The sequence below is a fragment of the Pteropus medius genome, unplaced genomic scaffold, assembly GCF_902729225.1.
Source record: "Pteropus medius unplaced genomic scaffold, Ma_sr-lr_union100, whole genome shotgun sequence".
Lineage (NCBI taxonomy): Eukaryota > Metazoa > Chordata > Mammalia > Chiroptera > Pteropodidae > Pteropus > Pteropus medius.
In genome coordinates, this window is record NW_024354550.1 from 562,889 (window position 1) to 634,977 (window position 72,089).

Here is a 72,089-nt window from a genome sequence, read left to right on the forward strand (position 1 = left end):
AAAGTCAACTTGTAACAAAAGAGCCAGAACTCAAACTCCTAGTTCCTCCAGGCTTTTAAATTATATTTCTCTTATAACTTCTTAACTGAATCAGAGTCTTAATTGTTTCCTCCTCTATGAGCATACAAAATTCTGTGTGCACCTTAAAAAAAGAAAAAAAAAAGAGGAAAAGAAAAAAAAGAAAAAATATTTTTTAAGTAATTTCACAAATGCTTTGTCATCTAATGGCCATTCAATGAAGAGAGGCTTCTAAAATTCAAATTGAAGTTTAGTTGTCTCCTCCCTTTCATTAAATAAATTAAAACTCAAATGTGTTGGAGTTACTTAAAATGCAATCAAACCCTGATTAATGGAGTACTTGTATGTATTAAAGAACCCTTCTGTGATGTGAATCATAATAGTAATTAATACTGATACGATCCCTATTTTTTTAAAGTGTTATATTCCAGAAGTTATTTTGTAAGTTGGTTGTTTGGAACTCAGAATGTGTTTTGTTATAGAAAAAATATTACAAATGATGGCTACACAACTCAGCCTAGCAATCCAACTAAGGCCTTCAACACAGCCTCCAAATCTTGGGAGCCCCCAAACCTAAGTCAGTTTGTCCTAATCCTCAGGTTGAGTCTGTCTTGACCCTTAGAGAACTTGGGTGGGGAAGGAGAGTGCAGAAAGCAGGCAGATGTCTTCCACACTATCAGCAAGAGGAAGTTCCTACAGAATCAAGACTACCTGGTTGGACAAATTTATATTTTCTGCATTGTACATTCTCAAGGATGAGAGGAAAAGTAGTTAAGAATCCTGTAAGTAAAAACTTTTGTTTACTTAAGCAAAAAGGGGCAGTTATGAGGACAGTGCCAGGAATCCAAGGAAGTCCACACACATCTCTCTCACTCTCTCTCTCTTCTGCATCTTTCTGCATATTTCTGTTATTCTTCTTTCTGGATCAACCAGCTTTATCTACTCTTCGATTCATGTGGCAAATGGACTTCCACATCTCACAGTTTCATATATTACATGGAGTTCCTCTTAAAAGAGACATGAACTTTTGCTTCAGGTCTAAGTTCCCAGGGAAAGTTCTCTGCTTTAGCATGAGTCAGGTGCCATCTTTGGCCCAATCACCTTTGATGGGCAGGAGGGAGAGCAGGGTCAAAAATAAGTACAATGAACATAACCGCAAAGAGAGAGCAGGAAGCTCCCAGAAAAGAAGGCCCAGGCAGGAAATCCCAGAGATGGAATATCAAGCCCATATTCAAACATTCAGTATTTCTTAGCATGAACACAGGTCTTCAGCTGTTTGTCTTTTAGAAATGACTCATCAACAAAATACTTGGAGGAATTGCATCATGCTCTTGACAGCCAAACAATTTTAGGACTTCATAGGCACTAACCTAGTGGCTGCACATTATAATTCTACTTAACCATTATCTCCCAATTTGGAGGCAAAGATTTCAGGCAAGAGACATTATATATTTCATTCTGTATATTTCCTCCCACCTGCCATCATTTTGCTTTCCATAGAAAAGAACCTGAAGATATTTGGAAAAAGACTTAAAACTCCTTGATAAATGCCAAAGAACAGTGGGAAAAAGTGAAATGAGATTTCCTGAGCTTTACCTACCTCTCTGCTAAAAAATTCTGTAACTACTGTCTGGAAGTGTCAATCAATGGTCTTCCAGGCGTTCCATGTTAGAGATAATAATTCAGTCTGGGTAGTTGGTATTGCAACTATAAAAATAAAACTGGTTAATGGTTTTTGAGGAAAAAAGTCTCCAGATTTTTAGTTGTCCACTTCTCTTGTAATTATTAAAAGACTGCCTTATCCAATTAGGTACGACAACTTTCAATGAGTAAAGACAAAGTTCTTTGTCTGGTGTTGATTTAAATATATCTTGGTGAGAGATCTATTTCTTCTATATACCCTGAGGATAGGTATATTGAGGTGTACCAGTGTTGATGCTTCATTAATTCATATTACAATCCAAGGTTTTAAGTTAGAAGCAATGGATCCCATTCTTAGAACAAAAGTAGTCACCAATAAAGAAGGACCCTTTCGATGAATTCTCTGACAATTCTGAAGCAATAGTTATGTTGATCCCTTCATATAAGTTCCCTCAGACACTCTGCTCACTGAAAAATGTCTCATGTTTCAAAACTTTTGCATTAGTGTTTGAACACCTCACAAAGAGACTGCCAAAAAATAAGTCTCAGTCTGTTTAGCTGAAAAGACAGGCATAATCTGGTGGTAAATTTCATTCTTGCTGATGAATCCTCCTTTTGACTTGTGGACAGCTTTGCCAAATGACTTTGGAGGCCAAACTTTACAGACTCCAAAGCAAGCTGTTTGTAGCCCATTTAACCTAAAATCACCAAAGGCTTTTGTGCAGAGTCTTTATCTTTAGCCAGTCTTTTCTATTTCACCACTGCTGCGGTGTAAGTGTGGACGTGTGTGTTGGGGTGGTGTTTTGGGAGAGGCAATAAGAACCCCACATATAGGTGTTTTTCCACCCAGACTTATTTATTTGTAAGGGAACCTCCTCCATGGCCACAAAATGCCACCAGGGAAAGTCCCAACCAAGTTTATTCTTGTGCCAATCCCATTAATCCACAGTTTGGGGTAGCAGTATATAGCTGGTGTGGGAACAAGAGTGCTCTTTCTTTTGATTATCACAAACTCATCTTAACTCAAAAGGGCCTCACTTAAGTCAGGAATTTCTATTCTCCTGGAAATGTCATTTCATTTAAATTTATAGTTCTATGGCTTAAAGGAGAAAAACGGGGTCCATACTAATGGGAAGGAAAAAGGAAGGAACCATAAAAGTAATCTAGAAAAATTCTGAAGATGAACTTGCCCTTCTGCAAACAGAAGTATGCCTCTGTTTCCTTGTACAAATTTTAACACGTCCTGTAACTCCTCTGGAAAGTTAATCACCATAAATTATCCAGCAAAGATATCTATATTTATAAAGTAGGCATCTATTTAGTATTCAGTGTTCCAACTATCAAGAAAAAGTTTTTTGAGAAAATCAGATGATTACTTGGAAAAGAACTAGCAAACATGGTCAGTTCAGATCCACCAGGAAGCAGATACCAAGATGGAATTAGATGAACAAGAAATTTATTGGAAGAAATAAGAATTTTTTATTCAATAAGAGAAAATGAAGAAGAGTAGTAGGTCAGGAGTCTTGAGATTTCAGTGCACGTATGACACCTGTGAAAAGAGGAAACACGGAAGGACTGAGGAGGAAGCGCCTCAGACTGCAATGCGGTTCTGAGAAAGTTCTGGCCAGGCTAATGGGGAGCTCCAAGGCAATATTTGACTAATAGGGGTGTCGTAGGTGAGCAGGAATGGCTCAGCTTTAGCACCCTGCTGTCACATTCCTCCCTGCCATCTACCCTTGTGCAGCCTTAGCTCCTCAACCATTGCCAAACTGAGGAGAGCATGGTCTTCAGTACGAACAGCGCAGCAAATTTCACTAGTGCAGCAATATCTCTTACCTCCTCACAGTAGATTTTCTATTGAAGGGAGCCACAAGCAGTGAGCCAACAAGGCGTTTATCATAGTCTACACAGACTGAATCACATAAACTGACTTCTCTATCCATTTTCAGGGTGCTGTTATTCCGGGGTTCTCATGGACCTCTCCTCCTGAAGGGAAACTTAGAAGAGAGAGGTTAATGAGGCAAACCATAGCCCTGTTGCTGTAGTTAGTCTTCAGACCATAGCTGATAGTTATCTTCTCTCTCTTCTGCTATCCAGTCTAGTCTCCACATCCTATGCTATCACCTCTGCAAGTGTTAATGGCTTGCCTACCTGGTGGTACAATTTAAACCTTCATTTCTAAAGGGCCCAAGCCCTTGGAATCATACCCTTCTCAGATTGGGGCTGCTGTGCACATCCATCCATAGTATAACTGGGAAGGAGAATCCCTAGAGGCACCGAGTGGATCACCTGCTTCTGCACATTCCTCCCTGCCATCTACCCTTGTGCAGCCTTAGCTCCTCCCACTACTTAAGGTCATTGATCCTAGCTAGAATGATGATGGCACTTCTCATCTGCTGGTCCCTGGACACAGGAGCCTAGGTGGCATTCGCAAACTATAGTTAAATACAGTACCCTTGCTCTGTTCCCTGGCAAGAGTATGATCCCTTTGGGGAACTGGACCTCTAATCCTACATGGCCCAAAGTAGTGAGGATGGAAAGTACAGAGTTCCCCAATGGGTCACTGGGAGTGATGTTAAATGAGCCTGCTCTTGCTTCTACCCCTTTGTTCCTGGGCCCATGCACTCTTCCTATGATGTGACATGACATCACATAAAGATCTCTGATTTGGTATATACACTGTACCCTAAGGTATGGCACCTTATCCTTGCAACGTATGGCCTATTATAACTTCAGGGACACCTTCTCTTCACGCTAATTCTAGATACTGTACTATCTAATACAATCAGTGGATCCTAATATCCTATGGTCTTTTCTGCATCTCTTTACTACAGAGTGGATCCCCTAATTGGATGCTGTATTGTGTGGGATTTTATGCTTATGGATCAGATATTCTAAAATTGTACAGATAGTGGTCCTGACTGAGGCTCTGTGGGCAAGAAAGGCCATACCCACAATAGATATCTATTGCTGTGCAGACAAACTGGACAGATGGGGCCCACTATAGTCAACTTACCAAGTGGCTGGTTGGACTCTTCTAGGAATAGTGACATATTGGAGGCTCAGTATCTGTTGTTGATGCACTAAACATTTAGCAGTAGTGGAAACTGAACCAACTTTGGTAAGTGGGATTCCATGCTGTTGAACCCATGAGTTGCCTCTGTCTCCATCACCTTTCATTTGCCCATCATGTCAGTTCTCAGGTGGTTGATGGCATAGACTAGCTAACATCAACTGGCCAAGTACATTTTGTCCACTTGATTATTTAGTATCTCTTCAATGGTAAATACTTTGAGGTAGGCATTAATATGTAAAACAACATCTTCAATTCTTCATGCCCACTACATGCCTCTGCTTCTGACCTCTTTGTCTCCAATCTTCCAGTCCTCTCCCTTTCAGGGTCACTGGACATATTAAACAGTTACTTCCCCTTCCACACAAAGGGAATGACCTTACAATGCTTGAAGCTCTGCCCACTGAGAAGTTTCTGAGCCACCGTCCATTTCTGTCTTGCATACACATACTGAGCCAACTGACCCATAAACCAAGCTTGAGTTTTTTCCTCTCCCTTCAGCTACTTGAGACCCTACAGAAAATGAAGGCAGCTAGTGCATCCATGGCGCATGACATGGAGATCTGGCATACCTGCTCATGAAGTTTACTCATGCTTTCTGGTCCTGTTCAGGCTCAATCCTAAACGTATCATGTCTATTTTATGAAGGACTGCTCTTGCGCCTGTCCAACTTTATGACTTGGTGGATCCAATAAAACCAGCTCATAATAAACAATTCTAAATGTATGCTCACTTGGTGCCCCATGGCCAAATGCTCCATCTCTACCCAGTCCTAGAAACATACCAGGACCTGTTTCTCAAAAGATGTATAACTCTCTGCAGCAGATAGCATGGCCTTACTCTAGAAGTTCTCATAATTCTCTCACTGAGTCTTGCTATGAATCCCATACTGTATCTTTTCCCAACTCCAATACGATAAGCTCTGCCATGTTGTACGGTCAAATAACAGGGCTATTTGAACCATAACATGTGCTTGCTGTAGATTACTATTTTGCTCTAGGCCTCACTGAAAGATAGCAGCCTTCCATGTCACTTGGTATTTGGGCTACATAACACTCCTAGGTATAAAATATACTGCCTTCAATACACAAAGAGGCCCACCAGGTATCGTGGTTCCCTCTTCGCAGTAGGAGATGTAAGATACAACACTTCATATTTTACTTTGGAGAGCTTGTCCCAGAATAACCCTGAGTACTGGACCCTTATAAACTTCACTGGAGTCACAGATTCTTGAATCTTCATAGGGTTTTTCTTTCATCCTCAGGTGTGAATGTCTCCTATCAAGCCTTCCAGTATACTAGCCACATCTTGCTCATTCTGTCTGGCCATCATAGTGTTGTTGGTATAATGGATCAGGGCAATGTTCCCTGTGACGTCGAGATAGCCCATATCTGAACTATATATAGCAGCGGATAGGAGAGTTAACATATCCTTGGGGCAAAGCTACAAATAAACGTTGTACCTTTCACATGAACGCAGATCGTTTCTGATCCTCTTTTCTAATTGCCATGGAAAACAACTCGTTTGCTAAATCAATCACCTCATACCACGTGCCTGAGGGCTTATTATTTTGCTTTAACAAGGCTAACATGGCTGGCACAGCAGCAGAAATCATGGCTACTACTTGGTTGAGTTCACAGTATTCTATAGTCATTTTCTGTGATTCTGATTGATGAGTTAAAGAGAGATATGATAGAGACCACCCACTCTCCTCCACCCTTTAAATATTTAATGGTGGTACTAATCTGTACCACCCCTACTCCCATGTCCACCACCAGAATACAATACTGACTTTGATTTACTGTCTTGCTGGGGGCAGGTGGTTTGGCAGAGTGCCATTACAGAGGCTTCTACTTTGCCTTCCCCAGTGTGATAGCTCTTACCCTGCATGCTAGTCACCCAGTGTGGAGATTAATCCAACTGCCAGGTGTGTCAATCCCAATAATATACTTAGAGACTGAGGAAATGACCTCCAGGTGGATCTGCGGACCCAGGAAATTCACTCTGAGTCAGACTTTAGCCAGAATTCCATTTACTTATCTGGTCTTCACATTCCCACTCTAAGTGTGGGGAAAGAGGCAGGACAATGCTTCAGAGCTCCAAATGTCAATATCAACACAGAACCTGTATCCGATAATCCCTGAAATGTCTAAATATTCTCCTTTCTCCAATATACAGTCACTCAAGAAAATAGCCATAGATGACTTTAGAGACGACTGAGGATCCATACAGCATTATCTACCATGGTGTTCCAGGGGCCCTACTCCTGAGGATCTGCCACCTCTTTGGTCAATGAGTTCCTGACTGACAATGGGCTCAGACCCAGGGACTGAGCAAAAGATCATGGTTTTTCATTAGGGCAACCAGCCTCAGCCTCCTGCTCCTTCATTCTTGCTTTATTCTGATTGCAGATATTAAACAGTACCCTTTAGATTCAGGACAATGCCTACAATGTGATGAAACCTATGGAATAGTTTAAACACTATCATTAAATGTCAAAGGTGACTTATTTAAAAGACAATTTTATTTAATTGTCCAAAATATTTAAAGCCAGGAACTTCCACTCTAGGTACAAACTCAACAGAAAAGTTTTCACATACGTTCACCCAAAGACATGTACTAGATTATTCATAGTTTATAGCAGTAAAAGCTCCAAATGGGAAACACTCGAATACCTGTAGTAGACTAAATAAACGATGGGACACTGTATAGCAATCCAGTATAGACCGAACAAGCTACAACTACAAACATAATAACAGTGTATCTTACATATATCATATTGAGAAGAAAAAAAAAAAAACAGAACATACTGTATAGTTACACATACACAAAAACAAGAAAACCAAACCTGTGCTGTTTGAAGTTCAGATAGTGATAAAAGTGACTAGAAGGGAATATAGGAAGGAGGGTGCTTCTGGGTGCTGGGAATGTTTTGCTTCTTGATCTGGGTACTGGTTCTATGGGTGTATCCAGCCTGTGAAAACTCATCACATTGTACATTCACAATATGTGCATTTTCTTTATGTATATTGTGTTTCAACAAAAAGTTCAAAATATATTTTTAAAGCCACTAAGTACACAAGGAGATTTTCGGAATACAGCTTTTTGGATTTTTTGAAATGTAAATCAGTAGTTCCCAAACTTTGAGAGGCATTACAATCACCCTTTTCCCAACGTACAGAATCTCTAGGAATAGAGAATGGGAATTCAAGCATGTTAGGACAATGGTGAGGGAGATAGGTGGGTTTCCACAATCTATAGCAGAATAAGTAAAAGAAACATTTGTGGGTTTCTTAGCTTCCTACATCCTGAGCACTTTAGAATATGAAAAGTTCCAGTTGACTGCCCAGTATTTACTCCTCAGGATAGCATGGGCTTCTGGCCTCTGACTCTTTCCTATCCTGGCCAAAGTAGTTGGATGGCTCTAGTGGACTTCTGATGTTTTAGTCTATCCCACACATTTTCCCTTATCTTTCTAATAACAGAGCACTTCTGTTCTCATTGGGGATCCATTCCAAGTGGTTTGTGTGAGACTGACCCCCACCTAACCCCCCTAGCCTTAAGAGTAGGGTTCTGATTCAGGTCTATCCAGAGTCCCACCTAGGTCTTTTGACCTGCATTAACTAGCAACTCAGCCTCTATACACTGAAGCTACAAGCAAGGAGGATACAAGTTTGACTATTGTTATGGAAATCATGCTCTCCACCTGCAAGAAGACTGAGTATAGAATAAAGGCAATTAGAGACAATGGACCATGGGAATGGAGCAAGAGATAAATTTCCAAAAATATTATTTGAGTTCCTGGATGTAATCATTTTTGATGTCAACAACTATGCAGTTATAGAATCAATAAATTCCTATTATTATATGAACGGATTTGAGTCTGTTTTTATGACTTGAAACTGAACTGGTGACTAACACCTAGAATTTAAAAACAACAACAACAACCATAAATGTCTCTTATCCCCATTTCTTAAGCCTAGAAAAAGGCCATAAACTTACCTGTTTCCTGTATTTTGAACCCACCAGGGTGTATTAGTTTTTCTGTGGCACAAACTAATTCCAGTGAGGCCTGCATATCTAAGGAAGTACTCTTCAGTATTAAAACAAATAAACAAACAAACAAACAAACAAAAAACCTCAAATAGCCATTTTTCAGCTCCCTGATTTTATCATTCTTTCACTCTTTTCCACTATCTAGAAATCTATGCCTAAATAATATGAAGAGAAGGAACATGGGAGGTGGTTACACTTCAGGTGGTCATTCTACCCTCTGCTCTGTTTTCTTTCGTCTAACAAGTTGGTGTCAGACAGTGACTGGGGCTGGAGTCTTCTCAAAGGTTACCTCACTCACAAGTCTGGTGACTGATTCTTTTCATCATTCGTCCTGTATGATATTTCAGTGGTAGCTCCTTCTCACTTGCTCTAGATCTTCTCTCCAGCACTCATCCTTCATATTTACTAGGCCCTCTACCTGAAGTAAAATGGGTCCTAGGACAGAGTAAAGTCTAATGGGTCAGATCTTGGCCTGTATCTACAGACCAAGTTTGGGAAATAGATAGGAAGCATCGCTACAGTAACCCATCATAAGAGAAGCCAATAAAAATCACCTGAGGGCTCAGCTACCTTTAAAGCTAGAGCAGTTAAGTCCTATCCTCCCAGCCCCATCCTCTTAGGAGTCTCTCTAGATGGAAAGGGACCTAAATACCACTAACCAGGATCCTGTCATCTCAATATCATTTTTAGAGTCTCATGGGAATGTCTGGATGTTCAGAATAATGAAAACTCACTTCTTGGCCTACTCCTCACCCCTCTGAGAGTATTTAAGGTTGGGGAGCAGGGCTAAGCATGGGAACTGTAAAATTTGTGTGGTCCAGGGTTACCATTTTAAAGCATTATTACATTAGAAGTATTTAAGAGACTAATTACATTAAAGTAAATGAGATATCTACTGCTGCAAAACAAGTCACCCCAAGCTTAGTGGTGTAAACTGATAAAAAATCTTTTGTTATTTTTATTTCTCATGGTTCTGGGGGATTGACTGAGCTTAGCCAGGCAGTTGTCTCTCAAGGTATCTCATATAGTTGGTGTCAGACAGTGACTGGGGCTGGAGTCTTCTCAAAGGCTACCTCACTCACAAGTCTGGTGACTGATTCTGGCTGTTGTCTGAGACTGTGTCAACTAGAGCAGTGGTCCCCAATCTTTTTGGCACCAGAGACCAGCACTCCTATGAGAATCTAATGCCTGATGACCTGAGGCATCAGCTAGGCGGTGATGCTAGCGCTGGGGAGCGGCTGCAAATACAGATGAAGCTTCACTCACTTGCCCGCTGCTCACCTCCTGCTGTGAAGCCCAGTTTCTCACAGGTCACAGACCAGTATCAGTCCATGGCCAAGGGGTTGAGGACACCTGGACTAGAACACCTACAAGTGGACTCTCCATGTAGCCTGGATTTCTTCATACTATGGTAGCTGGGTTCCAAGAGAAGTGTTCTGAGAGAGCCAAGCAGAAGTTATATCACTGTTTATGATTTAGCCTCTGGAATCACACAAAATCACTTCCACCACATTCTGTTGGCAGAAAGGTCACAAAAGCTTAGCCAGGTTCAATGGGAGGGATATAGATTCTACCTGTTAATTGCAGAGGAGTAAGGTCATATGGTAAGATAAGCATGTGGTATTACTAATATTGTTATAGTCATCTTTGGAAAATATTATCTGCTATAGCAAGTTTCTCTCAGTAATGTTGAATAGATACTGGTTGAGTGAATACAAGGTATCTTTATTATCTGAATATTAATTTTCAGGAGCTCCACTAAAACATTGTAATATAGGAAAGCAAAAGTCACCACATAATTAAAATATTTTCTAATACGCCCTCAAGTATCTCTTCTCACTTAACACTGAGAGTATCTTAGTTGAAAATTATAACATACACACACACAATAGAAAATGAAAAGATTAATCTTGCAAAAGATAAAGCTTTCATTAAGTCAATTATTTTTAGAGAATATTTGGCATCTTATGTAACTGGTAGGGCAGTTAACAACTAAAGAAGAAAAATTAACAAGAATGATCATGTGTTCATGGAATTATTTGAAAATCCAAAGCTTAAGAAAAGCATTAGGGAAAATCATTGAAACCCTTTGAGTATTTCTGCATGTTAAGTGAAAGATGTTTTGTGTGTCGTTAATTTTTGTTGGAAAAATTATGTGCTCTCCAAAAAAAAAATAAAAGGCAATATTTGATTCAGTCTTTGTACATTTCAAGGACTAGTCCATAGTTTCTACGATAACCTAAATTTTGTTACACCTAAGATAAAATTTTTATATTTACTTTTAATTTTCAGATATAGTCCAAGTCCAACTTCTTCCTATCAAATTTGTAATCCATTTTTGCATGGATTTACTTTTTTCTACTACTTTTGAAAAAATGCTCTCCTATAGTTCACATAAGCTTTCATTATTCCCTAGAGAGTTAAGTATTAACAAATCAATTGAAATGACTTCAGCAACAGTATTTTCAAGCTTTCTTTAAAAGCCTATCATATCAAGTAAAATTAAATCCGAGATCTTTAAAAGAATATTCACTTTTGCCTTAGATGTTAGGAAAACATGCATCTGTACTTATCTGTCAGATACTCTTTCATCAAGCATTTATCTACACCTGCTTTGTGCAAGGCAATGTGCTAAGTAATACGGAAATCATAAAGACGAATAAACTGTGATGAAAGTATCAATGCATGTGTTTTCATTCAATGTCACTGTGAAGTTTATTTAACTTTCTCCACCACCACGACCAGCAGCCACATAGATCTAACAGCATAAACACATATACTATGAAAATTATTATTATTTTTTTTTTACACCTCGGTCTTCCTAGGTGGTCTCCCATCCAAGTATTAACCAGGCCTAACCCTGCTTAGCTTCTAAGATCAGATGAGATTGGGCGTGTTCAGGGTAGCATGGCCATAGACTGAAAATTAATTTAAATAAAGAACTTTACCCTACGATTACTTGGAAAACAGTATCTCTCATGCATTTGTACTTCTCTTTATGTGTATCACCTATTACTAAATGATACACACCAGTATGATTAAATTTTTAGAATGGCTTTCCAATATTTTGACATGTTAAGAGGAAATTTTAAGTGTGAAGGAATCATATAAATGACTTATTCTAAATCCTTCATTTTTTAGACGAAGAAGGTGAAGCTCAGAGAGGTGAAATGTCTTGTCCAGGGTCACATGAGTAGACAAGGACAGATCAAATTAAGAACTCAGTCTTCTTGATTTTCTCACTGCCTAAGGTCTTCTCTCCTATAGGAGGAACACTGATGCAGTAAGGACTATAATTACAGCCTAGAAAAAAAAAAAGTTATCACACCTCTAAGGCAAATAGAAACTCTCTGAAGAAAAGGAGAAAGTGCAAATCTTCTCCCAGGAGTACTTTGTTAGCTCAATTTGTGGCTGGTTACGTAAATGAAGAGACCATGCAAGAGAATGGGGTCATGAGTTTCCTGGGGATTAAGCATGATAATGCTGTATGCCCTGGAAAGAAAATGATACTTTGCACTTGTATAATACCTTTTATCCATCCAACAATAATAAATAAGACTTTGTACTTTCAGCCAAATATTACAAAGTACTTAACAAATGTTTAACTCATGAATCCTCAGAACCACCAAAAAAGGAAAGCTTTTGAAAGGAGGAAAGAAAGCATCCCTCATCCTCATGATTCAATGGGGAATCTAAGGTCAGAAGAAATGAGTCTACACTGAGCTGAGAGATACCTGACAAGGAAAGACATTCCTGTGTTGGAATACCATCTAAGGCGACCCAGACGCAGGATTTCGAAGAGGGCAGAGGTGGATCAGAAAAGTCCCTGCTCCTTCTTCTAGCCCAGTGAATCTATGAAGCTTTCAAAAGAGGTTTATTTCTAAGTTTAGAAAGGTTCTTTGACGTTTCCTTAAGGATTTTTGGCATATCCCTTAAAAGAATTTTTTAAAACCATATATCCCTTCACAGAATTTTTGTTGATGTCTAAAATATTTCGTATGTTTAAATAATTGCAAATGTTGTAATTTCTAGCATATTATTAATATAGCTATTTTTAAATAAACAACTGTAATACTCTTTTTTAAATATTTAATTGAATCTAAAATCTAAGCAATGTGATACCTATCATTATCCATTTTAAAAATATGTAAATAATTTCTTCTTTTAAGAGTCATTCCCTTTTCTCCTTAAGCTCATATTTTTATCCCACTTCTACATACTTTTATCCTAATGTACTATATTATTATGCTCAAGTTCTTTATATTCATTGTTATACTTCTCTGCAATAAAAATGTCTATAAATTAAATTTTTTAATTTCCTGTATTTTTGTTGGGCTGAGCTGTAGTAACAAATAGACTCAAGCATGTAATGGCTCAATGCAATCAGTGTTTATTTCTGTTTCACATAATAGTCCTGGGTGAGGTGCTTTCCTCCACACAGTGATTAGGGGACCCAATTTTCTTCAATCATATGGTTCTGCCATCCCCTAGAATAAGGATCTAGCTTGCAAGCATATTTTTCTGTGTCCTGAAAGCTAAGAATAGATTGGCATAATTTTTAAAGGACTACCTTTTTAAAAAAAGAATAAAAGCAGAGTATGAGACAGAGGCTTTGTGTAGCCTGCAAAGCCTAAAGTAGTTATTGTCTTCTTTACCGAAATTTGCCAACCTTTCTCCCAGAGCCTCATTCTTGACTGTATCTGGCTGGTAGAAGGAGAAACAGAGTGCATGAAAGAGATTTTATGGGGAAAGGCCTGGAAGTGACCCACATTTCTTCCATTCACATTCTGTTGCCAGAACAATCACATGGCTACACCTTACAGCAAGGGGGTTGAGGAAATGCAGGTTCGCTGTGTGCCCAAAGAAGGGGAGAACAAATTTTAAGAGGCAACCACGGTTAGGCTCTAAAGTACAAAAATAATTTATTATTATAATTATTATTAGTGTAAAATTTATCAAAATAACCCTCATATGTGATAAATTAAGATAAACATTGAACATATAAAGTAAAATTGTATTAGAGGTGCGGTTTTTCATAAGATGGATGAGACTGTTTTCTTTTCAACTAGTTCATGTGTCCCAAGTTAGAGAATCAATTTTATTCTTATTTTTCACTTTTATAAATGTTACTACCAAGAAAACTTTACAAAAATAAGAGGATTGCAATGGAAGAAGCTTTTTAAAAAAGCAATTATTTGAAATTATTCATAATTTTGTAACAAATAATTTTATAATCTATCATCAAAAATTTGCTTTAATAATCCATCAGCTAAAACTTCAATTAAGGACTCCTCGAACTTTATGGAAAGTTTGTTTTTATTAGAAAAAAAACTTGACTTACAAAATGGTTATAAAATTTCTGCAATTTCGAGAGATTTGTTAAAAATTTCTACTAAAACTTATAAGACAACTACCTCTGTTCTCTTTCAATTAGAGGTGCTTTGTTTACTCTGAAAATAAAAATATTATTTTTAATATACTTTTGCCAATATTTTATTTTCTAAAAATGTTTTTATTTTAATGCATTTTAAGTAATATTTTTGTCAAAAGTTTGGAGCTGCTAATATAGCTCATTTAACTTTAGGAAATACTTTCCATATATCCTAATTGGAAAAGGAAGTCCTCATTGTCAAATCAATCAGCCAATTTGGACTTGAATTCTGTTGCAAAAGTCTGAATTCATTTATCAGTTCAAATAAGTTAAAACGCAATTTGAAGAATAGTATGAAACCATGGAGAAAATATGAAACACATCTTGTAAACTAAGTTACTGCGAGCTATACATCAGGATGTAGAGCTAATGTAATTAATGCATACATTTAAAAATGTATAAACAATTATAAAATGCTATTTCTTGTTACACAATTTGTAATAATACAAGAAAATGTAGCTGAAATTCTAAGTTACTTACGAAGCAAGGAATGATAGAAGTCCTGGTATTTCTTTGGTAAATGTGCATTACAGATAATGGACTTGGGGAGGGAGTAGATTAACTAAAAGTCACACATAAAAAATTCAGAAAATAATCTACTAAGGTTTTTAAAACGTACTGAAAAGAGAGTTTTATTAACTTTCCTATTTGTTTAATGAAAGAGAAAAAGTATAAACTGCTAGAAACTAGTATGGCAGCTAGCATATAATTTTATTTTACATTAATAAGAGTGAGAAAATACAATGTTTTTAAAATTATGTTTAATTTAAGTATAATTGGTACATAATGTTATATTAGTCTCAGGGGTACAATATAGTGGTTTGACATTGTTATACCTTACAATGTGATCACCCCAGTAATTCTAGTGATCATCTGTCACTGTGCAAACTTAGCACAATGTTACTATGTTCCCTTTCCCCTTGTTCACCTGTCCCTCCATCTCTCTTCCCTCCAGCAACCATCCCTTTGGTCTCCACTTCTATGAGTCTGGTTTTGTTTTGTTTGTTCATTTTAAAAGAATAAATAAGATGAGAATTGACTACCATTGGAAAAATATTCAGTTATAATTTCATGTATTTAAGTTTTAATTATTCTATTCAGTGATGCCTACATTATGTAAAGGAAATATGTGAATTTTTATCCACGAGTGTTATTTACTGTAGTAGAGAATGTAGTAGTCTCAGAAAACATTTCAGTTAAATTTAAAAAATTTGCATGTCACCTCCAAGTTGCACCAGTTTGCAGAGCATCATTCACATGTATTCTAGTAAAGTGGATGACACCAGAAAAGGTGTGAGAGAATCCAATGTGTGTGCCATTTTGTTGTGCCGCTCAGTCCCGCGTCAGCATCAGGAACTTGCACTGCTTCCAATACTTGTATATAATCTTTTCCAACTAATGGTGCCTCCTAGGGCTGAACATTGAGAGTAACTGAAAACATATGGTAGACACCATATTCAGCATTTGAAGTGTTCTTTACTTTGCTGTCATGGGTCTCTCTCTCTCAAGAGTTATGCATGCTTTGACATATTGGGATGAGATACTGAGTCTCTCCATCTCTGCACTTTAGAATATCTGAATCCAGAGCCTCCCAACACAAGCCCAAATACCCCAGGTCTAAAGCCACACCTCACCTTTAATGGAAAGACCTGCCAGGTGATTTTGCTTAATCATTACAAGAGGTTCTCTCAAAATCAATACTTCAAATTATCCATTTGTTTGCCTCTTCCTCCACTCTCCAGAAACTCTTAAGATCCTGGAGATAATATTCCAAGATAAGTTTCAGGATCAGTAAAAAGAAGAGAGGTTATTTCAAAATGAAAGGTAAAAATAAAGAATTTGTATTAAACTTGAGGCCAGTTTTTAGAAAGAACAAGATGAAAATCTGGAAATTGATTACTTAAAAAAAAAATCCATGTGTGTATAACCCCCTTAGAGTGTTGCTTAACTCAAATTGAAGACTGCTCTTTTAGGGAGATTTTTGTAGCTCATGCCTTTGGTTAGACAAAATAAATATTTAGTTGATACCACACATCTGTGTTTTCTAGTCTAGCTTATAGCTGAAATTCCTGATGTGAGCCTTTGACATTCCAAGCTCCCTGGCCTTTCCAATTCTCATGTTCTATGATTTGAAAATTCTATGGTAAGTTTGAATGTTTTCCTGAAGGTCAGGGAGAATCAATGGCATTTTTTAAATAAAAGAAGTATGTGGCAAAGCAGTGTTTCTGTAGATAAATGTAGCAATACTGTGTAAGGTGGGCTGTGAGGGAAAGAAAGTTGGGAGACCAGTTAAAAAGCTATTATACTTGACCCTGAGGAAGGTTACAGGGGTTTGGACTAAAGTGGTAGGAGGAAACCTCTTCTTTTTATTTCCTCCTTCTTTCTTGTTAGTAGAACTTTAATTTTATTTGGGAATCCACACCTTAGGAAAGATGACCCTATTCCTGGCTCAGGGATATATCCTCATCATTCTAAGCCAATCATGATAACTCTATACTCCTTGCCAGTGATTGTTTTGAAAATGAGCACGTGACCCAGTTTAGGTCAATGAGATGTGAGAAGCCTGCAAAGGGACTTCGAGGAACGTTTTCTTCATTCTTACAAGGCATACATAAGAAGATGCCTCCTGCTTTATCTACACATTGGGGTGTCTGGTTGTGATGCCTAGATCTCTGCCGTCATCTTGTAACCAGAAGGGCAGCTGGCCTGAAGGTGGGTAAACTGAAAGACAGAAACAACCAGAGTCCTTTATCATGTTGTTCAGCCACCCAGCTGTCCAATTTTTAAGCTTGTATCATCTGGGGAATAATGGCACTGAAGAGAGAAGTGAGAAGGCCAGAGGTAAGAAAGAATTTGGAGGAAGAGGATGAAACTCTCAGTGTTATAAATGCTGAATGTGAAAAATAGTGGTGTTTCTATGTGGAAATTGCCAGCACCTAATCAGAGGCATGGAAATAAAGCTCAGGATACTATCAGGCCCAAAATGTTAATCAGAAGTTACTTGCAGGAACTATTATATGCAAGGGGAAAAGGTATGGAGGAGCATTGCCACTGTCCTAGTGTCCCATAGTTAACTCCTCTAGGGGAATCTAACATAAGGGGGACGGGGGGAATAATAAATGACCATTTGCTTAAAGAAGACAGAGAGATACCTTGCCAACCTATTCTTAAGATAAAGATCTATTTATATTCCAAAACAGGAATTCTATTCCTCAAATTTAATAAGAGTGTTTCTAGACAATTTAAGGACTTCAGTATTTCTGGTTTTAAAGGGGAGTCCCAGTCATCTCTCTTCATCCCCACAATATGAAAATTTGGTTTCATTTTTATTGAATAAGAGCATAATTTTTAACAAATGAGATTCTTTGTGGTTTTTATTTATTTATTTTTTTTTGCAGAAAGAAGAAATAAGAAAAAAATCCATCAGAGTAGATGACCTTTCTGATGATGATAACCCCAGCTTTAGTATGTCAGTTTTTGTGCAGGCTGCTTTTACATATTGTTTCCAGTCCTCTCAGCAATCCTTCCAGGGGATATTGTTAGTCTAGATTTACAGATGAGGGAAATACAGAAATAAACAGATTAAGTAACTTGCCCAAGGCCACAGTTAGCTGGGATTCTAAATCAGGTATGCCTATTGCCAAAGCACATAATATTTTTGTCACATACTGACTTTTTGGAGAGAATATAAAGCAGAAAAAGCATGAGCCTCGAAGTGTGCACATTTTTCAATAGAGAAAGTCTGCCTAAGAGTCAGAGAAGGAGCAACCCAAAAGATAGTGTTAAACCCTGAAGTCTCCCAAATCAACTGGATAATTTTGATACTTTTAAATGCAGAGGGCACAGTCCCAAGGCAACCTGATACTCCACTTCAGGAGCCACTTCATATTTGTTAAAAATGTCTTTCCCCTCAAATACCACTGATGAAAAAGATCACTGTAGATTCAAGCAGCCCTAGGACTGGAGAAGTTGGTGAACCCAGAGTTTTGTCCTTGGCCTCCTTTTCTTCCCACTGAACAGTGTCTTGGCCAAACTTATTCATTCTCATGGCTTTTACTACATATCATATTTTGATATGTAGTAAATGTGTATCTATAGAACTCTTTCCAGCTTAAGACATAACTTAACATCTTCTCATGTTGTTCTTATAGGCACTTCAAACTCAATGTATCTCAAATGGAGCTTATCATCTCATCTTTACCCCAAACCTGCTTTCCATCCAACATTCCTTCTCTTGGGAAGTGCCATCACAGCCAATTCGTTGTTGACATCCGACATTTGTACATCATTCTCACAATTTTCATCTCTTCTCCTTTCATCTGCACAGTTCCAGTGCAATTATACTTTCTAAACATCTCTCTAATTCAATGCTTCTCAATCTTCTATTACATCATGGCATACACAATAAATCTGAGAAACTTGGACTTGCTTTGACTGAAAAAAAAGTTTTTAGTTTAACTTTTAAAAAAAGAAATCACCACATAAGTTCCTGACTAACTCATGGAAACCAAAAGTAGTGATGCATTTAAGCCTTGGTAACATTCTGTCTGAAGTGCTAGAGGGAACCTAGAAACCTCTCTCTATCTTTCATCTGTCTTCCTTTCTGCTTCATTTTTCTCTTGACGGCCAGCTGTTTCATTTGTCCTATTCACTTAGAAGATGATCATATCTAATGAATGAACTGCAAGTCTTTTAATACCAATTCCAAGGTCCCAGAGGAAAGGGCACAGTGGCACTACTTGGATCATGCACTCATTCTTCATCCAATTGATTTTTTCCAGCTTTATTGAAGCATAATTCACAAATAAAATTGTAATATATTTAAAGTACATCATATGATGATATATGTATACATTTTGAAAGGGTTTCCACCATTGACTTAATGAAACATTGATGATCTCACATATTTACCCTTTATGGGGAGAGGGAAGAACATTTAAATTCTACTCTGTAAGCACATTTCAATTATACAAAAAAAAGTATCATTGACTATAGTCACCATGTTATACGTTAGATTCTCAGACCTTATTTATCTTAGATTTGAAAGTTTGTACCCTTTTACCAACCTCTCCCCATTTCCCCTCTCCACTCCCCAGTCCCTGGCAACCACTATTTTACTCTCTGTTTCTATGAGGTTTGAATTTTTTGTTGTTGGGTTTTTTGTTTTGTTTTGTTTTGTTTTTTAGATTCCACATATAAGTGATACCCCACAGTATCTGTCTTTCTCTGTCTGGCCTACTTTACTCAGCACAATACTCTCTAGGTCCATCCATGTCATTTCAAAAGGGAGGACCAATTAACTATTGAAAAAAAGTCCTAGCATGAAAACAAGATTGCTTACATTGTCACTGTGTGGATGGGGTAAGATGTGCAATTACCAGATAAGGCAGAATTATAAGCAACTGGGGAGATAATCCATTAAAAATTAAGAAGATTTATATTTTTTCTAGTTTTCCATTTGTACATCCAAATAAGCTCTTTTAAGTCTAACTGAAAAGTCTTAACTTCCCCAGTTGAGATGATTATAATTCTAGCCTTGACTAATAGTGCATATGAATTAGAAATACAAAAGTTACCATACTAGAAAATGTAAAGGTTCTAAAACTTTTCCTTGAAATGTAGGCTTGAAAATATATTCAGTATTGTGTGTTCTTTTTGACTGGTTATTTTTTTAAACATTCAATTTTTTCTCTTTACAGTCTTCCTATGCTTTTTGTTGTTACCCTAGATATTACAATATACATCCTTCATTTAATATAGTCTAATAACTATACCTTCCTCCTGGTCATTGCAAAAAACTTAGAACACTTTAACTCCATTTACTCCCTCTTACCCATTATTTCTCTATATTTAAACTTCATAGACATTATTATTGTTGTTTAATATGGCCAATGTTCATTTAGGTTTACATTCGTATTTCTCACTTTCTTTTCATTCCTTCACGCATCTCTGACCTTCCAGCTGGGATCATTTTCCTTCTGCCTGCATTTCATTCACAATATTTCCTTTAATGCAGTTTTGCTGATGAAAAACTCTCTCAGTTTTTGTTGATTAAAAAAGGTCTTCATTTCATCTTTATTCTCAAAGGATATTTTTACTGGGTATAAAATTCTATATTGGCAGTATATTTTCTTCTGGCCTGCATTGTTGCTATTGATAAATCAACTGTCAGTCTAACTATCATGCTTTTGAAAGTTATCTTATTTTTTCTAGCTACCTGAAAATGTTTCTCTTTGCCATTGGAGTCCATAATATCATTGTGACTTGTATATGTATTTCTTTCTATTTATCCTACTTGAGATCCAGCTGGCTTCTTGAATTTTTTAATTGTGTCTTTCATTGTTTCTGGAAAATTTGCAGCCTTTGAATACAACCTCTGATCCGTTTTATCTCACATCTTCTTATAGGACTCCCCAAAAACATATCTTATACTTTTTCTCTGTAATATAAACATAGATATATAGACATCAATGTATATATAGATATATAAACACATATAATTTATATATATGTATATGTATTTGTATCTATATATTATATACATATAAATCTATATATTTTATCCTCTATCTTGTTTACTCATTCTCTCATCAGCTGTGTCTAATCCACTATTATATTCATCTACTGAGATCTTAATTTAGTTATTGTAATACTTCATTTTAAAATTTCCATTTTTTCCCAAAATCAATTGTATCTCTTTTTGTGGTTTCTCTGCCAAAATTTTCAAGTTTATCATATTAAACATAATTGTTTTATAGTCTATGCCTGATAATTACAACATCTAAAGTCTAAAATTAGTTGTTTCTAATTACCTTTTTTGGAAAATTGTTCCTAATTACCTAGCTTGCCATTGCTGGACAGAACATGAAGTTTTGTTGTTGTTGTTGTTGTTGTTTTAAAACACCTACAGCACCTGGTATTCTTAGGTGGTCTCCCATCCAAGTACTAGCCAGACCCAACCCTGCTTAGCTTCCGAGGTCAGATGAGATCGGGCATGTTCAGGGTGGCATGGCCGTAGACAATATAATGTTTTAAAATCGGGTTTTAACCTTGAAAAGTTTACATGCAATTTCTGACCATGGCTTTCTTAAATGATTTTCTCAAATTTTTGGTATCTACTACTTATGAAAGACTTTTTCACAGATGTAAATTAAAAAAAAATTTTTTTGCATAAACATTCAAAATTTTATATCAATTGATGTTATATATGAAGAGCTAACATTATTGGCAAATGTAATGGTGCATTTCTTTACATAATGAAATGGATTTCTGATTTGATCCAACTTTTTCATGTCAACCATTTCAAAATTATGTTGAAGCTCTAATTCACAGAACACTTATGATTTGTTATTATGGTTTAGCTTGGATGCCACTAAGAGGGCACCTCAACAACAAATAGACAGAAGTGTCCAATACAGGTAAAGACAGAAATTTAGGACCCTCACCTAGAACAATGGAGCCCCCAACTAGCCTTTCCTCATCTGGAACACAAACTCCTCTAGCATTTCTGCTAGGCTCTGTTCACAGTAAGCAGTAGCATATTCTACAGTGGCTGTTGAAGATGATAAATCACCTCCTATGTTCAATGCATCACAGGAAGCAGAGAGTAACAGACACTCTGCACCACAGGAAGCAGAGAGTAACAGACACAATGCATCACAGGAAGCAGAGAGTAACAGACACTCTGCAGGGAACAAACTCTATAGCATCAGATCTCATTTTATGGAGCCTTCCCTCTTATTTCCACTTGCAATCTGAGGTCCTCACCCTGCCACATTGAAGGTTTACAAGATCAATATCTCATATCTGATCCCATCTACCTAATTGTCTCTCCACTATCAAAGGTGGGTTTATAGATTTTCCATGTGATAAATAAAGTTTAAGCTTTAGGACCCTCACTTTCATGGGAACTTTCCAAGGCCCTAGAATGGCTCTATTAAAATGTTCATAAGGCCATATGTTTTTGTAAAACTTACAAAAGTGGTATATTTTAACCTAAATCAGTTAGGATGACTGCTGTTTTCCTCTCTGATTTCCCCTCTATCACAGTTCTCTTCATGTCAGGTCATACTGGGTTGGCTATGGGCATTTTGGGGGACGAGATCAAGAGGGAATTGAATTATGGATAAATATACTTGTTTGAGTTTAGTGAGATATATTAATGTGCTTAACAGTTACTAATTAGAAAAGTGGGGACAACACTGTCAATATTTCATGGTTGTTGTGAGTATGAAATGAGATTGTGATATGGTCCCCAGTATATTAACTATTTCACGCTAAAAAAATATTCTCAGTTTCTGACATTCTAGGCTCTTTTTTCTATACTATTAAGCTTTTCCAGATATGTTGGCTCCTGGTAAGATAGCAAACACATTGGGGAATTGATGCAGTTTAGTTGGGCTGACCATGACACAGTATAGATAAGTCAGATATATGTCGTTATGCCCATTGCAGTGGATGCATTGTATCCTTCTAGCACTGACTGGAGACTCTGACAAATCCTCTCAAGCTAATCCTGCCCCAATTCTGATCATTTTTTCACTCTGTAGCCCCAGCAATTTTTTCTTTAAGTTTTTTGTTTTTGTTTTTAGTTTCAAATCCATTTGGAAAGGATTGGCGTACCTAACGCTCAACATGTGATATTAAAGGGAAAGAGATGCATAGGGAAAAAAAAACCACTGTAAAACTTTTTGATAATAAACTTTCTACCAAATCATTAAACTTTATACAATGTATAATTTGAGAAAATCTATGCTAATAAAAATTAAAGTTTATATGAATAGAGTAAATATTTATCCTTAAAGACATGGACTTCTGAAATTTTTGTGGAGTGAAAGCGTTAGAAAATTAAAGAAAAAAGAAGATACTACTGCAACTCAAAAGAAAAATATAATGAAAGCCACAATGTGATGCAAAAAATAAAATAAGGGAAAGAAAACGTTTTTATACCATTTGGTCTTCCACACTTTTATACACAGTTGCAGTAGCTACTTATGACCCTATGGACCAGGCTCATATTTTAACTCATTTAATCCTTAAAACAAGTCTATGAAGAAGGTACTATTTATTATCAACCCATTTTGCAGGTGAGGAAACTGAGGCAAAGGAGGAAATTGAGGCACAAATAATTTGCCCAGATCATGAAGCTAGAAAGTAGTAGTGTCTTTAAGGAGATTGGTGTAGTGGAGAGATGTGGATTGTGGAATTAGACAAATGCAGGCTGGATTTATCACCTTCCCCAATCTGTCCTTCCTGTGTTTCTCAACTCAGAGACAGGCACCACCAACTACGCAAGTGCCCAAGCTTACAACTGGACATCATACTTGGCTCCTCCCTTTCCCCTGCCATTGTCTAAATACTGAGTATGTGTAGAGATTACACTAAAGACTTTGTAAGGATTCTCTCTTTTAATCTTTATGATGACTTTATGAGGTAGGTACTATATTATCTCCATTTAGATCCAGTTTTTACTCCTATTTTACAAATGAGAAAACTGACACCTAGAAAGATTAAGATGCCTTGTACAGTGTCCCAGCAGTTCTCTCCAGCAGCTCTGCCCAATGTCATAAGCAGTTCAATATCCAACAGCTCTGCTGTTAAGAAGAAGCAAAGAGAAAATTCCTGATAGTTCTAGAATCTTCCCTCATGACCATTACTGCACTACCAGGACTTGAAAGTTTATTGATTTCACCTCCCAAATACCTCAGCTTTAACCCTGGCTCAGGTCACCATCATTTCTCCCCTGTGGCCCTCTCTCAACCAGCACTGCACTTTCCAATCTATTCTCCATTCCATAGCCAGAATAATTTTCCTAAGTGCCCATGTGAGCACATCACTCTCCTACTAAATCTTACCAGGTTTTACAATGCCTGGCTGATTAAGCCTCAGTTAATCCTCTTGGATCTGCTCTGGACACCCCACAGCAGTTCCAGTCATCCTGAAAACATCTCAACACCTCAGACTTTGGGCCTTGACCCATGTAGTTCACTTGCTTGGATTACTCTTCTCTCTATTCTCCCATGTCTTCCCCCTGCATCTGGCTCTTTCTCATCCTTAATGTCTCAGCTTGAATATCATTTTTTCTAGCAGCCTTCCTTTGCCCTCTGAGTTTGGCTGATGCTACTCCAGAAAGCAACCACAACACACAGTACCTTATCTGGTTACTTTTTAAAACTTCTCCACCAAACTGAGAAGAAAGGCCTGTGTGATTTACCATCACATCCTTAAACCTAGCATGGTACCTGGCCCATTATAGTCACTCAATATATATTGAATAAGTGAATTAATGAATCTTGGCTCCACAACTAAGAATTTAAGTAGTTACTTTCATTCACAGAAGTTGTTTTGGAATCTGTAAAACAGGGACAAAAATGGCATAGGAAATACAGACTGAGCCCATATACTGGCTTTCATTTCTTGCCCCAAATCCCAAGGAAAGACAAAAGAAAATTAGTTAAAGTAAGTTAAATTGGAGCAATAACCAGTAGGCTTAAATGATATAATATAAAATTCCTGGTGCCTTTAAAATATTACAGAAAACTGGTAACAACGATTAATTCTGGGAGGGAGAACTCCAGAGCTAGGGGCCAAGAATAGAGAGAATCTAACTTCAGTATCTTCCAGAACCCTTGGTCATATATAGGCTATGCAAAAGAACAAGTAAATTAAAAAAGAAAAATGTGCCCAGCACACGTTAGGGCATCCAACAAAGGTGAGCTTACTTGTTAGGTGATAAGCACAATACAGCTGATTGGCATGGACACCAGGACTGGAACATTGGACTCTGAGTCTTCAAAGTTTCTCTACTAGGCAGGACAAGTTTTAGACAAAATGGCAAGCCAGGCAAGCAGTACCCTGAGCTGACCCTTTCTGTGTCTTGTGTTCATCGTCTGTGTACCTGTGTTTGTAGGTGATTTGCTGGGCTGAGGATCTCTGTCATGTAATTGTATATACTTGTATTACAGAATGGACAAATATGCCTTTGATTTTGCTATCTATCAGTAAGAATAAACACATTTCCTCTTCACACATCTGAAATATGCCTTACATTAAAAAATGAACAGTGTACAAATCATCTACAAGTGTTGTTGATATTGTCTAGGCATGGCATTCTGGCTCAATGCAAGGAGTCTGGGCTTCTGAGAAAATTCTAAAATCCTGCTTTTAAATACCACTTTAACTTTTAAGAGCTTTGTGACCTCAGGTAAGTTGCTCAACCTTTCAGAGACTTGCCTTTTTTTTATATGCAAAATAGATCTAATAATAACACTGCAGATTAAATGAGACCATGTATGTGAAGCATCCAGCAAACAGTAATCACTAATAACAATTACTGAGAAAGCAGCTTTTCTCAATTTTAATCTTGTAAACCAAAAGAGTACTACCAGACACATTCTGATTGGCTAATAAAATAACAAGCAAGATCAGTCTTCCTTTGTCAATGGAGGCCAAAGGTCAGTTTAAGGAACTTCAGCTTTGACTATTGCTTACCAGGCTGGCCATGACATTTCTGAGATTGCAAGGACCGTTGATTCCATTTTGCTGTGAGACTGGCCACATGCCACATAGACCAGGCCCATTCAACTTACTGAGCTGCTCCCTACTCACCGTAAAATTAGCTCTGCCAAGAGACTGTCAGTGTGAGAATCCTTGTCTAAAACTAGAGTTTAAAATGTGTAAGGTAGTAGCATTTACCATGGACCGAAATCCTTGCTATTCATCTTGTTACTGCCCACCCCTAACCCTAAGTCCAAATCTATTCACACACCTCACTTTACAGAAAGAAGGTAGAATATAAAGTCTCCTATCAAAGCAGATACTGAATGTAAAAGTTTTCTCATTACAGAGATTTTAGAGACTTCTCTCTGCGGTTACCAGAATGTGAGCTGAAATGAGCAGATTTAGGGACTTGTGCTTGGAAGCCTCTGGTGTTGTGAAGGAGTATGTCACAAAGTGGGAGCCTGGATGTCAGAGCCCATCTGGGGCACACATGTTGTTTACATCTCTAACCACATAAAAGGTGATGAGTAACTCAAGAGGGTTTTGCCAACAAATAGAAACATTTACCACACAGCAGTTATAATGGCCAAAATATAAAATCCAGTAGGAAATTAATGAATATGTTTACAAAACTATCTTAAATAAATTAGTTGATCTCATCAGAAATCTTCGATTTGGGATTCTAGCACAGAAAATCTAATTTTTCAGAATAAATCATTACATTAAGAATATCTTTTTAAAAAATACTAATTGAAGATGGCTGACTGAACAAATCTCCCAAATCACCATTAAAATAGAAATAAAGATATTTTTAAAAATTAAAAGAAGGAACAAAATTTTAGAGGCTGAAAAATTGGACAATTGGTATCAGACTTAGCATACTGAGAAAGCTAAATCCCAAACTAGCAAAAGAGAAAACCAAGAAGCAACTCAATTCCCAGGATAGGCCACCCCAAGAGCCCCTTCCCAAATGCAGCTTAGCTGACTGCTTTTCCCCAAAACAGCAAAAGACCTGAAATTTTCTTCTGCAGAGGATGAGGGCTTCAAAGCCAGAACTAGAGGCACCAGAGATGATTAAGGTTGGGAAAACTATACTGAAAGCAGAGAGATTGAAAAAATTTTGTATAATGTGTCGTGATTCCCTCTAAATTCAACTTCCAGAACAGTGGCAGTCAGTGTTCTCTAGGCAGAAGAGCAGAAGTTTCCTCCTTGAAAAATTTAAACAGACCAAGAAAGAGGACCTAAAGACAATGACATTTCCCCACTATAATTGTTCCAAGCAGATCACCCTAAAGACTGAACTCAACAAGCTTCATCCATCACACACCGTTTCCCACCAGCTTTAAAACATGAGTGAAAGGCGAGGATCATCAGACATCTGAAGAAAGCCTCCACCAGAGAATATAAAGATAAAACACACAAAGATTTTTTTTAAAAAAAAATCACCTGAAGAGAAAACAGAAACTATGCAAGGAAATAAAACCTTCCCCTAAAAGCAATTCGATTATTAATATCCTCAGAGAAGTAAAAAGATATTATAAGAATAGGGTGCTAAAAAAACGTATTATTAGAGAACAATAAAGAATATTTGAAAATTTAAAATATAATAGAATTTAAAAACTTAACAGAAGGTTTAAGGCGATAGAGCTGAAGAACTCTCAGAAAGTAAAGCCAAAAGACAAAGAAAAGGATAATAAGAAAGAGATAAGACAGAAGATCAGTCTAGAAGTTCCAATATTCCAATAAATAAGAGTTCCAGAATGAGAAAACAGAAATAACAATGAGAAAGAATTCACAATAAATCAATAATTCAAAAGGATTTCCCAAACCAAGGGATGTGATCTGCCAGATTGATAGGGCCCAACGATTAATTGGTATAATGGGTTAAAATAGGTCAAGACTAAAGCACATCATTGTGAAATTTCAAGAAACTCTAGAGACAGGAGAAAATCCAAGAAGCTTTCAGAGAGAAAAGGCAGGTGTCATACAAAGGACCAAGAGTCTGAATATTGGAGGCAGTACAAGATGGTAATTATTAATCCATACAAGACTCAGATACTGTTTTGATTCCTAAAAAAATAAAGTGAAATAGTGAGTAGAACTCTAAGGAACACTTCAGGGAGAAATCCTAATTCCAAAACATACATCTGTAGGACAGGAAACTTAAAGCAAATGTTCAACGTTTTGGGGTTGGATTGACAAATAGATTATAGTAGAGTTTTCTTCTTAATCCTTGGATATCAATAAAACCACAATCACAGTAGCTATCCTGGGCCAGACATCTCAGTAAGCATTTCTAATACACATTAGCTTATATACTCCTCATGACAATCCAAATAGGCAGAAATAATTACCACGATTTTACAAATCAAGTTATACTAATTAAGTGATTTACCCAGTTAAGAGGAGGAGCTAGAATCCAAAAATTAAAACCCATTCTTTTAGCTGCTATGCCACTCAGCCTTGGGAACTAATGTTCATATTTAAATACTTCAGTAACAATTTTTGTAAAGCTTAATATTTCTGCCAACACTGACTTCTTAGAGTTAGCAAAAACATGTGTATCAGAGCTTTATTTTATATCTTTATATTTTGAAATAATGAGGAGGAAAGAGGGAGATTAGCTTAAAATTATTCTAATAAAATAAAATACTAGTTCATGATTTTTTGGAAAAGAATATCTTGGTTAGCTGGCAGGACTTCTAGGAATCTTTTAAGAAAAGCAAAGCCTCAAAATGAGGGTCCAAGAAAGAGTAGTAGTATTTCAGTTTTAGCTGGCCTACCACTCAATTATTCAGTGGCATTTATGCCCAGGCTACAAGAAGGCTTTGCACAAGACTTTTCTAAATTGGCCTGGCAGCCATTTTTATGTACACAAGCCCTCCCATACAGAATTTTCCATATTAATGTGCTTCCATTGTTCTCAGTTGGGCCTGCAGTAACTTTAGCTCTCTTCCAGATGTTTCCTGACATCAGCATCCAAGATGTGCTGGCCAGCTGTCTTTAAAATTGCAGGAACTCTGTGTTGTGCGCATTAGTTATGCAAATGGAAAAGCAAGGACAAGAAGCCAATATAGTGGATAAAAAAGAATCAGGGGAGGGATTGGAGCAGGGCTTTACTGGCACATGCAATGTAGGGAGAAAGCCAAGAAAACAAGCTGTCTTTGATCAAAACCCCCAGCAGCCTTCACCACCACTGCCCACGCAGAGGGGTCAGTGTCCTCAGTTCCTAGGTCAGGCCTGGGTTTCTGGAAGCTTCCTCACTGTTTTGGTGACCTCATAGGAACACACTGAATACCCACAAATCTATCAAGCCTCTAACCAGTTTCTCCTTTGCTTTGCTTTATGAACAGAAAAATATCTGCATAGACCAGAGAACAATTCCACAAAGTGTAGACCTTGGTGAATTAATAGATGCTTCATGAAAAAAAGGGTTGGGCAGTTAAATGAGTTTAGAAAAAAAAACTCAGTTAAACAAAGTTAAGCAATTCCTTTTCCCAACGCTCAGGGCCTCTGATATGTTCATGTACACTGTGAATATCAGACATTATCATTTCTCAGAGGACTAAGTTTACCTGAGAAAATGCTGGTCAAGAGGCAATGTGGCTTTCTAGCCCCAGTGACCCTCTCAGATGCTAAACTAAGTGCCAACTGAGTAGCTTTGCATATCCAAACTTAACACAACCATTACTGAACTCATAATTGTCTCTTTTACCTGCTCAGGCTCCAGCTTCTCTTCCCTGGATTATGGCAGAACCATCACTATTCTCTTAAACTATAATTATGACAGTCATCCTCCATGTTTCCTTTGTCCTCATCTCTACCCTCCCTCATCTATTGCCCTTCAGTAAAGGGCTACTGCTTTGTCTTTGTAGCACCACCATGGGACCAGATCACCAACTTCACATCTGTATCCCTAGCTGATGACTGGACATTTCTATTTGGCTCACTAAGCACACTGTACCTGGGCTTTCCAATGACAATTTAAGTCTCCCTTACCCAACAGGCATCCTTTTCTCAACTCTCCATTACTCTCAACAATACAGAATCACTATGTTCTCAACCCTACTGTGTTTTTTCCTCGTTTGTTCTCATTTTTTTGTTGTTGGTTTATTGTTTGTTTTTTTAATTATGATAAAAATAAACATAAAATTTACCATCTTAACCATTTTTAAGTGTATGGTTCAGTAGTAATAAGTACGTTCACACTATTGTACAATCAACGTCCAGAACTCTTCATGTTGCAAAACTGAAACTGTACTTATTAAACAATTTCCCATTTCATTTTCCCCCCAGCCCCTTCTATTTTCTACAATCACCATTCTACTTTCTCTCTCTATGAATGTGACTACTCTAAGTACCTCATATAAGTGGGATTATACAGTATTTGTCTTTTTGTGACTAGCTCATTTCACTTAACATGCTTTCCTCAGGGTTCATCTATGTTACAGCATGTGTCAGAGTTCTTTCCTTTTTAAGGCTGAATAATATTCTATTGTACATATATACCACATTTTGTTTATCCATTCATCTGTCCATTGATACCTGAGTTGTTTTCACCTTTTTGCTATTGTAAATAGTGCTAGAATGAACTTGGGTGTAAAAGTATCTCTTTGAGACCCTGCTTTCAATTCTTGTGGATATATATACACAGTAGAATTGTGGGATTATATGACAAATCTATTTTTAATAGATTTTAATCTAGGATAGGTTACTTAATATCTGTGCTTTGGTTTCCTCATCTGTAAAATTAATTTAATTATATTATCTATCTCATAGGGTTATTGTGAAGATTAGATGAATTAATAATGCATGCAGAATACTTAGAAGACATTATCGTTATGCTCTTTTAACAAAGGAAGAATGAGCATAAAGAAGTTAAGCAGAAGTAGAGCCAGGATATAAACCTAGGTTCACAGCTGAGGTCTATTCTCTTAATCACTGGGCCAAAGTGATTTCACTCCCTAGTCAAGTGAAGCTTTTACTGATCAACTCCACCCAAGTGGATTATGTATTGATTTAATTATATGGGTACTGTTTTTGAGGAAGAAGGGGAAGGAAAAGGAGGGAGCCTAATATTTTTGGAAAAGAACAATCAGCATCTTGACGTAACAGTCAAAAGTATATGAAATCAGTAGTAAAATCATAACAAATATTCTACTATAGTTATTAGCATGACTAAGTAATATAAACCAAGTAGATTTACCTCTGTTTTATTTTTGAGTTGCCAAGTGTCAGCAACTTCTAGAGTGTGCGTCTGTGAGTAGGAGTGAGGGTGGGAGAGTGTATTTGTGTGTGCTGGGAAGTGGGTGTGACATTATTGTACTCTAACTCCAGTCACCTCATCAGCCATTTGACATTCACTATGAAGTTATTTTTCTCTCCCTTCTTAGGGATTTATGTGAAGACCATTTTTACAAGAAATATATGTCTAAAATGAAATGAGAAGTATGTGTAATCATAATCAATTATATTTTACAACTAAATCACATCTTTAAGCTCAACATTTAAGTTTCTTTATCACAATGTTACTAAAAAACATAGAAATAGCTAACAAGTTTTCCAACAACTCTGCTTATCACATGGAGGAATTACACAAAAAGATTAAGTAAGTGATTTGTTTAGAGAGACTCAGTAATACACTTGAGGCTTTCATGAAAATGAGCTCATGGATAAATTTGGTGGTGAGGTCCTTCTGAATGAAAACAGTTCGGCTCAGGCAGATGTCTCATTGAATGCCACAAAAGCTGTGCCATTGTACCCAAGAAAGCTACAAGATGCATTTGTTTTGTGAGAGAATGACACTGGAACTTATTTTATAGAGAAAAATTTACCTTAGGTCTTGGGCATACACAATCTGATGGCTAGTTCTGTCCTGTCCAGACTTCTCCCCTCAACCTTCACTAGTTGGGCTTCTATCCATATAACTCCACTCACCCTGCTTCTGCTCAGTTCACCAAAGGCCAACTCTCATAGTTGCTTCTGGTTTTCATCTCACCTACCCTCTCAGCAGCATCAGTTGATCCAGTCTCTCTTTCTTGAAACATTCTCTTCTCTTGGCTTCTGTGGTCCCACATTATCCTGCTATTTTTACCTATCACTCATGCTGCTGCTTCTGTCTTTGACAGCTTTCCTTCCATTCATCTTAAAGATGGAAAGCTCCAAGGCCCACAGAGATTTCATCCAGTTTCTAGTTTATGGCTCTCCAGGCCCTCCTGCTGTTTCCATGCAGTTATATTTTCATGTTGGGGAGTTTGCACTGGCTCTGCCTGAAACACTATTCTCCCAGGTATACAGTGTTAACTCCTCATTTCTTTGAAATCTTAAAGTGCACCTTATCACTGAGGCCTCCCTGGCTTCCCTGTTTAAAAGCTCCACACCCCACAATCTTGATCCTCTCTTCCTTTTTCTTTTCCATAACATCTGTCACCTTCTAAGATATTATACAACTCACTACTCTAGCGCCAGTGTATCGTATATCCACAACTTCGTAATAGGCACTCGGTACATATTTTTTGAATAAAAATGATTCGACCCATGCCCACAACAGTCACAGTATGTCTCCAACTCTACTCTCTTTCCCGAGCTTCGGAACAATCCATTAAATGACTCCTTGATGTCTGTATTTGACTGTTTGAAAGGAATCTCAAAATCAATATGGCCAAAAATGAACATTTGGTATACGTCCTTAACTCAAACTCAGTCTGTAACATCTAAGTAATGGCACTACCATGCTTCAAGTTGTTCAGGCCCAAAACCTGGCAGTCGTGGTTGATTCCTTTTTTTCTTGATGCTGTGTATCTAATCTATCGGCAAGTTGCAAACAAAGAAAAAGGAAAAACAAACAAACAAACAAAAATAGAACAAAACAAATGAAAAAATGGAGAATAATCCATTAGCAAGTTACTTTAATTTTTCTTCCACAACATGTCCTCAAATTTCTACTTTTCACCTTCTCAATTGCTACCACTGTGTTCCAGCCACTATCATCTCTTGCTTGCAGTACTGACATGACTCCCTAACTGGTATCCCTACTTCTAATCATTACCATCAAGAGCTCAGAGCTACTTTTTAAATAACTAAACAGATTATGTAAGCAGATCCTTTGTTTATAAAGCTGCAGTTTAAACTCCAAAACCTACCCAACGGTCTAGGAAGACTTTCACAAAATGCCCCTCCAATTCTGTTCATTTCAACAGACTAAGTTCATTCCTACTGCAAAGCCTAGACATTTGCTATCCTCAATGCCTGGAAAGCTCTTCTCTCAGATCTTCAAAAGACTCAGATCTGATCTGCCAGGGCTCAGCTCAAGGTGACTCTTCAGAGAGGCCTCCTCTGACCACCCGATCTAAAGTGGCTCCCCAGTTACTCTTTTATATTTGTTTGCTTTATGTTCCTCATAATGTGTAGCACTCTCTAAAGTCATCTTATTATTTATGTTCATTTATTTATTTATTGTTGCTTATTTATTGTTTGCCTTCCTAACCAAGCTTCATAAGATCAAAGACTATGCCAGTTTTGCTCATCATTGTATTCTCAGTGCTTAGCACAATGTCACAATAGGTGACATTAGTTTATATTTCTTGATTGAATAAAGGATGAAGGAAGTTGAAGTAATGAAAAGAAAGAAATGGTAAGGGAAGAATGGCAGAATTTTATTGTATGGTTTTAAATTTGAAAGCATTGGGAACTTTGATAGGGAAAGAAAAGGAGAGAAGTGGTGGGTGAAAACACAGAAAGTTATCATTTCCCCAAATATCATTTCCCTAAATGTGGTTCTCTTCATGTTCAGTCCTTGGTTTGCCATTTAACAGACATTCTATTTTTTCCTGAATTCTCCTGAATTCATGTTTTCTATGATATAATATGATCCCAATTCTTGACCATTCAAGGTGTTTTTAGTTGCTAACATAGCTTATATCAAGAAGAAAAGCAAGGGTGGCCAGCATGATTAGGATTGTATATCCCACCTCTATATTCTTGAATCTTATGAATAAGAAAATTTAAAAAAATAGACATTAGTTAGTCTGAGGTCAATCCCAAAAGCTAATTTCTATGGTAGAGCAATAGCCCTAGGTTTCCTGACTGTACTCACTACCCTACACCATAATTGAAATGGCAAAATAAGTTACTGATAGATATTACCCAGTTTACTATTGTTAGGTAGCAGCTAGTTTGACATGAGTGACAGGGGGAACAAAGAAATAGAGGCCCAGCCTAGAGACTGCCCAAAGAACACTCTATTGGTAGTTAGAGAGTTCCTCCTGCATCCTCAGAGAGAAAGGACAAGAGAATCGTAATCCTAGCTGGCCTAATCTAGCTACAGACGCTTGTGCAGAAGGTACTACTTTAATTTGTCCACAATTTGTTTCATTCTGATACTATATTTATGCTTGGAAGTTCATGAATCTAATTATAATAGACTGAATTCGGAGTAAGCACATGCACAGTAGGCAGAGTTATATAGCAGCCAGCTGTCAATCAAAACTATCTCACTTGTCAATCACCTAGGAATGCCTTTGGAACCATCCATCACGGCTCAAATATAATGCAGACATTCCCACTTCTGGGTCCTTTTGTGGCCTATTGTGGCCTTTTGTCCCTTTTTTGTGTTGGTTATTGTGGTGGTGGTTGTTACAGTGCTCACTTACAGCTCTTCACTAAAACCATGTGCCTCCTTTGGAGCATGCTTTGTCTTTCTAAAATATACTTTTAATAAATCTTTTCTATATCTCATTGACCTGTGATTCTTCACTGTGTCAATGAGGAAGAATCGAGGAAAAATGCCAATACACTTCTGTACCGTTATCCCTATCCCACGCCCCTGCCATTGGGGTGACACCGAACTCTAATCGGCCCCAATGGTAACACTATGAAAAAGGATAGGAAGTTTTGGGGAGCCAATTACACTCCAGAACAATACAAAAGATATCTCATTTAATCCTCAAAAGTAACTCTAAGAGGTGTATATATTATTATTATGCTACTGCTGAGGTGGAAACTGAGGCTCAATCAAGTTGAAGGTTGTGCTGTAAATAAGTATGGGAGAGAGATGTCTGATGCCCAAAGCCACAATTTTCCCTACACTCTGCATTGCCTTTCAAATAAACATCCACATTTGACAAACTTTGTAAATTAGAGTAACTACCCTGGTGAGCAGAGTACGTGGGTGCAGAGGAAAGGTAATCCTGGAAAATGAGAAGGGGGTCTGAAACTTATGATTTAGGGTTGGGTTGGAGTTGGGGAATTGAAGTTCAGAATATATTTTCCCAGGTGCTTATTATTAGTTTAAAAATATATCTCAATTTCAAATATTTTACTAAAAAAACTTTTTACACATAAACCATTAGAAATTCAGGATTGTCTATGCCAATTCTAAAAACTAAAACAAAAAACTAATTCTCTCCTGTAATGATGGCTGTTAAATTTTGAAATCTATCAACATTTTTTACTTCTCCAAAGCAGTTGTCCATTCCATAAAATAGAGATAACAGCACCTCACAGATGTATCTCACATGAGAGTTGAGAGATGGATAAATACAACTTGGTATGTGTGAATAAAATGCTCTGCAAATATTAATTTCTCTTCCTATTACTTATAGTAATCATAGAAAGTTAAAATAACAATAACAAAATGTGGAAGGAACTATGACATATTTAACTAGAGAAAATGTTTCATTTTGTCTTATTTGGGGAACTTCATCAACATTTATAACATTGTCTTCCTGGGAATATTGGTCCCAAGTTTGCTTACAAAGAAAATGTTGACAAATCCTAAGTATAAAATCTCTTTATCTAGTGAGGGCTATTTGTGAATTCAGAAATCCCTGTTCAGATGCTCTGAAGTCTCTAACCCCTTAAGCTAAATCTTGTCATAGCTGTCAAAAGTACAAAAGGGCAGATTAAAAACAATCTTAAGAAATGTGAAACTACTCTAAATACACTGTGATTAAGGGATGGTTCAAAGAAAAATAAAAATATTCTTATTTGGTTGTTAGGAAAACGATACATATATATTTGTACTTTTACATTTTCTCTTGGAATCATTTATTTATTGATGGTTGAGACCTGGTTTCTTACAGTAAACAGACAAAAAAAGTCATATTTTACTTTTAAAATTCAATTTCTAGATTTCTTAAAATCCACGAAATTCATTAAATGAACAAATGGCTACCTGAGTGGTTCTGACTGTGCATTTTAGGATAAGCACACAAGAGTTAATAGGTTTAGAAAATCAAAATTCTTCATAAAGGAAGCTCAACAGAGAAACTATAAGAAAAAATAAAACTATGAGAACTACATTCACAAGGACAAAAAATTACCTTTAGGAAAATGTGTCTCTAGCAAACATTGTTGACCATTTATTGATTACTTATTAGGCAAACAACCTTGTATTGTTAACCTATCTTCTAGAAGTAACTCTACTTTACAATCAAATTTCGTTTCTTTCCCCCTTTAAAAGCAGTTTCACTTCTATTATCTCACTGTATAACCTTTAAAGGCTAGAGTAAAGAATAGACTTTTAGATTGTGTTTAGCCTAAAAACAATTAAGAACAGAAAAAGATTATGAATTGATTGTTTGCAAGGACTTTACAAGGACAATTCTTTTGATTGTGCAGATTGATAAACAGTGGCAGCCTCCTGAGTAATCATTACTTTCTGTCTCAGCTGGGTGTGGTGAGCCATCAGGAAAGACGTTAATTATCAGGAAGAGTAAAACTGGATTGTTCCTTTAAGCTTCTTCAACGTGCTGGAGCAAATCCAGAGGAGAAAACCTTGCTGTGGAGGGAAAAAGGATTTGTCTCAGGTAAGTGAGATTTAAGATGTCTGCCCCCTGGTGCCCAAGAGGTGAAGGACAGGCTGACAATTCCAACATAACCAATCTGTAAAAATGAACAAATTGAGACTTTCTCTGATTAGGTGTGGGTGGGGCTTTTAAGGGGAATATTCTCAGTTTGAGGTAAAGACATAAAAATTCATGATTGGAAAGTCTCACTTAAGTGAAGGTTTAGAAAAAGGCTGTAGTAACTGTATTTAGACATTTTCTAAACATTTATGTTTCTCTCCAAGATTTTATATTACTGTTAATAAAACAAGTAACCTTATTATCCTCATTTTGGAAAGAACAGAAATTGTCATATCATCAAGGTTGTATTTATACTGAAAAATAAGTGAACAACAGGGGGAATTATACAAAATTCCATCCCTAAAATGCTTATTCAGGAAAACTGGACCATCCACCCAAATATACCATAAAATTGCTTTTACTTTTTACCTCGATGCTACTAACCTATATTGATACTACTAAGTTACCAGGCCCCAGAGATTTTTTTTTAAGTTTATATAACTATCAGAAAATTAAAGGTTTCCACAGTAACCTCATACTTTAAAATTTTTTTTTTTGCATAATTATCACAACAAACTTGAAATTTAAGATCTCAGAAGAGTGAGATTTTTCTCTCAGGGAAGCAGATCAGAAAAAAAAAATGAATTGAGGAAGAAAAGGAAGCAGATGGTGGGAAGTGGGAGATCATTACTAATCACTAACTCAGTCACAGGGTGCCAAGGGCCACTCACCTCTGCTCTTACAAGTTCAATGATTCTCAGGAACTTTTTCTCAGGATTTTCTTGCTTTATCATGTGGGCCTCCTTATTTTAAATATTTTCCATTTTTAAAATTCCGGGGAAATAAACATACATAAAATTTATTATCTTAACCATTTTAAGTGTTCGGGTTCAGTAATACTAAGTACAATCATACTGTTGTGCAACCATCACCACCATCCATCTCTTGAACTTCTTTCATGTTGCAAAACTGAAACTCTGTCCCCATGCCTCCTTGTCCCTAACCCCCGGCAACCACCATTCTACTCTCTGTCTTTATTATTTTTCTATTCTCTATTTTATCTCTGCTCTAATCTTTATTATTTTCTTCCTTCTGCTACCTTTGGGTTTAGTTTGTTCTTTTTCTAGTTCCTTAAGTTATAAAGTTAGGGTTTTGTTTTGTTTTGTTTTTTAACGTAAGCAATTATAATTACCAATTACTCCCTCAGCACTGCTTTCACTGATGTCCCATAAGTTTTGGTACGTTGTGTTTTTGTTTTCATTCATTTTTATTTTTTAGTTTCCTGTGTGATTCCTTCTTTGATGCATTGGTTAAGAGTGTGTTAATTTCCACAGATTTGTAAGTTTTCCAAATGCTTAGAGTTTTGGCAATTATTTATTCAAATATTCTCTCTGCTCCTCTCTTCTCTTTCTGGGACTTCCACGATGCAATGTTGGTCTACTGATGGTCCCTTAGGCTTTGTTCATTTTCCTTGTTTTTTCTTTCTGTCCTCCAGACATTATAATGTCCATTGTCCTATCTTAAAGTTCATTAATTCTTTCTTCTGCCTGCTAAAATCTGTTTTTTAATTCCTCTAGCGATTTTATTTTATTTCATTTTAGTTATTGCACTTTTCAGCTGCAGAATTTACTTGTTTCTTTTTAGGTTTTATCTTGGTTGATAATCCCATTTTGTTCATACATCATTTTCTTTACTTTCTCTACACTTTCCTTTAGTGCGTGAATGTCTTTTAGACAGTTGTTTAAAAGTTTTTATCAAGTAAATCCATCATCAGGTCTTTTTCAGGGACAGTTTCTGCTGGTTTATGTTCTTCCTTTGAATGGGCCATACTTCCCTGTGTCTTTGTATGCCTTGTTACTTTGTTGTTGTTGTTGAAAACTTTATATTAGATTTTGATAATGTGGTAACCCTGAAAATCAGATTCTCTCCCTTTTCCAAGGTTTGCTATTTTTCGTTTTGTTGTTGTTATTGTTGTTGTAGGGTATCTCTGTGCCAAGGATCAGTCTGAGGTGTAAACATAAGGTCTTCTCCGGTCTTTTCTGAGCCTGTGCCTTCCCCTGGGCATATGTGGTGACTTTCTAATTTACTCTCATGTGCAGCTGCTGTTGAATGTCCCAGTCTTCAATATTTGGCCCAAAAGAGAAAACTAAAGAGTGAGAGGAAGACACTGGCCCTTTAAAATGCCTGGCAGTCACTTTAGCCAGAGAGGTGGGGCTTACAATAATGAAAGGAGGTACAAGAATAATGGCTGTCCACCTCTTTGTTCATTTGTGATCAGAAATAGCAATCAAGGATCAAAGCACAGATCCCCGCTATTTGAGGAACAAGGTCCTTTATTACCACCCTTGTTGCCACAAACCATGTACAAGCTGCTGCAGGAACACATGCTCAGCTAACTGCCACAAAGGTGAGGGTTGGGAAATGGGTAGCAGCTACTGTGCAGAGAGCTCAAGTGGACCAAAATTAATTGCAATTTACCATTCAATCCTTTCCCCTGGAATTTGTAAGCTTTCCATAGACTTGGGAATTCTAAAATAGTTAGTTACAGATGGATTCTGCCAGTGCAATTGTTTTCTCAATGGGGGATATCTTTCTGGCGCTTCCTACTCTACCATCTTCCCAGAGTCTTCTCTGGGGCCTTTGATTTTAAAAATGTTTTATTGTGGTAAATTTCAAACCTAATCAAAAGTAAAGAGAATGATATAATTAATTCCAATGTACCATCATGCAGTGTCAACAATTACCAACTATCTGGTCCTTCACCTAGAATTTCTGTCTATAGTTTCTTTCCCACCTCTTCTCTGCCTTTTCCCCCATGACAGGCTTCAAGCAATGTGATTACCTGCCTTTTGTTTCAGTTCCAGGAACCAATGGGATCCCTCCACATATCACTAAATCAACAAGCTCTCTTTTCTGTCTTCCTAACTTGAATACTCCCAGACAACTTAAAAAAAAGGAGTGGGAGGGGGGGCGGGGGAGGGGAAAGAAAGCACCATTTAATCCTTCTTAATGGTTTGAGAATCTACTGAAAGCCATGGACCATTACCACAGGAACAAAAAAGCACATAAAGAATTTTGTAAGTAATTTTAGGAGGTTCATAGAAAACTTGACATTCTCCAAAGAACTCAAGTTAAGAATCCCAGTTTTAGTTTACTTTAAAAGGCACATCCCCCTTTCTAGGCCTTACCTGCCTCTTCTTGCCATGGTTCTCTTTCACAGATACATAGAACTATAAGGCTAGGAGAGTATCCAGTTCTATCCTTTTTTATTGTGCTATCAAGGCAACTAGACATAAAGAACTAATGCGCTGGCCCCAAATCCTGGAAAGTGAGCAACAGAACTAGAGGCTCCATCAATTTTTTCATATTAACCTCATGCTACCTTCATTTGAATATTTTCCTGCCCCTTTGAAATGAATTAATGTCAACCTCAAAATAATCCTAAAACTCACTCTAAAAATACCTCTTCAGCACACCCTATTCTCTCTTCTCTCTTCTCTTTATTTATCCAGCATTAGATTTTCATGAAATTCAAGGAAGAAAAATACTAACAGACTCAGAAGCCAGAGTGGAATTGAAAAATTAATTCAAAATAACTTTTTAACAAGTATATTTTAACTACAAAGGTGTCCATGCTTATTTGTCAGGGTTCAATTTATATTCGGCTCTGCTATTTGCTCATTTGCAGGGAATCTTTGGGCTGGACCAGCCAACTAACGCCTGCTCACCTTGCATAGAAGTTCGGGTTGAGTTTTCTGGGGTTATTCCCTGTAGTATTCCACCCCCAGTTCTTCTAATGCAGGATCTCAACTGTGGCCATAAGTCAGAATCACCTATACAGTTTTTAAAATTAAGAATATAGGTGGGCTCAGATGCACCCACTCCAGGTTTACTGACCTTGGTGCCAGGCTTTAGGTATGCAGCCAGGAATGAGAACTCTGCTCTAATGCTATGTGCAAGGAATGAATATCATTACAAGTGGTATAAATCTGGGAGAATACTACAATTGTTCCACAGCTTGTAGTTTAATAATGGAAGGATATATTTAATCTTTAAAAAAAAAAAATCTAAAGAAAATTACTATGTTAATAAAATATTCAATTTCAACCCCCACTCTACCCCCACCCTCCAAAAAAGCAGGAACATTGCAGAAGGAAAATTCAGAAGGAGCTTGGCAAATGTAAACCACTCTGGGCTAATGTTAAAAATATGTTATTTTTATCCATTATTTAATTCCTAATGTAGCATTAACTTCTTGGCTCAGCTGAAATATGGTTTAATATATTTTATCTTATTTTAGTTAACTTATATTATAAAAATAATATATATATACTTGAAAACTTTTTATAGTGTATAGAAGAATACAAAGTGAAATCCCAGAGGAAACACAGTTAACAATTTATGTATCCTTCTAGAAACTTACTATCCACAACGAGCATGTATATGACATACATTGATATTTGTTTATCACTAATGGGCTCAGGACTCACGATCTTGGAGATTAGCATAAAGGCATCTTTCCTATATTTCCATTCTATCCACAGGGAAACAGGAAACCTAGTCTTTTAACAGGTTCCCTTCCAAAATAATCCTAAGAATCCCCAGAAGAGTCTCCTGTCCTTTAGGACCATCATGGTCATTGCATCTGGTTTCAGGGGGGTGAACCTCTGTGCAAATGCCCTCCTGCAATGTTAGGACTGGTCTCTCACAGCATGTTGCTATTATTCTCCCTTATACTGATTTGTTTTATATATGTTCTCTTTTATTAATTTCATACCAGACTGGTGAAACTAGACTGTAACTTTTAACATGGTTTTATTGAAGGTTCAGAAATAACAGAAGGAAAAGACAACACAGAAGACAACTTATAAGTCTTACTAGATGTAGCCTCTATCAGAATGTTCGAGAGCTCAGTAGCCAGAATGTGAGCATTGAGTAAATAATGGCCCTAAAATTGTGGTCCAGATCGTGGACCCTCTTTGCCTAACTCCCTGCCAGCCCCAGTAAGGCAGGGGCCAGTTATCCTCCCCTTTATATATGGGGCTTGAGCCTGTTTCTCCTGACTGAAAGCCAAGCTCCTAGATTTCTTCAGGCTATAAGAGAAAGGCACATAACCCTAACCCTAACCCTAATAACTTCAGTCAAAAATCTTCATGGCTATCTACCTCCAAATGTCAATGGGAATGTCCTCTCCCATTGTGAAATGCCTTCACCTTTTCATTTAGAAAAGTGTGGTATTGACCGCAAAGGTAGTCAGAACTCAAGACATTTTCCACAGTCTGGATTCTTCAGTCTTGTAACAAAACCTGTGACAGGAAAGGTCTCCTGTGGCCACGATGGGTCATATCTAGTCAAACCCAGGCCAGTTCCGTAAGGCTCAAGGCGAGGATCTGGCCTGTACACCTTTCCTGGAATCCTCAGACTTGTTCTTGATTTCCTGTGAACAATCCTTAAATAACTGCACATACCATACTCCCCCAAGAACAAGCAAAATTTTCCTGGGATAATGTAGCCTAATCCTACACTTAACAAAGACACATTACTTCAAGAGAATCATAACATGAAGAAATGCAAACTTCTCACCATGGTGACCATTTTCATATTACTAGCCAAAATAAGTTTGTTCAACTAAAAAATATCCATCTCAGAAATGATGTCTGAGCTTTGACACAAAATTACATGGGAGTTAGACTGGGTAACACAGAGCAAAATGGGTGGGGGTTTTGATGAAACAAAATTGGCCATGAATGATTGTTATTGAAATTAAGTGATGGGCTTTAAGGGTTCATTATACTATTCTATCTACTTTTGTAATGTTTGAAATCTTCTAAAGTTAAGAACAACAACTGCATCTCTGCAGAGGGTTTGCCCATGACGTTTCATCATTAGAAGGTCCCTCTATGTTTTCAGGAATAATGGAACTTGCAGCCCTGCAGATGAATTCAGTCTCCACCTGTTGCAGATAAGCTTCTTTTCAACCTCCGCGGATGATCCAGAGATATTAGGGCCAATATTTACTCAATGCTCACATTCTGGCTACTGAGTTCTTCCCCACCACAAGCACTGTCTTCAAGGAAACTTCTCATAATCAGCCCTAGAATGGTGAAACTTTAGGTTCTTTATGTTTGGGAATGTGCACCATCTCATTAAGTATATAGACAGAGGGTTCAGGCACTGAATTTCTAAATGGTAAAAGAAACTCTACCTGTCTTATTTTATTCCTCTTTTAAAAAATTTTTTTTACTGGTATAAGTTGAATGAAAAGGAGTCTGTTGAGGGTGGCTTGAAGAACAACTGTCTGGCTACCAGGACATAATAACATTTTTGATCTTAGTAAAGTTTATGGCAGGGGCCTTGTTCTGGAATGTAGTCCTCAGTTTTATAAACTCAGGAACTTAAATGTCAGCACATGTAGATACAATGGGACTCTAAGGGCTGATGAATGCAATAATTAACTTGAGATGGAAACATAATTACAAGCAGACCCCAAATCCATGTTTGCTGGTTAGCACATTTCTGGCTATGAGAAACTTTTAATGCAAAGCCAAATTATAATCAGAAGAGTATTTGGTGAGAACAAACTCTAGAATAGTGAGTTTTTAACTAGAAAGAGTTAGCATCCCCAGGAAGATGGGGAGAGGGAAGGAGACTTTTAGAGAAATTTTTGTGTGTGTTTTTTCTCTTAGCATATGTCATTTGGAATGGCATACTCAAAGTTATAATTCGATAATATATTTCAGGTGAGATTTAAACTCTATTGTTTTCATAATAAAATCATAAAAAGCAAACAAAGTTCAACAAAATCTTCTTGGCTGGTGACACTCAGCTTGCAGGGTGGAAAGCCACAAACATGGCTCTCTTTAGGGTCTAAAATTTTTCATTTTTCAAAATGAGGTGAGAAGACATTGTTCATGGAGGCACTAAGCAAAAGCCATACATGAGGCAACACATTTGCAGGATGCAAATCAAATTTTCTATTCTCAAATTCTTTCTCATTAAACAGTTTTGTGATGAATATTTAGCTTATCATTAACCGTGGGAATTGATATAGAAATGTATCTGTTACTTATAAAGTATTACGTACTTTATAGTCGATAGTATCACACTATAAAGCACTACTACAGTTTTGTGACCAAATTCTGCAGCTAGGCCAAACCACTATGTGGTTATAGCAGGCATTTGATGATCTCAGCCTTTATTTTTCTCCTTTCTTCCTTCCCTAAACACCTTATGTTCATTTGGGGTTTGCTATGGTTCCTGGAAAGATGACTCCACTCTTGTTCTAGCACATTCCAACCCCTTAAACACAGCAACTGATTTGTAACCTAAATCAGTACAATCAGAGTAAATCTGAAAACTTTTCCTAATAATGATACTGGAACAAAGATGGGTTCACTTCCCAAGTGCCTTTGGCAGCCATCTTTGGCCATGAGGAGGGCCTAAATTAGAAAAAAGCCAACCCCAAGGTAGGGAAGAGCAAGAAAAAGATAAGTAGTGGTCACTGGGGCCATCGCTGGGCCACTGGATCAAATATGCCTAAAACCAACACTATCTCTGGACCCGACAGTTATTTTGTACCAATGAATTATTTTTACTTTGTCATTTTTAGTTGTAGATGAAAGCACAAGTGATGGATCACAGCACTGCTGAATCTGGATTGTTTGAATTTCTTGTTCTGCAACAGGCTCAAATATCAGTGAAGCAAGTCACAAAGAAAAAAACTCTATTAATTGTCATGTTCTTAATTTTTGCAGTATATAAGAATAATGTGGAGAGCTTTTACAAATCTCAGGCCAATTAAATGAGAATCTATAACGGTGAGAGGCTCAGAAACAGAATTTTTAAAAATTCTCCAAGAGATTCCAAGGGGCAGCCTAGGCTGAGAACCACTGGTCTCAGTAAATATAGGCTGTGTTCATTCAGCGGAATCTGCAGACTAAATGTCCTAAATATGTCTTCTCACTACAGGAAAAAAAATAAAAGGCTGACGTGTAACTTGTCTTGTGAGGTTAATGCAAACCATAATTGTGTGACAGAAAAGCAAAATTTATTTGGAGCCTTGTTTTACTTTAAAATATATGCAAATTTTGCACTCTACTCCGTTTTATATTCCTTTCTCCCTCTTTTTCTCTTCAGCATTTAATAGTTTACCATGTACCAGTCACAGTGACAGACACCAGGGATACATAGGAAAACAAAAATACATTTCCTACAATCCAGGAAAAAAAAGTAATGAAGCTATTAACTGCAACAAAAGCTGTTGAATCTATATGGGCAGCATGGAGCACTATGTAAACTGAAGGGAGGGGCTCCTGACCTGAAGGAAATGAAGTTTAAGCTGAACACAGAGAAATGCATGTGAGTTACCTTGGTAAATGATAAAAGAGGATCCAGATTGTGGAAGGGACAGAAATGAAAGAACATGCCATAGGAAGAGGAGAATGCTAGAGATGAGGTTGGAGATAATGGCAGGAGCCAGGCTTTTATCACAAAAGCCATGCAAGCCAACTGAAAGATTTTAAGTAGTCAAAGGATGTGATTTCTCTTTTTGAAAGATAATTCCGGCTGTTATGTAGAAATGCATAGGTGGATGTGGGGAGGGTGGGGGAAGAAAGCTTAAGAGGGAGTCGGGGAGACCAGTTAACTGGAGGCAGATACAGTAGCCCAGTCAAGAGCATGGAGGCCACAGGAATGGAGAGAAGTGGACTAATCTGAGTGATATTTAAGAAGGTGGAATTGATAAAACTTGGTAATTGACCAGCTGTAGTGAGTGAGGGGGAGAGAGAGAAGCCAAGAGTGACACTCATTCTCTAGTTTGAGCAACTGTGGCTGGCAATGTCATTTCTTGAATACAGACCACTAGAAGAAAATTGAGTTTATAAGAGATGAGTTGAATTTTGTTTATCATGAGTTTGAAGCACCTGTTAGACATCTAAATGCAGAGAGCTGATATGTAATTACAGTGTCTCAAATTCAGGTAAGCAATATTGGTTAGAGATCTATAGCTGACAATTATCAAAAAATTGATGGTAATTAAAGCCAAGAGAATTAACCAAATTACCTGGTATAAGTCTGTAGAGAGAAATGGCTTAGGGTAAAGCTGTAAGGAAAATCTACAACTAAGAGGAGCATAGAGAACAGAGTCTTACAAAGAAGAATGAGAATACACCTCCAAAGATGTAGGAGGAAAAAACAGGAGAGTGTTTCTTTCTCTCTCTCACACATATACATATACACGAAGATAGGGAAGGGCATATTTTTTAGAAAGAGAGTGATTAACCTGTCAAATGCTATTGAAAGACCTAGTAAGATGAGGACTGAAAAATGTACATTGGATTTAGCAACATGGAAAGTCCTGGACATGTTACCAGGAATAGATTGAGAAGGAAAGGTGAACTTTTTCAGTAGTTACTGAAACAGAAAAGAGAGAGAGTATATGGTAACTTAAGAATGATGTGAGTCAAGGGATATTAAGATGAGATAGACTGGAAAATGCTTTTTTTAATGGAAAGAAATCAGGAAGATGGATAAGTAGACGATACAAAAGCTTCAGGATCCAGAAATGTGAGAGATGGCTCTACTGGATTGGAGAGAAAGAGGACTATCAGTGCAGAGAACAACAAGGATTACAGGTTTGTTCATCAGAAGTAGAGAGAATTCCTATCTGGTCACTTCTATTTGTTCTGTGAAGGAGGCAGTCACTGAGGGAGAATGAGAGGGGGTGGTGGGTGGGTCAGAGTAAAGGGGAGTGGAGGTTTGAGATAGTTGTTGAAAATGGGAGACTGCTGACTAGGGAAACATTAGGCTAGTCAGGCAGTGTTAAGGGCTTGAGATTGATGACCATTAATGTATAAGCTTGATAACCTGTGTGATTCTGCATGTTTTTCCTGTCTCTGTAAGCCCATGAACTAGCAAGAAAAAAAGATGACCAGCTGAATTCATATATGGTATGCAAGATAGGTGCAATGGAATAGGTGAAACAGAAAGGATTTAGAATATTGACAGTGATGGCTTATTTGAAGTGATAAGTTGTGAATCCAAGCTGGATAAGAAGGAAAATATCAATAGATGAAGGCTGTCCAATAGAGAGTAGGATAAGAGAATTGAAGGTTCATTTGAAGCTCAAGAAATGGACTGTGGGAGGTAATTATCCAATGAGTTGGATCAATTTCAAAGAATAGACAGTCGGACATTGTGATTTCAGAAATAGAATAGTTCAGGTGGGGACAATGTCCAGAGTATACCAGTGGAAGCAAGTAGCTGAAAGAAACAGGGAAGACCTTGGGAAACAAGATCAAGAAAATGAGAAGCCAAGGTGTTGGATGGATCATCCACATGCCCAGTTTGATGGAAGAACTTGGGGGAGAAGAACAGTTGGAATCTAAAGGCCCTGCTTAATCCTGCTGCCGCCCATTGCTCTGATCAATTCTATCCTCACTTAACTCCAGCCGCATCAACCTCCTCATACTCCCTCAAACATACCAACCTCATTCTCACCTCCAGGCATTTGCATATACTTTTCCTTCTGTCTTGAATACTCTTCTTCCAAATATTTCACAACTCACTTTCTCACTTCAGATTTCTGCTCTAACATCATCTTGTAGAAGTTTTCTCTGATCAGTCTACCTAATACGGCAGCTCTCAACTCTAACCCCTCTCTCTAACCTCTAATCTGTTTTTATTTTTCTTCAGAGCATTAAGCACACCTAAAATTAGCGCATTTATTTTCTTTATTATCCATCACACCATTAGAATGTAAGGTCAATGACAGCAGTGATTTTCTCTTGTTGCCACTATACTCTCAGCACCTAAAACATCCTAGAACCTAGTAGGTCTCAATAAATGCTTGTTGAATGGATGGATGAAGAGAAAAGGGGAAAAATCCAGGAAGTACACAAAAAGCAGCTATTAATGATAAAGGGGGCATAGCTGAATGGAATAAATTCTAATGAGCTAGTGCTTTGAAACAAGGGTGAAAGAGTAAAGTTTGAAAGGCACAGTGGGCAAATGACACTGACATGCCCTCCCTACACATTTCTGAAATACCCAAGGCTCCAGAGAACGTTGACCTGTAGTAGAAAAGGAAAAAAAAAAAATGGGTCCAGAGGGGAGAACCAGATCTAAGGTTGCAGTGACAGTGGTTCATTCTGCACAGCGGCCATAATCCATACCACAGCTCAGGTTACAAAAGTACGGCCTCTGATTTTTCACTGTCATGCCTTTTGATCATTTCTTGCATAGAATGCCCATCTTACTCATTCATCTGCTCAAATCCTGCCCTTCTCTCAACAACTGAGAAATTGTTTTCTCACAACTCCACACTGAAGTGCTTTTCCTAACTCTGAATTTTCACAGAGCATATTGTATATACTATTCACACACTCTCATTTACTGATTAATTTGCTCATTAATTTCTTTAACTACTATGTGCCAGGTACTATTCTAGGCAGTTTCATTTGATAATTACTGTTTTATTTTTTTTATCTTATTTCTGCAAGCAAACTACATTAATTAAAAGAATTACAGTGAAACTACCAGATTATTGTAACTTTTTTTTTCTCCCTCTTTAATTCCTCCCCATTCTCCCATTTCCACCACTGACCTACGGATGTTGCCGTCTCCCCTTAAGAACTGGATCTCTGAAGGTGGGGTGTCTCCTCCCATGTACTCTCGGGAGCGCACACGGGGCTGGCACACCCGGAGGCTGGCACACTCGGGGCCTGGCACCCCCGGTTTACTCAGGGGGACTAGGTGCACTCGAGACCTGGCACACCCAGAGCATGGTCTGTGGCTCCACTTGGGGCACGAACCCAGGACCTTCTGCGTGCAAAGCGGACGTGCTAACCACTACACTATGGAGCCACACCCAGATTATTGTAACTTCTAATGAAATAGTTTATAGACATGATGGAGAGGATACAGGAACAAATAAAAGGAATAGTACAGCATTAAAAGAAAAATACTAATTAAGGTTCATTTGAATCTTCATCTCCCTAATGAACTAGGAGATTTTTATTATGAGAGTGTAGGACTCAACCTATATCCTAAAATAATGCCTTTTTGATGCCTATTTGCACAGCTATTTTATAAAAATCCCACTTTTATGAAATAAAGTATGCAAATTTACAAAATTAATCTAATTGTATTTTTATCTTCTGTAACATTTAGAGTTATTTAGACCCTAACTTACGCAGAGAATAAAAAAATTGGAAATGTATTAGGTGCTCTGCAGAATCAGGGGCAGCTCTGAAATCAGGCCCTTGAAGAACAGGACCATTGTCATGAGGCCACGTAACAGGCTATCAAGCATCTTGCAAGGCTGCCAAAACCATTCTCTCTGACTCCTCGGGTTCCAAAGTCCCAAGAGAGAGGTTTACAGGCTTATCACAAATAGTGGAAGACATGGTCTCTTGTCTGACAGTCCTACCAAACTACCCAGTTAAGAAGAGGTTATTACCAAAAGGTAGATTGGGGTGCAACCACCCATATAGCAAAAATGATCAAGGGAAAAAGTGCCTTCCTGATGTCTCTAGTGAGAACTACTCACTCCCTCTCTTATGTATGCAGAACTCATTTGTTGTGTTCCTTCTTACACTTAATCACGTTTGATTAAATCAATGTTGTTTACCTTCCCATTTCCTCTACTGGCTATGAGCCTCAGAAGCAGTGGCTGCAGCAGCTGCATCATCTGCAAAATAGTGTCCTAGAGATCCCTCAGTACACTATTTCAAAATTTGTTCAGAGATATTCTGAAGAGTGCACTTAAGCAAAAGTAATGCACTTTTCTCTATTCCACTATAGACAGTTTATAAATTTTTAATAACTTTACTTTTCTAATACGAAAAATATACAAAATGAATATGGAAAGACATAAATTCTCCCTAGTTGCTTTCCTATCTTCTCTAAAGCTATAAAATGCCCAAAGAACATTCTTCATTTTAGTAGGAAATTTTTCAATTTAAATAAAGAATATAATTTTCTTTGGAGCTGATTTCTGCTAAAAATTTCTTCAACAATTTAGCTGACTAGCTCCCTACCTGATATAACTTTTGAATAAGACTAGAAATAAGACAGTTTGCTGGAGAATAACTCTTCTAATAACTGGCTAGGAAGAATTCACTTTCAGAATTTTCTAATTTGTATCTGGGAAGATAATTCTAGAAAACCATCATTGTAGAAAACACCTTATTAAATTTGTCAGATTTATAAACACTATAAAATAAAATGCAACGGATTAATTCCATAGTAAAACCAGGAATAAGACTCAAATACTGTAACAAGTAAGGGGAGTGTTCATACAATGAGATATTATTCAGTCACAAAAAAGGTATGAAGTACTGACAGACTATAACATGAACCTTGAAAACATTATGGTAAGTGAAAGAGGCTAGACACAAAAAGCCATACATATATTATAATTCTACTTATCTAAACTGTCCGGCAGAGGCAAATCCACAGAAAGTAGATTAGTGGAAATGAAGAGTGACTGCTAATGGATATGGGTTTCTTTTTGGGGCTATGAAAATGTTCTGTAATCAAATAGTGGTGATAGTTGCACAACTTTGTGAACATACTAAAAACCACTGAACTATATATTTTGAAAGGGTGAATTTTGTGTTATGTGAATTATTTCTCAAAAATAAAACAATTTTTAAAGGGAGGGTTTTAATGAGCGGTTTGGCATGAAAATAAATTGTTCTAAGGGCCTAAGAAAGGCATGGAATTTGGTATTTACATCTAGACAAAGTGGAAGGAAAAAAGCATAGGGGAAAACACAATAATTACATCATTAGAGTCTGAACATTAAAAAAAGGTTTTAATTACATTGCTCATATCATGAGACAAATCATTTTTGCCTTTGAGGTATGAAAAAATTGCCTGCAGCCTTTCTTAGTTCTGTATGAATTGTGCAATAGTCTCAGCTGCAAATCAAGCAATTTTATTATGTTGCAGCACTTAAACTCATTCGAGCTTTGTAAGACCTTTTTATTTGGAATAAAAAAGCATGGTTTGCAGACCATGCCAGGAAATCATATCCTAACCATCTATACTCACCCCAGTGAAACTCAAAGACTTCCCTGGATTTTCTTTTCCTCATTCTCTGAATTTTAATCACTGTGTTTCTAGTCTTTGAGTTAACTGAGAAGCCTTTTCATTCTGTGAACTAAGCACATTCCTTCAAAACCACAGGCATCCACTTCTCACTGGATTTATGACAATCACAACATTGGCATGCAGGTAAAAAAAAGAACTCAATTTGCTTTCCCCATCACACCTCTGGTTACCTCAGGGAACCCCATTTCACTGAAAAAAGGAGTAAAGATAATTTCTGGCATCCCATGTCCAAGAATTCCAAAAGGATAGATTCTGCCGTGATCTATCCTTTCCTCTGCACATTTCTCCATCTCTAGCCATTGAATCATATTAGAGTTTTTGCCTTCCAGAAGAAGGTAGAGTTCCAAGGAAAAGAGGTTCCAACAGACAGCAGCCCAGAGGAGCTTTCCTTTTTCAGAACAGGCTCCTTAGGAGACTCCCTTTTGCAGCTTAATGAGTTTACGGGTTAAACAATTTTCAAAGATGCTATAGCATGAGAGCACTCTAAACTGAGATTAAGACTTTATTCTTTGTTGGACTCACAATATAGATCACTATAAGCACTTAATAAATATTTAACAAAACTGAGTCAGTACCATTGTAAAAGAGCTAGGTTTTAAAGGTTTTAAATTTGCTTTGTTTTTCCTATCAACATGCCACATGTAAATGGGTGGATTATAGCTCAATGTTAGAGAGTAAAGAGTAAGAAAAATTAAGACTACGAGAGTTAAAAGACCTCATATGGTTTATGAGAGAGGGCAAAAATCCTTTTTTCTGTGTTTCCTTTTTTTAGCTGGTTGTTGGGCACACCATTCTGCAAGAGAAAATATGATAACTGCAAGAGAGGAAAATGAAAATTGTGGTCTTTGCAACTAAAAAGCGTCAATTTTGGCTCAAGCAAAGTAAAAGAGCATGGCTTCCAACTTCGATAGCCATGTAATATTCCTAATGATAACAAACATAATTCACACTATAATTATAAAAAAAAAAAAACCCTCATCTTATCAAAAGTTACTTGGGTTTAATGGCAACAATCTGAGTAGAAGCCATATTCAGAGTATATTAATGCAGATATTTGTATGCCACATGCCCCTTTTCACTTTTAGTCCATTAAGGAAATAAAATTACTTTTCCTACATTTCCCCATTATCGTAAGTGGAATCTTATAGACTCATGGCTATCAAACATAATTAAGTCATTTGAGTTCCTGGGCAGAGAGGAGTAGAGCTATATAAATAGAAAACAAAGACTCATTACTATTCAGTGATCAAACCATTAAATACATAATTTAATGCCATAAAGTATATCTTTGTTTTCTCATCTCCATAGTACACTGTTTTGCAAAGCAGAGAAATAATGGGCTTACTGTGCTTTTATAATTAAAACATCACTTGCAAAGTCTGTAAAGCTCATGGAACTAACCACATTAATGGTGGAGTTGGACTTTTTCTTTTTTTTTAAGTATTTAAGTTTGAACATAATAGTCATGGTGGTTTTAAAAGTGAATATATTTAAATTGGAGGCAATGTTTTACGAGAGATATCCTTTTCACCAAAATATTTTTTATCATTTGTGAAAGGAAAAGAGATGAAAATAACCTATGATTATAGAAACTGTGAAAGGGTAAAGCTAAGGAGGGCCTTAATCAAATATGTATTTTTAAAAATAAGTACAGAGACAAGTAAATTAAAGTGGTAAGCCTTTAATATAGCAGCTGACAGAATTTCCTAAGCATAAGAGGGCTGTAAAAAACTACCAAGAATTATGTGGTTTCTTTTGGAGATTAAGAACAACACAGATGTAATATTACCCAGAAAAGGAGAACTGGCTTAGATAATGTCTTGAGATTCCCATGCTTCTTTCACTAGTATAAAGAAAAAAAGAGAAAAAAAGGGAATCTAGACCAAGCCAGTAAGTGAAACCCTAAGCATGTCCACCTGAGTCTTTTGGAGGCTGAGTAGTTTTGAATAGCTGAGTTTTCTGGAGAACTATGTGTATATCATTCCAATAATTAAAATTACTAAAAATGTATTTAAATTCCCCGATATTTTCTTCTTCCTTCAACTTCAAAGATTTTTTAAAAAATATTATGAGTCATCAAGCTCATTATAGAAATATGGAAAGAATCAGCCATAATTCTATTACCTAGAAAACTACCAAATAACATTTTCTGTTTCTTAAAGTATATTAGACATAATTCAAGGCTACAAAATAATGAGATCCTCAGTCTACATGAGTATTTTCTAAAGCCTAGTACCATGAGAAACATTCTGTATCCAAGGTCCTATTTAGTCCCCACAAGTCAACGAAGTAGGTGTTATTTCTATTTTAGAGATGAAAAAAAAACAAGATTTTGAGAATTTATTAAGGATCTATAATAAGCCACAGAGCCTAAATTCAAACCCTTTGTCCAGCTCCAAAGACTGACCTCCTAAACTTCTCATAGGATTATATCCTAAAAGGCTACATACTGTTATGAATTTTAAGGGCACCCACATATATATCCTTTATACACTTTTACTAATTTTTCAAACTTTCCTTACTGTCAAGTTCTTGTTTTTCAGTTTTCAAAGAAGGTATATTTTATCGTTTCCCCACTAACTTTCCAATTTGCTGCTTTAAATTTGCCTAAGCTTGTAACCATAGATAACAAACAAGCTCACTGACATCTTGTGAAACACAAAGGAGACTTCCAGTGGGTGAAGTACATATAGACTTTATGATACATATGTTATATCCTAGTACAGCTCTGTTCTGAGAGCTGAGATGTTACTGTTCTGGGTTTGTGACATAAAAGATATGACACTTAAGTCTAAACAGGCATCAGCCAATCCTAAAAAAATCAGCATACTCATATCTAAAATGTTTTAATAAGAATTTAGATAGTTATAAATGGAAAGGCACATTACCCAGAGTTAAGAAACTTAGTTATACAAAAGAGTAGAACAGTAACTGTACCTGCAGAAAATATGTTCATATACAGGCTACCAAAAAAAAAAAAATTCAAATGTGCCATAAAACAAGGCAGAGGAGTCCATAAGGGTATGGAATATTTAAACAAGGAAAGGAAGAGCCTCATTCCATGGTCTGAACTAAAAGGTGAGCCTCAGGTTCAAAAAGTTAGAGGAGACTGCTCCCAATTAACTCTGGCCCAAAAAGGTAAAGGCAGAGCATAAGAAAGAATAATGGATTATAGAAAAAGGAGGCCAGGGGAGTTTGATAAAAATGAAAAAAGACTAACACATGCTTTCTTGTTTTGATTGGGGTAAGAACATCGGATATGAAGTAGAAGAAAGATTGCCCTGAGGGGACACAGGGCTATTATTTTAATCTTGGCTGGGGTCAACCCCGCTTATCTTCTACCAAATGTGAACAAATAAGACTCAAAGAGCTATTTTTATCATCTAAGCTTGGCAAGCATGTTGCTTTTAAACCAGATGATATATGTTCCTATTTGATGTGTTATATAAAGTTTCCTTTTGTTTGTGATGTTAATATAAAAGTTTCATTAATCATCACTATAATTAAAAGTTATTTGATTATAGTTTGCTAATATCTGATATAGTTATTTTGTAACTGCAGAACATATACCTATGGGAAAAGAGTGACCCAGATGCTTGCAGGGGACGAATGGGTGGCAATTTCAATTGTGCTTTTCTTTCTCTGGCTTCTGTTTCTTGCTAGGCTCTCTCATAAAAGAAAGAAGAAACATGATGTCACTCTGACCTAAAAATCTCTAATTCTTAAGAGGCACAGTGTCAATAGAGTGTGTACCTTAAAGTCTGATGGTTCTAAAGGCCTTCCTGGGTTGCTTCATGTGGATGAGACTCTCAGAATAAGACCCTGACCACATACTTACGACTGAACCCCTATTTCTACCCTTCCATATGATTTTTCTCCTTAAGTATCCCTGTGTCCCAATACTCTTATCAAGCTGATCTGACACATCAGTATCCGAGTTTTTCAGGCCAATAGCTTATAGTTGCCCACTAAAAAATAAAACAAAAATCAAGTTTGTAAGGAAGAGATATTTGCTTGGAATGTAGTAAACGTGGTCTCCCTTTGCCTTCTTTATACTTTATTCAAATAAAATTATAAAGTGTGACTGTAATTTATATCCAGATAATTAAGAACTAATTATCTTACTTCTGCACACATTGTTTATAAATATAAATGACAGCATGTCTCTTAGATGCTTTGGGTACTACGGGAAAAAAGTAGTCCTTGATGAAATGCAATAATGAGTACTATCATACAAATCATACAAATTTGAGTACTAAATATTTAAGCTAATTAGCCACAACTCAAACTTAAGCCACATGGCAAGTACTTATTATCTTCACATGCAAAGAAAAATGCATGAGCTGCCTAAACGATATAGCATTTTAAAAAATTCCCATTTAGTTCCAAGTATTCTGTGGCTATTAATGTCATAGATTGCTTTTAAAGGTCAAAAACATTAAACTGTCTAGAAACATTCTGAACAGTAACAGTACTGCACTGTCAATTTTATTTTCAAATTTTGGTCAATAAGGAGGAAAATAAAGTTAAAGTCAAAAGAGCATCAAAAAAGGATACATACAGAAGATATGAACAGTACAGATTCACTTGCAGTTGATTCAATCTTATTTACACATTTAAAATATAAAACACATCTTAATTTTTCCAGAAGCGGACCAGGAAAGGAACTTTACTTTAGCTTTTTAACCTCAATATCTTGTCACAGGAAAAGAACTTGCATGGACTCTATTGTATTTATCACCATCAATAATATAAAAAAGTATTTAAAAGTAACTGCTTCATATCATTAATTCACAAGTGAGTAAAAAAGAATAAACCTTAAAACTGGGACTACTTGATGTTACGCACAACTCTCCTACAGTGGTTTGTTTTCATCTCCTCCAATGCTTGTTCCAATTGCTGAATCAAATGGAGCAGGGTAGCTGGGTCTGTCTGCAGAACTTTGGTGTTATGATCTTCATTCTGCTTAAGGTGTAGCTTTAGAGTCACTGATGGTTTTATCTGTTGCCTGAGGCTTCTGCTTGCAAGCTTGATTTTAAATGGAATAAGAGTATACAAACTACTTAATAATCATGCTGAATACATATTTATAATTACCTTATACCATATACAAAAATCAAATTTCAGATGAATCACAGACTTCAAAATGAAAAGTAAACTTTAAAACCTTTGAAAAGAAAAAAGAAATGAGACTATCTATGCAACCTTCTCCAGTGTGGAGGGATTCTTAAACATGATATACAAAGCACAAATCACAAAGAAAAAATTACAAATTTAATTACATTAAAATTATTAAATTTTCTTCAAAGGATACCTTAAGATGGTGGGGGAAAAAGCCACAAACTGAGAGAATATATTCTGTAACACATATACCCCAAAAAAGATTAGCATCCAGAATGTATGAAGAACTGCCCTGATTTATAAGAAAAAAAAACACAAAACTAAGAGAAAAATGTGCAGAAAATCTAAGAAAGCACTTCACAAAAGAAGTAACACAAATAAACATAGGCAAATACACTCAACTTTATTAGGAATCAAGAAAATGGCCAATAAAACCAATGGCCAATAAAACCAATGGCCAATAAAATACTGTTTACACATATCAGACTAGCAAGAAGGAAAAACCTATCCATAATGAACACTGCAACTGGTGGGAATAGGAACTCTTATCCATTGCTGGTGAGAGTGATGAGAAAATTGCTTTGGAAAAAAATAACTATTACCAGCAATTTCACCCCTAGGGATAGGCCTTAAAACTCTTACACATATAAATATATTCACAACAGTATTTGTTTCTAAGAGTCAAAGTTAGAAACAACTCAAATATTCTTTAACAACAGAATGGACAAATCCAAAATATTCATACAATGAAATGCTTACTAAATGGCACTATAAAAACATGAATTTTCATGGATAAATCTAAAAAGAAAATGTTCAATAAAAAAGCAAGTTGCAGAATACATGAAAATCTAAGAAATATAGCTTACTGAAAAACCATGTGTAAAAAAATATATAAAGAAAGGATTAACAGAAAATTCAGGATGGTGGTTACCTTGAGGGGGCTGGAAAGGGATTGTCATTGGGGGACTGATTCACAGGTACTGGTTTTGACCAATTTCTTAAGCTTGCAACGGGTACTTGTTTCATTATTATTCATTAAACTGAATATAATCTTTTGTTTGTACAATATACTCTAAAATTTTAAAAAATACATACTATCGACATATTATTAAAAGAAAAAAAATCCACTAGAAACAATGACCAACTTGGAAGTGATGGTATTTAACCCTACTACCAGAGTGTGTTTTCTAAAGACCATTCTCTCTTAAAGTAACCAGGACCTCATGGAAGTAATTTAAACGTGGATTTCAAGAATGGGACAGAAATTGTACAAAATGAACCTGAAACATCTTGTTATACAAGAAAGCAAGATTGTTATCTAAGACTATTGGAGTCATGTCAAAAGGACAAAAAGCCAAACTGAAGAGACTTCCAAGTACTGAATCCAAACCTAAAATTTCAGGATTAATTTAATATCAAACAGAATATTCTGACTAATAACTTCTTCCAATTAATTTAGGCAATTTTGGCATCCAAAAGAACTCAAGATACTGATCCAAGGCTGAAATTTAATGTCTCAAAATAATTTGGAAATAATAGGTCAATCCCTTTGGGTGAACTAGCCCCCAAACATAAAAAAGGTAGCTTTTAAAACAGTGGTCCTCAACCTTTCTGGCACCAGAGGACTGGTGCTCCTAAGAGAATCTAATGCCTGATGACCTGAGATGGAGCTGAGGCAGTAATGCTAGCGCTGGGGAGCGGCTGCAAATACAGATAAAGCTTCACTAGCTCGCCTGCCACTCACCTGCTGTGCAGCCCAGTTCCTAATAGGCCACAGACCAATATCAGTCTGCAGCTCAGGAATTAGGGACCCCTGTTTTAAAGTATCTCTTTAAGATCATTTCTCTAGTACAGAATATTATAGATAGGCAAATGGTAATAAATGTGATGAATGAAAATACTACTTACTCATTCAATTATGCATTGTTTATAGTTCTTTTTCCTCTATATCTGCACTGACAGAGAGGGACCAAATATATTTAAGAGTGTATTTGAGCCATGAATATTTTGCTGAAAGACTTAAGGTCACTCAATCTATCCTTCAATTTTTAGACAACATGATATCTAAATAACCTTACAGATAAGTATTTATTCCATTCTTTAAAATTCCCAGATAATATCCGTAATGAACGCCCAGTAAGATATAATTAGGCCTAATTTTATCTCAGAAAGAAATATGAATGACACTCAGGAGTACATAGTAAAGAATAGTAGATCACAAAGTTCTTGATATGGACTTATTTTTTAATGGGGAAGAAATTCTGTTCTCTCTGTAAAAATAACCATGGCAACTTTAAATGAATCAGCCCTAAAGGTATCATTCTCCTCAATCTCAGATGAATTCAATTTACTAATGCTATTAACAAAGGCACTAATTATGCTAGTGATTTATGAAATATGGGAAATGCATCTATTAGTAACTAAAGTATGATGTCTAATTTATTTTCCATAAGCAACTGTATAATAATTAGATGGTAACTATCCATTCACTACCAGCCTCCATGAGACAAATCAGTTAATCAAAAATGAAAGGTTCTGTATCTTGTTACCAATTTCTCAGCCTTTAAGCTGGTCTTCATTTAAATCTTCTTCCAATAAGCAAAAGAATACACTCTGGTTAAAATTCCTTATAATAATTTCAACTAATAAGCTCAGGAAATCAATTAGTTGTCTTGAGTAGCTTTTTTAGTCCTTAAATGCATTTCACCATGAGGTAATACACATTCAGTATACCTTCAATTTTAACCATATTAATCCTTGCAGTAACAGTGCTATTCAAACTCACTTAACTGGAAAAATGAGCTCTCTTGAGTTCAACTTCAGAAAATTCAATTGTTTAACTTTCTAACTAATGGAAAACTTAAAACAAATCAATAAAACCAATAAAAGAACTTCTAATAATATCCCTAAAGTCAGAAGGTATATATCCCCACACAAGAAAAGATGTATAAGATAAATTACTGCTGAACCTTGTGAACATGACCACCCCTACATCTCTTCCACCTGATTATTATGAGAGGCCTTAAACATAAAGGCTTAACCACAGTGATCTCCTGCCCATGAGCTCTACAGGACTTGTTGCTTAAGATGTCTTCAAGAGCACAAATTGTCTTATTCTTTACCATCTCCACACGTTATAAGTATACAAGAGATATGTGACAAATAATTTGCTTAAGAAGGTGCTTTACCACCACTCCCCACACCTTTTTCATATTTAGCAGTGAATGCTTATTATGTGCCAGGTATTGTGCTGGGGACAGAGTAGTAAATAAAACTGCAGGTCCTCTAACAAGAACCTGCCCTTATGGAGGCTATAATCTGATTTATACCATATCCTGTGTTAATATCCAATCAAGCACTCATCGCACTAGATTATAATTGCTAATCTCCTCTAACTGAATTTCTATAACTTATCTGGACCACCTTACCATCATTCAAATCGGGAAGAATCTACTATGACAGTGGTTTATAAACTTTATTGTACATTAGAATTACCTGGGTGAATGGGGAGCTTTTAGAAACCCTGATGCCCAGGCCAAACCCCATACTAATAAATCAGAATCTCTGAGGATAGAACACAGAATTTTTTAAATCTCCCAGGTCATTTCAATATGCAATAAGGTTTGGCTAGTATGCTATATCATATATTCAGTATGCTCATTCCCATATACATGTGAGCCTTTACAGCTTATACTGTCTCCTGTCAAAAATATTTACCACCCCCCTCCAAAAAGAATATTTACCTTGGTTTTCTCCATTCATTTATCCTGAAATCTCACCTCTTTCTGTTGAAACTTTTCTGGATCACTCCTCTGTACACTGAACTACTTGAGCTATAGCTTTTTAAAAATACTAGTATTACTTTGATTTAAACAATTCTATTCTTTCAAAACCATATTTTATAACTATCTTTAATTACTGGTTATTTTGAGAACATCTAATATTCCTAACCAGACAATAATATCTTTTCCAGCTGAGAAAGTAGCTTACACACTTGTTTCCCATAGCATTTAGAACACCTCTAATCAGCAAATGGATGACATTCAATAAATACTCTTAGTTATCTGTCACTGCTTGATAAAAGGCTACATGCAATAGTCTGAAAACTCACTTTTGGTTATTTATATGGTTTTAAAAAACAGCTGAATCTCACAAATATAATGCTGTATGAAGAAGCCAGACATAAGAGAATATTTACTGAATCATCTCATATACAGAAGATAAAGAGCAGCAAAAGTAATCTATGTACTAGAAGTGAAGAAAAGAGGGAAGGAGAAGTAATTGGGAAGAGGCAAGGAGGTTGCTGGTCATGGGTAAGTATTGGTTTCATGGGTATTTTTACCATGTGATAATTCACTAAGCTGCACACTGATCTGTATATGAGTATGTGTTTATTTAGAAAAATTTTTAAAAATCTAAGCACTTTGAAAATCTGCATAACCATCTCCTTTTCCAAAATAATCTATTTCTTACAAATTTTGCAAATTAAACTGATTCGAACACATTAAAATTATAAAATGAACTATTTGTGAAACGCGCTAAAAATGAACATTAAAAAAACTAGCTTCAAACCAGAGTTCGGTTAAGGTGGTAAAGAATACAATAAACCTTAGGACATGAACCTAAAATAAACGAACATTCTATTTCAGGTTAAAAAAAAGGCCATACCTGTACATCTAGTCGCCATTCAAGGCTGTGGTAACTGGGAAGGTCTGGAGCCAATTCACTCAGAATAGTTCTGATCTCCTTTCTGTTGTCCAGATAAAGCTGAAGCAACAATTTATTCAATTCTTCAGAGAATCCCAGAACAAAAACAGAGTCTTGAAAATCCAGTTCAGAAATCTAAAAGTGAATTGAGTTCAACAGAACATCAAAATTTACCTTTGTCTAGTAAATGCTAAAATACTGGATATCTAGAATATGCGGAAACATGGCGGAGTGAGAGACATCCCCAGATCTCTCTTCTTGAAACAATAAGCTGAACATATAAAACTCAACAAAAATCACTCAAACTGCACACCAGCACCTCTGAGCGTGGGATCTGCACATAAGAGCTACCACAGGCCAGAACCCCGGGTGTAGGGCAGCGGACTGAAAGAAATAAAGAAGCTGCCTCTCACAGCCCACTGAGCTCCCTGTAGTAGGAGGGGGAGAGGAGAAGGTGCAGACTTCCCTAAACAGTCCTGCCTGGAAAGCTGTGAGCTCCATGAGGCAGGCGGGTGGCAGGGTGCAGTCATTAGGGAAGAAGGCAGAGAAACAGGACAGGACCTCAGAAAAATAGCAGTTGATTCTTACAAGCCACTGTTGCAAAACAAAGCCCGAGCTGCACCCTCCATACACTCTGAGACCAATCACCGTGGAGCCGCAAGGGAATCTGAGCAAAAGTTGCCAGGAATGTCGCTAATACTGACAGGGACTGAAACTGAGGGTAGTAAGCATGATTAAATATCTACAAGAAAATAAGAAAGGCATTTTTAAGGCTTTATATGAAGCAGGGATGCAAGAGGCTTAGACGTCACCTACTAGAAACCAAAAGAAAAACACCTTCTTTGCAACAAGCTAAAAAGAGACCTTTATATAATAAACCTTTCTGGGAAAACAGAATACACTTCCATTAATGCCCAGGAGGAGAAACAGTCCATTTAAGCATCATGAACAACCAAGGTGACAAGACATCTCAGAAATAAAGAGAAAAACCTCCAGAAAATAAGCTTACACATATAGAAATATGTGACTTAAACGACAGAGAATTCAGGATGGTACTTCTGAAAAAAATCAGTCAATTCTGAAACAAGTCATAGCAACAATTTCAGGAATTGAAAAAATTAGATAAGCAGAACAAGGAGACTGAAAACCTCAAAAAGAACAGAATAGATCTTCTGGAGATAAAAAAAAAAAAAAAACCACACTGTAACAGTTGAAAAATGAAACAGCAAGCTTGGGAAATAGAGTTGACCAAATGGAGGAAAGGATTAGTGATATCAAAAACAGAAATCTAGAAATAAATCAGAAGAAAGAAGAGAAAAACTGAAGAATGAAAAATAATGAGAGAAATTCAAGAACTAGTTGATACCATCAGGAGAAGAAACATAAGAATAATGGGCATTCTCAAAGGCGAGGAAGCATTTTCAAACAAATAGTTGACGAGAATTTCCCAAATCTAAGGAATGAGCTGGAGCTTGAAATTCAAGAAGTCAACATAACATCCAATCACCTCAACCCGAAAAAGGCTCCTCCAAGACATACTGTATTAAAATTACCAAAAATCAATGGAAAAGATAGAATTCTCAAGGCAGCCAGGGAGAAGAAAATGGTAACTTATAAAGGAAAACCCATTATATTATCATAGGACTTCTCAGCGCAAACCTTACAAGCCAGAAAGGAATGGAATCAAATATTTAAACTATTAAATGAAAGGAACTACCAGCCAAGAATAATGTATCCAGCGAAGCTCTCCTTTAGACATGAAAGAGAAATAAAGACCTTTCCAGACATACAAAAATTCAGGGAATTCACCACTACAGGGCCTGCACTATAGGAAATTCTGAAAGGGGTCAGTCATCTAAAACAAAATGACAAAAAATCATATACATATATATATATATATATATATATATATATGTATATATATATGTATACACACACACACACACACACACACACACACATACGGAGTAAGGTGATTATCAGGCAAATAGAAGCAGAGCAGTGCAATCCTTACTAAGAACAAGGCATTATAAGCTTAAATGATAAGAACAGAATTGCTATAGCAATATAGTAATGACTGTTCAGCATACATAGGGACAATTTGAGATACCAATGACTAAAAAGGGGAGGATTCACAGATCCAAAATCACAAAAGGGAATCATCGCAGGCCTGTCTTCAAAATCAGGAACGAGCCCAAATAAACAACCAAACGCTTCATCTTAAAAAACTAGAAAAGGAAGAACAAATGAAGCCTAAAGTCAGAAGGAAAGAAATCATCAAAATTCGAGCAGAAATAAATGAAATTGAAAACAAAAAAGCAATAGAAAAAATAAATGCAACAGAGCTGGTTCTTTGAAAAGGTCAATAAATTGACACGCCCTCGGCTAGACTCACTAAAGGAAAAAGAGAAAGGACACAAATAAACAAAATCAGGGATGAAAGAGGGGAAATTGCAACAGACACCGCAGAAATACAAAGGATCGTACAATACAAGAACACTATGAAAAAGTACACAATACCAAATTCTGTAACCTAGAAGAAATGGACCAGTACTTCGAAAAATACAACCTTCCTAGACCGAATCAAGAAGAACTGGAAAATCTAAATAGACCGATCAGCAGTATGGAAATTGAAACAATCCTCAAAAACCTACCAAAAAGTAAAAGTCCAGGACCAGATGGCTTCACCAGTGAATTCTAGCAAACATTCAAAGAAGATTTAATACCTATTCTCCTCAAACTCTTCCAAAAAATCGAAGAGGAGGCAACACTTCCCAACTCATTTTATGAGGCCAATATTACCCTGATATCAAAACCTGGTACAGATAACACACAAAAAGAAAACTACATGTTCATGATATCCCTCACGAACACAGATGCAAAGATCCTAAATAAGATACTAGCGAACCGAATACAGCAACATATTCAAAAGATTATACACCACGATCTAGTGGGCTTCATCCCAGGGCCACAAGGATGTCAACATACGCAAATCAATTAATGTGATACACCGCATAAACAAATTAAAAAATAAAGAATCATATGATCATATCAATAGATGCAGAAAAAGCCTTCGACAAGATCCAGCATCCATTTATGATCAAAACACTTAACAAGATCGGTATAGAAGGAAAGGACCTTAACATAATAAAGGCCATATGTGACAAACCCTCAGCCAACACTACACTTAATGGTGAAAAACTAAAAACCTTCCCTCTAAGATCAGGAACAAGGCAAGGCTGTCCACTATCACCACTGTTATTCAATATAACATTGGAGGTCCTAACGAGTGCAATCAGGCAAGAGAAAGATTTAAAAGGCATCTAAATAGGAAACGAAGAAGTCAAACTGTCACTATTTGTGGATGACACGATTCTCTATACAGAAAACCCTAAAGACGCCACGAGAACACTACTAGAAACTAGAAACAATAAGCAGTAAAGTTTCTGGATACACGATCAACGATCAACGTTCAAAAATCCATAGAGTTCCTATACTCTAATAACAAAGTGTCAGAAAAAGAAATGGAAAAAATAATTCCTTTTGCAAGTGCAACAAAAAGAATAAAATACCTGGGAATAAATCTAACAAAACATGTGAAGGACCTATATCATGAAAACTACAAGACCCTATTAAAAGACATCGAAGAAGATACAAAGAAATGGAAAGATATTCTGTGTTCTTGAGTTGGAAGAATCTACGTAGTTAAAATGACCTTATAATCTAAAGCATTATACAGATTTAATGCAGTCTTTGTCAAAATCCCATCGGCATTTTTTAAAGAAATGGAACAAGAAATCATCAGATTTGTATGGAAGCACAAAAGACCCCAAACTGCTAAAGCCATCCTGAGAAAAAAGAACGAGGCTGGAGGCATCACTCTGCCTGACTTCAAATTATACTGCAAAGCGACAGTAATCAATGGTGCTGGGGAAACTGGAAAGCTACCTGCAAAAGAATGAAACTAGACTGCCGTCTATCACCACACACCAAAATTAACTCAAAATGGATTAAGGACCTGAACATAAGACCTGAAACAATAAAATGCATAGAGGAAAACATAGGAACGAAACTCAAGAACCTTGGACCTAGAGAATTTTATGAATTTGACCTCAAAGGCAAGGGAAGTAAAAGCTAAAATAAATGAATGGGACTACATCAAACTCAAAAGCTTCTGCTCAGGAGAAGAAATCGTCAACAAGGTAAAGAGACAACCATCCGAATGGGAAAATATATTTGCAAGCAACGCCTCTGATGAGGGCCTAAGACCCAAAATATACAAAGAACTCATACGACTCAATAACAACAACAAAAAACAAATGATCCAATCAAAACATGGACAGAGGACCTGAACAGACACCTCTCTAGAGGACACACAAATGGCCAACAAATATATGAAAAGATGCTTAACATCGCTAGCTATTAGGGAAATGCAAATCAAAACCACAATGAGATGCCATCTCACACCTGTTAGAGTAGCTATAATCAACAGGACAAGTAGTAACAAATGCTGGAGAGGATGTGGAGAAATAGGAACCCTCATACACTGCTGGTGGGACTGCAAACTGGTACAGCCACTATGGAAAACAGTATGGAGGTTCCTCAAAAAACTAAGAATTGACCTACCATATAATCCAGCAATCCCTCTACTGGGTATTTACCCCAAAGACTTGAAAATTCATATCCGTAAATATATTTGCACACTGATGTTCACAGCAGCATTATTCACAGTGGCCAAGACATGGAAGCAATCGAAGTGTCTTATAATAGATGATTGGCTAAAGAAGTTGCGATACATATATACAATGGAATATTAGTCTTCCGTAAGAAGAGATGAAATACTGCCATTTACAACAACATGGATGGACCTCGAGATAATCATGCTATGCGAAATAAGCCAGACAGAAAAAGTTGAAAATCACATGATATCACTTATATGTGCCATATAAACCTAAAAGCAACAAATGAATAGGACAAACAAACAGAGACTCACGGACATGGATAACGGACTAGTAGTTACCATAGCGTAGGGGATAGGTGAGGAGGGGGGAGGTTGATGGGGTAAAGGGGGTTAAATATATGAAGGTATGGGAAGGATGAAGTGGGTAAAGGGGATCAAATATATGGTAGCTGAAGGAAACGAGACTTTGGGTAGTAAACACACAATAGAATATACAGATGTCAAAATATAATGTACACCTGAAAATTATATAATCGTATTAACCAATTTTACCCCAATAACCTTAATTAAAAATAAAATAAAACAAAATACTTGATAGACACAAAGAATATGATATTCCCTAATTCCTTTCTGTCCAGTAAAAGAAACAACACTCCTTAAAGGCAACTCTTGCCTACTATTCCAAAATCTGAGCCTGATACATAAAAATTTTAAAGTATAAAAAGAATTGTCAAAATGCAATTTTCTCTCCTATTTTCTATCAATCCAGATACTGCCAATATATAAGAAAAGTAAACCATTTAATTCTCCCTCTTCTTAGGATACATACTAGATATATAGGTCAATAACCTACAGAATTAGAGGCAATTCTAATTACACTAACATGAGGTATTCATGCCAGCAGATCACATTATAGTCATATTGTTTAGGTATGGCTTCACCAAGTCAATTAGAATGTATTAACAATACTGAAATAAGCAGGTACCTGTCAGGACTATGATGTAGATTATACGTGACCTGAAGGTCTGGGTAATACAAAAGAGTGCAAAGAAACTCTTACCATTAGCTTTGAGCTTTCAGTGAGGAGATATGTTAATCCTTCCACACCATGCTGGACAGTGTCACTACTCACATTGAGTTTTCCTGAGAAAAAGGAAAATTTAACAAATAAATTATTGTGTGATATTTATCCTTTTATTCAAACTCTTATTTAAGAATAAGTATTATCCATTATTTCATGTTTTCTAACACTGCAATTAAAAATAATGAGTTGGTAATAGCCTCGTGTTCCTTCTCCACTCTCAGCCACATGCGTTTAGTATTTCCAGACACGTAACTTTCTTTACAAAACACACCCCTGGAGACTAGTACTGGGCGTATGGTCCCTCTATTGAATACGCAACTCCTTCAAGCCTGGCAGAAGAGGAACTCAACAGGGACTGACTTAATCTCAAACACTGCCCTTCGTCCAACCAAGGAGGGGGAGTACCAATATTTCATCAAAAGTAGATGTGTGAACAACTAATAACAACCAAACACTTGCATGATACTTGCGGCTCACCTGGCTATTCCACACACTTTGGTGCGTTTAAGCTTTATAGTATCTCTACAGATGGTATCGTGTCTGTTTTACACTGGAGGAAGCCAGCTTAAGAGATGCTTTAAAACAGAAGCTTTTTATCTCACAGCCATTTAAGGACAGGCAAGATTTGAGCCCCGACTGAAGAGTTTTATTCTAAACCTTCTGGTTTTATTCTACCACAATGTCAACAAGACCCTCGAAGTCGCAATAACTCCTTTCTCTCCAGGACGACAGAGAATAGCTAGCACTTCCCCAGCACAGCTTATAGGGCCGCGCCCCTTCCCTTCTTACTAGCTGCGCCATCGTAGATCTTGGGGTTCGAGCCTCGCCTCAGGAACTCCACCGCAATCCGCCCAAACTCGGCGACCACTGCAACGGAAGCCAGGAGATTATGAGCGCTGGGCGTTCCCCCCCACCCCCCCCCCACAGAACACCAGCTCCGCTGCCGCGTCCCCTAACCCGCGCAGTCCACTTGCGGCAGGAAGGCCAGGTGCTCCTTATGCTCCTCCGACAAGTCCAGCAGCATCTTTGCTACGCAGCGGATTTTGCCCCTCAGCGCAGACCCCGCCCTCTCCACTTCCGGGGCCCGCGTCCAAGCGCGAAGGAGCTCCGGCGCGTCAGCATCCCGAGCTTTGGGTTCCGGACTGAGGCAGGCCTATTCTCAAACACACCTGTGGTGCATACTGCGGCGGGGCGGGTCAGAAGATTCTTCTGTTCGCAAATATCTCGCAAACATTTCGTGTGCTGGGTGCACGGTGCTAGGCTCTGTGGGAGACGAAAAGATGTTTAAAATGTGCGCACGCCCCCTCGTGGAGCTTACATTAATAATACCAATAGCTAACATTTGTTAAGTATTGTCAGGGACTGTTCTTACATTTAACTCGAGTTCACAAGAACCCTATGAGGTAGGTACCATTATTGTTCCCACTAAACCTAAGGAAACTGAGAAGTCGAGCGACTGAAACTAACTTTTATAGAGCAATTACTTTGCACAGAGCTTTTGTATATGTTATCTTACTTATCTCATTTAATATGTTCAGTAGCCCTGATCTTGTTCTTACAGATAAAGAATCAAAGCTCCAAAATTACATAATGAGCCAGTGACAGTGCTGGGAGGATCAGTTCCCTTTACCACCTGTTCCAAAGCCCATCTTTCTACACAGGAGGCTGAAAAGTTTGTAACAAGTTATGAGTGATTATAAATTAGGATAAAGATGATGACGCCTACAATGACCTATGCTTGCAGAGGTCAGAACAATGTCTTTATTCGTATATGCTGGGTGGTGTGTGAGAATTTGGTCCCTTTCCCAGTGGTCACTTCTCACCTGCTGTGGTTCAGATATAAGAGACTATAGAATTGGTAATTGATAGGAATATGACTCCCCAAATCTCACCCTTTTGAGTAAGGGAGGGGAGATGAGAAACCTAGGGAGAAAGAGAGACACTTCTTATCTTACATCTAGGAATTAAGACAACTCTTTCTATACCATGAGTCTCCTGGGCAGAAATGAAAATGGAAAGTTTTTCAACTCTGCTGTCTGTGTCTACCTTGTCCCTCATGTCTGACAAATTAAAGTCATTTGTTTCCTCCACTGGGGCACAGAAAAGGCAGGTCTTTGAACTTGTTAGAGTAATTAGGTCTTGAAGCGGTGTTTGCAGAGAAAGCACATTTTTTACTTAGACTGTAAGTTGTAGATCAACAAAAATGGCATAATTTCCTGAAGAAGCTTTTATTCGTATGTTTTTGAGAAAATATCCATTATTTAAGAAGAATTTTCAGAAAAGGTAAAATGATTCTTTTACAAATATATAATGAACACATCAAAGATTGTATTGAAATTATGAATTAATGAAGGAATCAGTAAAGTTACAGTAAGAAGCAGTTTCAACTGGTTCAAAGGAGATATTCAAGAACTATACATATAGAGATCTCCCTGGATTTATGATGGAGTTTTGTCCCAATAAACCCATTGTAAGTTGAAACTATCATTAAGTCGAAAGTGCATTGCGTACACCTACTGAACATCATAGCTTAGCCTAGCCTACCTTAAATGTGCTCAGGACATTTATATTAGCCTACAGTTGGGCAAAATCATCTAACACAAAGCCTATTTTATAATAAAGTGTTGAATATCTCATGTAATTTATTGAATACTGTACTGAAGGTGAAAACAGAATGGTTGTAGGGGTATTCAGCATTAACATACATAGCTGAAAGCACACTGAGCCTGAAGAATATTTGAAGTATTAAACTAAAAAAAAAAAAAACCCAAAAACCAACGCTGGCAACACAATACACTGTAGAGTGTCCGTTGTTTACCCTTGTGATCTCAAGGCTGACTGGGGGCCTGCACAACATCACCAGAGTATCATACTGCATATTGCTAGCCCAGAAAAAGTTCAAAATTCAAAATTGGGAGTAATTCCAGTTTCTGTGGAAAGCATATCACGTTTGCATCATCATAAAGTCGAAAAATCATTAAGTCAAACCATTATATATAGAGGACTCTCTGTAGAGGGAATAAGAAATGCCTAAATGAATTTACAAATAGATAAAATATTATACCAATGTGATACAACCTTTCTTTTCTGTGATGAAGTGGGGGCAGGGGAGGTGAAGGTAGAGCATGAGGAGTAGCAGAATGACATTGCCAAAGAAGGAAGCCAAGAAGCCAAGTTAAAACTCCCTAGACTAATCTGTAGAATGACTTTTTGCTACCAAATTGCTAGTTGTTTAGAGGAAATTACCTGAATGAAAAATTAAAAGCCTAGATTCCAGATCTGGCTCTCATACTACCTGTAGAGCATCCAGTAAATGGTTTTTATATGTTATAAACTTAGCCTCTTCATTTGTAAAATGGATATTTTAATGATGATGACCTTTTTGTGACATGCAAGGCTGTTGTGATGCTCAAATAAATTAATAAATTCACATTAAGAAATTCAAATTAAGGAACTAATTTTGATGATCAAATGAAACAATAAATTAGCAATTGTTTGTTGCTAATAATTGTTTAACAATTAAACAACTGAAGGATTTATTTTTTATTGAAGATTTTATATGCACAAATAGTTAAGAATTCCATGTGCATTAAATTCATTCATTTAATTCAACAAATATTTCTAGAGCAATTACTCAAAGGTTCAAGCATATGCTATGCCTTGGCTATTTGGAGATGAATAGAACAATTCCTTGCCCTCTAGAAGATGAGAGAGGATGACAATCAAATAATTTTGGTACAGTGTGATGAGTGATAATGCTTAAGGAATAAACGATATGACATGGAAACATCGAGAAGGTGGCAATTAACTGATTTCAGTAAAGTTCTGGCTTAGAATACATGCCTCAGGGAATGCTGTGCATACTAATAATTATGTTAATTGGATAACATTATAGGTATATAAGATCTTAATGTTGCTTCATCTTATATCTTAAGCTATTTTTTAATCTATCTTGTTTCTGTAGCTAAAGTAAAAAAAGAATAAATACTCAGTATTTTTTCAGTGGATTCTGTTTAAAGGGCTTCGTATCAATTGACCTCTTACATTCTCATTTCTTTCTCTGCCTTATCTGCTTTCCTTTTCCCTCTTACTTCCCTATACTACTGCCTCCTTTTCTTTGGCATTGCAGCCCCAGAATCATTACACCAGGTATTTCCTTGGCTGTATTTCTTTCTTTTTTCCAATTTAAAAAGTTATTTATTAGATAAGTTAAATGCAAATAAAAGTATATTTTAAAATCTAACATTATTGAATCCTTTTGAAATACCTATTCTTGGAAGAAGTATCTCCTAAACTTCCTAACGATAAGGAAAATGATAAAAACACAACGGGTATGAAGAACATTTTTAAACAAACAATAAAGCGCATGGCAAATTCAGAAATAAAAACAATAACAAATGAACATACAAACTATTGAAGTATAACACCAAAATGTTTCATGTTTTTAAATACTTATGGTGTACTCATATGAGGGCCAAATTGTCTATGTCCAAATTAATAAATAGTATGTAAACACCTTTTTAAGGTACTATAATTTGTGTGATATAGAAATAACTTTAGAATGTGTTGACTGTGTAAATTGTCCACATTTAGCAAACATATTCATTTGTGAATATATTCATTTATACTTAATGAAAAAAAACCCTATAATTTAAACATCTTGATTTGAGAACTGCGGATTTGATAGTTCCATTAAATTCCAACATCATAATAGTTGAATGCATTACCAAAAGTTATTCAATTTTTTTAAAAAAGCTGCTTCCAAAAATTTCAGTATTTTAGGGCAAAAGAAAATATGTACTCTTGTTTACAAATTTTGAAATTCTAATACTTAGTTTCTATGTTTAATGTAAAAAAAATCACTTGAGAGACAATTCCTATAGAAAAGGCTTTGTCTTCTTCAGTAGTTCCAAATGGTGTTATACAATATAATATATCCCTGGAAATAGTAGTTTAACCACAGATTTGGCAGTGGTTTCTGTTTAAAACATAATTTTGCCTGATAACATGCATCAAAGGCTTTGTAACATAATTGACCTTGGCAGTACACACAGAGACCATGATATGAGTGGGGACTACCAATGGGTAAGAGGGCCTTTATGAAAAGAGGTTCGGGGTGTGTGTGTGTGTGTGTGTGTGTGTGTGTGTGTGTGTGTGTGTGTGTGTGTGTGTGTGTGTGTTTTAAGGAGAAAATGGGATGAAATGGTCCATTCAGAGCTATGAAACTTTTTCCTAATTACATCTCAATTGTATAAATAATGTAAATCAAATGTTTAGAACTTAAATGAATTCTGAATTTCTGTGAGAGGCAACTTTTTTCCCTTTTCATCACTTTCTACAGATGACAAAGCTTTACTTATGTATTTCCTTCTGAATTCTGAGGGAAAAGTCTCCTCAGCCTTTTAGTCTGAAAGAGGAGAACAGATAGACCTGCCGCTGGCGGAGCTGGAGAAAGTGAAAGGCTCCTTGTTCTTTTCTTTACTATCATGCTTGTGCTTATGCTTATGCTTATGCTTATGTTTGTGCTTCTTCTTTTTCTTGTGCTCATGGTGGTGGTGGTAATGGTGGTCACTGTGTTTGGAGGACGTAGATTCCTTAGAAAACACTGAGAGTGGAGTTGTCACAACTTGATGCATATGCATCTCCAAAGGTGATTGTTCTTTACCTGTTCACTTCCAAGTAAGTTCCATACTCCACTGTGGTTTTGTGGCAGGTGTGCCATCACAGCCTGGTGAGTGCTGGGGTATTAAAGCAGACTGGAAGCTAACTGGTCGATGTTTAAAGAGCCCTGGAGTTGATGGCCTTTCAAGCATGTT

The 72,089-nt window shown here is 36.8% G+C and overlaps 1 protein-coding gene, 1 long non-coding RNA gene, 2 other non-coding genes and 1 pseudogene across 4 annotated transcripts; all 5 read right to left on the reverse strand.

The window, feature by feature from the left end:
* Nucleotides 1-11,587: 11,587 nt before the first annotated feature.
* LOC120596678 (uncharacterized) lies at nucleotides 11,588-11,707 on the reverse strand (annotated as a pseudogene).
* Nucleotides 11,708-21,120: 9,413 nt separating this feature from the next.
* On the reverse strand, nucleotides 21,121-21,239 carry LOC120596641 (5S ribosomal RNA). The gene has a single exon (XR_005651220.1). It is a non-coding gene; the product is annotated as a 5S ribosomal RNA (ribosomal RNA).
* Nucleotides 21,240-31,171: 9,932 nt separating this feature from the next.
* LOC120596581 (uncharacterized) lies at nucleotides 31,172-40,830 on the reverse strand. Its single transcript, XR_005651197.1, has 2 exons — nucleotides 37,297-40,830; nucleotides 31,172-36,498 (listed from the first exon to the last, which is right to left on the reverse strand). It is a non-coding gene; the product is annotated as an uncharacterized LOC120596581 (long non-coding RNA).
* A 7,523-nt stretch (nucleotides 40,831-48,353) lies between these two features.
* TRNAA-UGC (transfer RNA alanine (anticodon UGC)) lies at nucleotides 48,354-48,427 on the reverse strand. The gene has a single exon. It is a non-coding gene; the product is annotated as a tRNA-Ala (tRNA).
* Nucleotides 48,428-55,124: 6,697 nt separating this feature from the next.
* On the reverse strand, nucleotides 55,125-67,380 carry COMMD2 (COMM domain containing 2). The gene is made up of 5 exons (XM_039855053.1): nucleotides 67,231-67,380; nucleotides 67,063-67,140; nucleotides 66,250-66,332; nucleotides 60,470-60,643; nucleotides 55,125-55,708 (listed from the first exon to the last, which is right to left on the reverse strand). The coding sequence occupies exons 1-5, from the start codon at nucleotides 67,295-67,297 to the stop codon at nucleotides 55,511-55,513; spliced, it is 600 nt and encodes a 199-aa protein (XP_039710987.1). The 5' UTR covers nucleotides 67,298-67,380; the 3' UTR covers nucleotides 55,125-55,510.
* Nucleotides 67,381-72,089: the final 4,709 nt, after the last annotated feature.

What these genes read in the sequence shown, in the direction of transcription:
- COMMD2 (XM_039855053.1), bottom strand. Translation starts at nt 67,297, where the DNA reads ATGCTGCTGGACTTGTCGGAGGAGCATAAGGAGCACCTGGCCTTCCTG. An exon ending in CTGAAAGCTCAAAGCTAATG is followed by an intron (nt 60,644 to 66,249) that starts GTAAGAGTTTCT and finishes ATTCACTTTTAG; the next exon opens with ATTTCTGAACTGGATTTTCA. An exon ending in AATGGCGACTAGATGTACAG is followed by an intron (nt 55,709 to 60,469) that starts GTATGGCCTTTT and finishes TTTAAAATCAAG; the next exon opens with CTTGCAAGCAGAAGCCTCAG.